General features: G+C 44.9%; 1 protein-coding gene across 1 annotated transcript; it reads right to left on the bottom strand.

The window, feature by feature from the left end:
• Positions 1-46,592: 46,592 nt before the first annotated feature.
• COPS7B (COP9 signalosome subunit 7B) lies at positions 46,593-64,110 on the bottom strand. Its single transcript, XM_069727016.1, has 7 exons — positions 64,002-64,110; positions 61,500-61,683; positions 60,888-60,963; positions 60,271-60,359; positions 59,747-59,949; positions 49,009-49,114; positions 46,593-48,203 (listed from the first exon to the last, which is right to left on the bottom strand). Exons 2-7 carry the CDS (start codon positions 61,659-61,661, stop codon positions 48,045-48,047), a joined length of 795 nt encoding a protein of 264 aa, XP_069583117.1. The 5' UTR covers positions 61,662-61,683; positions 64,002-64,110; the 3' UTR covers positions 46,593-48,044.
• Positions 64,111-72,089: the final 7,979 nt, after the last annotated feature.

Genomic DNA, 72,089 nt, shown 5'->3' with positions numbered 1-72,089 from the left:
CAGGGAGATCAATTCTCCCTGCTCTGGCTCAGAATGTAACTATATCGGTGCGATGTGCACGCTGATACAGTTACAGTAACGTAGCTCCGGGTGGGCCCCCTCAGAACACGAGGCCAGGGGCCACCGCCCCCTCTGCCCCCCCTGGTGTGAAGCCTTGAAAAATTGGATTATAGCACAACCTGTGACGGGCTATTGACCATAATGAAACAAACCGTGTTACTTTGTGCTTTATCTGACCTCACTTTTGGAAATGTCCACCATTCTGGGGCGTGCACAAAAGCAAGGTTGACTAAACTTCAATATAATGGCATATATAATACCCCATCCCGGGATATATAATCCCCTATCCCGGTATATATAATCCCCATCCCGCAATATATAATCCCCCATCCCAGTATATGTAATCTCCCACCCCGGTATATACAGTTAGGTCCATATATATTTGGACAGAGACAACATTTTTCTAATTTTGGTTATAGACATTACCACAATGAATTTTAAACAAAACAATTCAGATGCAGTTGAAGTTCAGACTTTCAGCTTTCATTTGAGGGTCTCCACATTAAAATTGGATGAAGGGTTTAAGAGTTTCAGCTCCTTCACATGTGCCCCCCTGTTTTTAAAGGGACCAAAATTAATTGGACAGATTCAATAATTTTAAATAAAATGTTCATTTTTAGTAATTGGTTGAAAACCCTTTGTTGGCAATGACTGCCTGAAGTCTTGAACTCATGGACATCACCAGACGCTGTGTTTCCTCCTTTTTGAGGCTCTGCCAGGCCTTCACTGCGGTGGTTTTCAGTTGCTGTTTGTTTGTGGGCCTTTCTGTCTGAAGTTTAGTCTTTAACAAGTGAAATGCTGCTCAATTGGGTTGAGATCAGGTGACTGACTTGGCCATTCAAGGATATTCCACTTCTTTGCTTTAATAAACTCCTGGGTTGCTTTGGCTTTATGTTTTGGGTCATTGTCCATCTGTAGTATGAAACGACAACCAATCAGTTTGGCTGCATTTCGCTGGATCTGAGCACACAGTATGGCTCTGAATACCTCAGAATTCATTCAGCTGCTTCTCTCCTGTGTCACATCATTAATAAACACTAGTGACCCAGTGCTACTGGCAGCCATGCATGCCCAAGCCATCACACAGCCTCTGCCGTGTTTTACAGATGATGTGGTATGCTTTGAACCATGAGCTGTACCATGCCTTCGCCATACTTTTCTCTTTCCATCATTCTGGCAGAGGTTGATCTTGGTTTCATCTGTCCAAAGAATGTTCTTCCAGAACTGTGCTGGCTTTTTTAGATGTTTTTTAGCAAAGTCCAGTCTAGCCTTTTTATTCTTGATGCTTATGAGTGGCTTGCACCGTGCAGTGATCCCTCTGTATTTACTTTCATGCAGTCTTCTCTTTATGGTAGATTTGGATATTGATATGCCTACCTCCTGGAGAGTGTTGTTCACTTGGTTGGCTGTTGTGAAGGGGTTTCTCTTCACCATGGAGATTATTCTGCGATCATCCACCACTGTTGTCTTCCGTGGGCGCGCAGGTCTTTTTGCATTGATGAGTTCACCAGTGCTTTCTTTCTTTCTCAGGATGTACCAAACTGTAGACTTTGCCACTCCTAATATTGTAGCAATTTCTCGGATGTTTTTTTTTTCTGTTTTTGCAGCTTAAGGATGGCTTGTTTCACCTGGATGGAGAGCTCCTTTGACCGCATGTTTACTTCACAGCAAAACCTTCCAAATGCAAGCACCACACCTCAAATCAACTCCAGGCCTTTTATCTGCTTAATTGAGAATGACATAACGAAGGGATTGCCCACACCTGTCCATGAAATAGCCTTGGAGTCAATTGTCCAATTACTTTTGGTCCCTTTAAAAACAGGGTGGCACATGTTAAGGAGCTGAAACTCCTAAACCCTTCATCCAATTTTAATGTGGATACCCTCAAATGAAAGCTGAAAGTCTGAACTTCAACTGCATCTGAATTGTTTTGTTTAAAATTCATTGTGGTAATGTCTATAACCAAAATTAGAAAAATGTTGTCTCTGTCCAAATATATATGGACCTAACTGTATAATCCCCTATCCTGGTATATATAATCCCCCATCCCGGTATATAATCCCCTATCCCGGTACATATAATCCCCCATCCCGGTATGTGTAATCCTCCATCCCGGTATATGTAATCCCCCATCCCGGTATATATAATCCCCATCCCGGTATATATGTATAATCCCCCATCCCAGTATATGTACGGTAATCTCCCACCCCGGTATATATAATCCCCTATCCCGGTATATATAATTCCCCTATCCCGGTATATATAATCCCCCATCCTGGTATATGTAATCTTCCATCCTGGTATATGTAATCCCCATCTCGGTATATATAATCCCCATCCCGGTATATATAAACCCCAATGCCGGTATATGTAATGCCCCATCCCAATATATATAATCCCCCATTCCGATATATATAATCCCCCATCCTGGTATATGTAATCCCCCATTCCCAGTATACAGTGGGTACGGAAAGTATTCATACTCCTTTAAATTTTTCACTCTTTGATTCATTGCAGCCATTTGGTAAATTCAAAAAATTTCATTTTTTTTCTCATTAATGTACACTCTGCACCCCATCTTGACTGAAAAATACAGAAATGTAGAATTTTTTGCAAATTTATTACAAAAGAAATACTGAAATATCACATGGTCATCAGTATTCAGACCCATTGCTCAGTATTAAGTAGAAGCACCCTTTTGAGCTAGTACAGCCATGAGTCTTCTTGGGAATGATGTAAGAAATTTTTCACACCTGGATTTGGGGATCCTCTGTCCTTCTTCCTTGCAGATCCTCTCCAGTTCCGTCAGGTTGGATGGTGAATGTTGGTGGACAGCCATTTTCAGGTCTCTACAGAGATGCTCAATTGTGTTTAGGTCAGGGCTCTGGCTGGGCCAGTCAAGAATGGTCACAGAGTTGTTCTGAAGCCACTCCTTTGCTATTTTAGGTGTGTGCTTAGGGTCATTGTCTTGTTGGAAGGTGAACCTACAGCCAAGTCTGAGGTCTAGAACACCCTGGGAGAGATTCCAGTGTATATAATCCTCCATCCCTGGTATATATAATCCCTCATCCCTGGTATATATGTGTAATCCCCCATTCCCGGTATATATAATCATCCATCCCGGTATATGCAGTTGTGCTCAAAAGTTTACATAGCCTGGCAGAATGTTTGCTTTCTTTGTCTTTTTCAGAGAACATGAATGATACCAAAACTTTTTCTCCAGCCATGGTTAGAGGTTGGGTGAAGCCATTTATTGTCAAATTACTGTGTTTTCTCTTTTTAAATCGTAATGGCAACCCAAAACATCCAAATGACCCTGATCAAAAATTCACATACCCTGGTGATTTTGGCCTGATAACATGCACAGAAGTTGACACAAATGGGTTTGACTGGCTACTAAAGGTATCATCCTCACCTGTGACCTGTTTGCTTGTGATCAGTGTGTGTGCATAAAAGCTGAGTGAGTTTCTGAGATCCAGACAGACTCTTGCATCTTTCATCCAGCCACTGATGTTTCTGGATTGTGAATCAAGGGGAAAGCAAAATAATTGTCAATGGATCTACGGGAACAGGTAGTTGAACTGTATAAAACAGGAAAGGGATACAAAAAGATGTCCAAGCAATTGGTAATGCCTGTCAGCAGTGTTCAAACTGTGATTAACAAATGGAAAATCAGGGCCTCTGTAAAAACAAAACCACAGTCAGGTAGGCCAACAAAAATTTTGTCCACAACTGCCAGGAAAATTGTTCGGGATGCAAAGAAAAACCCACAAAACATATCAGCTGAAATACTGGACTCTCTGAAAACTAGCGGTGTGGCTGTTTCAAGATGCACAATAAGGAGGCACTTGAAGAAAAATGGGATGCACGGTAAAGTCACCAGAAGAAAGCCATTACTTCGCAAATGCCACAAAGTATCTCACCTACAAGACACTAAACAGCACAGAGACAAGCCTCAAAACTTCTGGAACAAGGTAATTTGGAGTGATGAGACCAAAATTGAATGTTTTGGCCACAACTATAAGGCTATGTGCACACGTTCAGGAATTCATGCAGAAAATTCCTGAGAATTCCGGACATTTTCTGCATGAAATCCGCAAGAAAACCGCATGCGTTTTTGCTGCGATTTTGCCGCGGTTTTGACGCGTTTTTGCCGCGGTTTTTTCCGGACACTTCCCAATGCATTTTGGAGTGGGAAATCCGCAAAAAAACCGCAAAAAGATAGAGCATGTCCGGATTTTGTGCGGTATGCGTTTTTTTGCGGAAAAAAACGCATCATGTGCACAAAACATCCGGAATTCATTCTAAATGATGGGATGCTTATTGTATGCGTTTTTTTTGCGGTTTTATAGCGTTTTTATCGGGAAAAACCGCGGAAAAACCGCGAAAAAACCGCAACGTGTGAACACAGCCTAAATGTTACATTTGGAGAGAGGTCAACAAGGCCTATGATGAAAGGAACACCATTCCTACTGTAATGCACGGAGGTGGATCGCTGATGTTTTGGGGATGTGTGAGCTACAAAGGCACAGGAAAATTGGTCAAAGTTAAAGGAAAGATGAATGTAGCACATTATCAGCAAATACTGGAGGCAAATTTGCAATCATCAGCCCGGAAGCTCCACATGGGACATACTTGGACATTCCAACATGACGTTGATGCAAAACACAAGGCCAAGTTGACCTGTCATTGGCTACAGCAGAACAAAGTGAATGTTCTGGAGTGGCCATCTCAGTCTTCTGACCTCAATATCATTGAGCCAATCTGGGGAGAGCTCAAGCGCGCAGTTCATGCTAGACAGTCCAGGAATTTACAGGAACTGGAGGCTTTTTGCCAAGAAAAGTGGGCAGCATTACCATCTGAGAAAATAAAGAACCTCTTCCAAAACTACCACAAAAGACTTCAAGCTGTCATTGATGTTAGAGGGGGAAATATACGGTATTAAGAAATGGGGTATGTAAACTTTTGATCAGCGTCATTTGGATGTTTTGGGTTGTCATTATGATTTAAAAAGAGAAAACACATTTTGACAATAGATGACTTTATCCAACCACTAACCATGCGTGGAGAAAAAGTTTTGGTGTTATTTTTCATATTCTCTGAAAAAAGGCCATCCTGGTACATATAATCCCCTATCCCAGTATATATAAACCCCCATTCTAGTATATATAATCCTCCATGCCCAGTATATATAATCCCCCATCCTGGTATATATACAGTGGGTACGGAAAGCATTCAAACCCCTTTAAATTTTTCACCCTTTGTTTCATTGCAGCCATTTGGTAAATTCAAAAAAGTTAATTTTTTTTCTCATTAGTGTACACTCTGCACACCTTCGTGATGGAAAAAAAAACAGAAATGTAGTTATTTTGCAAATTTATTAAAAATTAAAACTGAAATATCACATGGTCATAAGTATTCAGACCCTTTGCTCAGTATTGAGTAGAAGCACCCTTTTGAGATAGTACAGCCATGAGTCTTCTTGGGAATGATACAACAAGTTTTTCACACCTGGATTTGGGGATCATCTGCCATCCTTCCTTGCAGATCCTCTCCAGTTCCGTCAGGCTGGATGGTGAACGATGGTAGACAGTCATTTTCAGGTCTCTCCAGAGATGCTCAATTGGGTTTAGAAAATCAAACAATACCCCTAGAAAATGGAAGGATAATTCGTAAAGATAAGTATATGCAAAACAGCCAACTGCAATCACTTTTTTTATATATCCAAACCAGTTAATAGTAGGCACCTGTTCTACGCTAAATAGATAGGAACATATAGAGACTGAAGCGTATTTAGAACAAAAATATAACAATCTTTATTGAAACAAAATATACAATTCCAAAGGCACGCCGCCGAAACGCGCGTAGGGGTAGCGGCACCATCTCCTGAGCCCTGGTAAGACCTTGTTATTTTATTCTTGTGACGGTAATTGCTAGTGCAGCGGGATTTTTTTGGCTGCTTATCTATGTCTCATGCAGGGTAACGCTGACACGCCAATATGGCTTTATTTATTTTGCTCTCAGCAATCTTAGTATTCAGTGTCATTACGTTCTCTTATGCAAAGGTTATATATATATAGCAATATACCATGCTATGTGTGGGTTACTGGGTCTTGCCTGACCATCTGCTCAGTTATGGTGCCACTTTTGTTTTCTTGGCTCATTAACCAAAACACCTCTTGTGGGTACTTTTTTAGATATTTGTATATTTTGTTTCAATAAAGATTGTTATTTTTTTGTTCTAAATACGCTTCAATTGGGTTTAGGTCAGGACTCTGGCTGGGCCAGTCAAGAATGGTCACAGAGTTGTTCTGAAACCACTCCTTTGTTATTTTAGCTGTGTGCCTAGGGTCATTGTCCTGTTGGAAGGTGAATCTTAGGCCAAGTCTGAGGTCCAGAGCACTATGGAAGAGGTTTTCATCCAGGATATATCTGTACTTGACCGCATTCATGTTTCCTTCAATGACAACCAGTCGTCCTGTCCCTGCAGCTGAAAAACACCCCCATAGCATGATGCTGCCACTACCATGTTTCACTGTTGGAATTGTATTAGGCAGGTGATGAACTTTGCCTGGTTTTCTACACATAAACTGCTTAGAATTATCACCAAAAAGGGCTATCTTCATCTCATCAGACCAGAGAATCTTATTTCTCATAGTCTGAGAGTCCATCATGTGTTTTTTAGCAAACTCTATGCAGACTTTCATATGTCTTGCACTGAGGAGAGGCTTCTGTCGGGCCACTCTGCCATAAATGCCTGACTGGTGGAGGGCTGCAGTGATAATTGGCTTTGTAGAACTTTCTCCCATCTCCCTGCTGCATCTCTGGAGCTCAGCCACAGTGATCTCAAGGTTCTTGTTTACCTCTCTCACCAAGGCTCTTCTCCCATGATTGCTGTGTGGCTGGACAGCCAGGTCTAGGAAGACTTCTGGTGGTCCCAAACTTCTTCCACTTAAGGATTGTAGAAGCCACTGTGCTTTTAGGAACCTTGAGTACTGCAGAAATTCTGTTGTAACCTTGGAAAGTTCTGTGCCTTGCCACAATTCTGTCTCTGAGCTCCTTGGCCAGTTCCTTTGACCTCATGATTTTCATTTGGTCTGACATGTACTGTGACCTGTGAGGTCTTATATAGACAGCTGTGTGCCTTTCCAGATCAAGTCCTATCAATTTAATTAAACACAGCTGGACTCCAATGAAGGAATAGAACCATCTCAAGGAGAATCACAAGGAAGAACAGCATGTGACTTAAATATGAGTGTCTGAGCAAAGCGTCTGAATACTTAGGACAATGTGATATTTCAGTTTTTCTTTTTAGTTAAATTTGCAAAAATTTCTACATTTCTGTTTTTTTTTCAGTCAAGATGTGGTGCAGAGTGCACATTAATGAGAAAAAAATGAACTTTTTTTAATGTACCAAATGGGTGCAATGAAAAAAAGAGTAAAAAATTTAAAGAGGTGTGAATACTTTCCGTACCCACTGTTTAGTGTGGAAAAAAGTATTTAGTCAGCGACCAATTGTGCAAGTTCTCCCACTGAGAGAGGCCTGTGATTGACATCATACATAGACCACAACTAAGAGTCAAAATGAGAAATCAAATCCAGAAAATCACCTTGTGTGATTTTGCAAGACTTTTTTTTGCAAAATATGGTGAACCCAATACATGTGTATGAGGAGGACAGGCAAGATGGCTGATTGCAGCTTCCTGCATTATACAAACATGGATTATATATATGTGTAGACTCTGCTGCTTATGCTTTTTGTGGGCCTTTTACTGTTCCAATCAAAATTGTTAAACCCCGTTAAAAATTAGGTTTCTTTGCACAATTTCCAAACTTTCTGCTGTGTCCAATAAACCAATCAAACAAGAGCAATGTAAATGAGGCAAATCCACTAATATAACATCACTCCTCCATAAGAGGCCACTGATAAAGGAAATTATGCAGAGACTTCTATAGATTGTTCTTTCTTTTAATTTATCCATACACATTATTATTATGGAAGGTGATGGAGTAGATGATGACGATGACTCCATTCCTCAGGCCTCAGCTTGCAGTTGTGCTATTTTTAGAAATCCAGGTCTGCATCACACATGATGGAAAGGTGAAGAGCAGGAAAGTATGAAGTGTGATCTGCCTGCTCAGAGTTTTCCTGGATCCCTCTAGGATGTTCATCCTGCAACATTAGATTTAGCTTTATGGCTTTCTGCCTGTCCATGGCAGTTAGTTGAAGGAGCATCCGCTTCCTTCCGTCTGTTCATGGCAGGTAGGTGAAGGAGCAGCCGCTTCCTTCTGTCTGTCCATGGCAGGTAATTGAAGGACCATCCGCTTCCTTTTGTCAGTCCATATCTGGTTGGTGAAGGAGCAGCCGCTTCCTTCCATCTGTTCATGGCAGGTAAGTGAAGGAGCTTCCTTTCCTTCCGTCAGTCCATATCTGGTTGGTGAAGGGGCAGCCGCTTCCTTCTGTGTGTCATTTCCACCACATTGTAGATGAGTCCACATGGTGACATATCAAGTATGATATGACTGCAAGAATTCCTTCAATTTCAGCCACTAGTTACTTGCTATATTCATCCGGAGGAAGGCGAAAAATAACCCCGAGGACTCGTTGTTGGATAATCCTCATTTCAGAGGAAAAAAAATTCCTTCCTGACCCCAAAAATGGCTATTGGAATGAATCCCTGGATGGTTGATGCGCGAATCTACATGGATGTTACGTGGTGGAAGCTCTGTACATTTGTCACAGTCCAGTAAATAAGAAAGTCCAGTGTAGTTGTATTGTCCGATTAAAGGATCATTCCTTGATGTTGCTGGAATGGGGCTGATTTCTGTCAGCCTAATACTCCTGGAAGAAGAGAAATATACACGTGTGAGAATCAGCTCCTCACATACAGTATAGACTATACAAGGGGTGTAAGGATAAGTTGTATAGTGTGTATGTGTCTTACTGGGCAGTGATAACGCTATAGATGTCCCAATTGTGATGTGCTGCTGCAGTGCAGTATAGAGCAATCTCCACCAGGGGGTGCTGGATAAGGAAAGGAGGCTGCACACACAGCACAGCAACACTGAGCAACAACACAGGTGTCACAGGTAATGAAAGGCTATAAAGGCACAGATGATTGGCCTCGGGGAGACCAAAACATCCAACACTGCGGAGACACCATCACGTGTTTCTCAACGCAGTGATTCCAGAACACTGCCCCCATCCCTTATGGGAAATATGCAGATGCAGGTAAAGAAGCTGCGGAGACACCATCACGTGTTTCTCGACGCAAGCAGTGAATAGCCAGGCCTTTCCCCGGGAAGGAAGAACCACGGGAAGGGCAGCATCCTATGAAGGAAAGCCACCTATGCCAAGCATGGTATCCATCCACAGACAGCTGTTTCGGGGTGTTTGCCCCTCATCAGTGTGGAGTAGGAATCTGGCTATTAGGAGCAGTGCCTAGTAAAAAGGCTATAAAGGCACAGATGATTGGCCTCGGGGAGACCAAAACATCCAACACTGCGGAGACACCATCACGTGTTTCTCAACGCAGTGATTCCAGAACACTGCCCCCATCCCTTATGGGAAATATGCAGATGCAGGTAAAGAAGCTGCGGAGACACCATCACGTGTTTCTCGACGCAAGCAGTGAATAGCCAGGCCTTTCCCCGGGAAGGAAGCTGTCTGTGGATGGATACCATGCTTGGCATAGGTGGCTTTCCTTCATAGGATGCTGCCCTTCCCGTGGTTCTTCCTTCCCGGGGAAAGGGAAGACCATCTCTGCTGCAAAGAGTCTGTGGAGAAGAAAGTAGATGATCAGTGGTTACATACACAATGATACACAGAAAATGAGATCACAAACGTGTCCCATACACGTCTTCATTTTCTCTTGTTGTCATTGTCCATTGCTCTAGGACTACGATGAAAGGGCAGCAGATTATTAGGATTCAGTTATAAGACTTTTACCTTACAGGCTTTATATCATAAAGCACCAATTCTTCCATGTGGTAAAGCAGGTCACCTCTAGCCATGTAGTCCATCGCTATGAAGTATTGAACAGGTGTCTCCATAAATCCTCGCAGAGATGTTAGGAAGCGGCATCCAGGGGCCATTTTCAGGACTTCTATCTCAGTAATAACTTTCTCCCTAATACGACTTGTCCATGATTTTGAAAGCCAGCAGTTCTTCACTGACTGGTTCTGATGCCAAGATAATCTAGAGGAAAATCATGACACATCAGACCAAACTCTGTCATCCAACAGGAATCAGTCTAATGCAGAGCTAGACAATGTGCGGCCCGTGGATCGAGACAGCAAAAAGGCTGTCCCAATGCCACCGCTATCTGCATCCTCAGTACAGTATGCAGGCAGAGATGAATAGATTGGTGAAGAAGGGGCTGTCAGCTACTTCTTCCACCAATCAGCATGAGAGACAGCTGACGCAATTATGTAATGTTCACCGGAGACAGGAGCTGAATTCAGGGGAAATGGGAGCGAGGTGAGAATGGGAGCAAGGTGAGTATGTGTTGGTTTCTTCTATTTTTCCCCCTCATTTTTATGAGATGTTTGTATGTATATAACTGGGAATGTGAGGGCTCATACTGTATACAAGAGGCAATGTGTGGGCTCATACTGTATATAGGGGGCAATGTGAGAGCTCATACTGTATACAGGAGGCAATGTGAGAGCTCATACTGTATATAGGGGCAATGTGTGGGCTTATACTGTATATAGAAGCCCACCTTCTATATACACCTGCAAGGAACACAACAGGCAGGTCCGCAATACTGTTGTGGAGAAGTTTAAAGCCGGATTTGGATACAAAATGATTTCCAAAACTTTAAACATCCCAAGGAGCACTGTGCAAGCGATCATATTGAAATGCAAGGAGTATCATACCACTGCAAATCTACCAAGACCCGGTCGTCCCTCTAAACTTTCATCTCAAACAAGGAGAAGACTGATCAGGGATGCAGCCAAGAAGCCCATGATCACTCTGGATGAACTGCAGAGATCTACAGCTGAGGTGGGACAGTCTGTCCATAGGACAACAATCTGTCATACACTGCACAAATCTGGCCTTTATGGAAGAGTGGCAAGAAGAAAGCCATTTCTCAAAGATATCCATAAAAGGTGTCGTTTAAATTTTGCAACAAGCCACCTGGGAGACACACCAAACATGTGGAATAAGGTGCTCTGGTCAGATGAACCCAAAATCGATCTTTTTGGCAACAATGCCAAACGATATGTTTGGCGTAAAGGCAACACAGCTCATCACCTTGAACACACCATCTCCACTGTCAAACATGGTGGTAGCAGCATCATGGTTTGGGCCTACTTTTCTTCAGCAGGGACAGGGAAGATGGTTAAAATTGATGGAAAGATGGATGGAGCCAAATACAGGACCATTCTTGAAGAAAACCTGTTGGAGTCTGCAAAAGACCTGAGACTGGGATGGGGATTTGTCTTCCAACAAGACAATGATCCCAAACATAAATCAAAATCTACAATGGAATTGTTCACAAATAAACGTATCCAGGTGTTCGAATGGCCAAGTCAAAGTCCAGACCTCAATCCAATCGAGAATCTGTGGAAAGAGCAGAAAAGTGCTGTTCACAAACGATCTCCATCAAACCTCACTGAACTCGAGCTGTTTGCCAAGAAAGAATGGGCAAGAATTTCAGTCTCTCGATGTACAAAACTGATAGAGACATACCCCAAGCGACTTGCAGGTGGAATCGCAGCAAAAGTATTAAGTTAAAGGGACTGAATAATATTGCACGCTCCACTTTTCAGTTTTTGAATTTCCACAAAAATTTTAAATAACCAATACATTTCGTTCAACTTCACAATTGTGTTCCACTTGTTGATTCTTTACCAAAAATTTACATTTGGAATATTTATGTTTGAAACATGATATGTGGGAAAAGGCTGAAAAGTTCCAAGTTCCAGGAAGCCGAATACTTTTGCAAGGTACTGTAGGGGTGCAGTGATTGTATTGACACCACAGGTGTGTCACAGACTTTTATGGTATTGGGCAGTGAAGATAAAATAATTTACATTTTTAACAACAAGATTGTGTGTTAGCCCCAAGTCAAATTTTATATTTTCATACTGGGAACTGGGTAAAAATGGCATGAAAATTTGTCCCACAATTTCAATTTAAATTACTGAATGTGGCAATACCCCATATGTGGCTGTACAGAATTACTTAGCCATACGGAGAGACTCAGGAGGGACGGAGCGCTATTTGCCTCCTGGAGCGCAGATTTTCCTAGACTAGTTCGCGGATTCCATATAAAGAGCCCCTAAGTAATAGAAAAGATCCCCCCTCAAGGGACCCCATTTTAGAAATTATAACACTTTGGGAATTTATCTACAGATGTAGTGACGATTTTGACTCCATGGGTGTTTTCCAGAAACAAGCAGCAGTGGATGTTGCTGAGTGAAAATTGAAAACTGCCGTTGTAGTGACCAGTACATTATGTCCAGCTCATGCTTCTAGAGACACACACCTGTAAACTAGGCGGGCTGTCATCACTACAGAAATGCCAAACATGTGGACGCTAAATGTGGTTTAGGCACACTGGGGCTCAGAAGAGAGGGGTGAGCATTTGGATTTGGGAGAGGAGAATTTGCTGAATTTCTTTTGGGGTTGAGGAGTCATTTTGTTTTTTTTTTCCAGAGTCTTTGTGCTACCAGTAACGTGGAAGCCCCCTATATTTCTGTTAATAGATGAAGTACCTGAGTGAGGGCTTGCTTTTTTTTTTGTGGACGGAGTTGAAGCTTTTATTGGGAACATTTTACATAACATTCGGGATCACCTTTATATAGCACTCTACGCTGAGCACTTACATTGGGGTTTCCATCTAAATATCCAAGTGAAGTTACAGACGAAACCCCCGATGGATCCATTCACTATAATGAGGCAGCAGAGTTACTCTAGACCAGTCTTCCCCAACTCCGGTCCTCAAGAGCCACCAACAGGTCATGTTTTCAGGATTTCCTTAGTATTGCACAGGTGACAATTGCATCACCTGGACAGGCAAGCATTCAGTCACCTGAGCAATACTAAGGAAATCCTGAAAACATGACATGTTGGTGGCTCTTGAGGACCGGAGTTGGGAAACACTGCTCTAGACTCTGTCTGGCCTCTGTTTAGCGGTGTTATTCTTTTCAGAAGTGCACAAAACTGTGGCCAAGAGGACTTTCATGCAATTTTAAAGAGACGGACACTGCCGGATGACAGGATAGACAGACGGAGTCCACAGTGGGTCCATCTGCCTCATTATAGGGAATCTTCCGCTGGAGGGGTTCTGTCTGAATCACATATTTCAGAGATTTGCACAGGGATCATGGTATAAGCACTCAGCGCAGAGCGCAGGATAAATGTGTGCCGAGCCATAATGCGATCTCTGGGAGGCAGAATGAAAACTTCAACAGCAGGCGAAGAATTGTGTTTTATTTTTTACGTTGTTCTCATGTGGTATAAGTGATTAGGCAAATTTATTCTTTGGTCGGTGCGATTACAGCGATACCAGATTTATATTGGGTTTTTATGTTTGGCTGCTGTCACACACTAAAAGACGCTCATTATTGCAAAAACTTTGATTGTTTTTTATTCCAATTTTTGGGAGACAAAATGAACAAAAACCAGCAATTCAGGAATTGCTTTTTGGGATTTTTTTTATATACAGCGTGTGCTAAAATTGGTAAGACAGCTTTATTCTTCGGGTCAGTATAATTACAGTGATACCCAATTTATATCTTTTTTTATGTTTTGGCGCTTTTACACAATAAAAACTATTTTATAGAAAAAATAATTATTTTTGCATCGCTTTATTCTGAGAGCTATAACTTTTTTATTTTTCTGCTGATGGAGCTGTATGGTGGGCTTGTTTTTTGTGGGACAAGATAAAGTTTTCAGCTGTACCATTTTATTTACAATGGTCTTTTTTATCACGTTTTATTGCACTTTTTGTTTGGCGGTATGACGATAAAGCATTTTTTTTGCCTCTTTTTTATGGTGTTCCCTGAAGGGGTTAAGTAGTGGGACAGTTTTATAGAGCGGGTCTTTACGGACGCAGCGATACCAAATATGTGTACTTTTAGGCTATGTGCACACGTTTAGGAATTTTTATAGCGAAAAAACGCGATAAAACTGTGAAAAAAACGCATACATTAAGCATCCTATTATTAGAATGCAATCCGCATTTTTTGTCCACAGCGGAAACGCAGCATGTTCATTAAAGTGCGGAATCGCGGCGATTCCGCACACATAGGAATGCATTGATTCCCTTACTTCCTGCCCGGGGCAATGCCCACCATGCGGTAAGTAAGCGCATTATGTGCGGTTGGTACCCAGGGTGGAGGAGAGGAAACTCTCATCCAGGCCCTGGGAACCATATAATTGTTTAAAAAAAAAATTAAAATAAAAAATAGTGATATTCTCACCTTCCGGCGTCCCGTGCAGCTTTCCTGCTCCTCGCGATGCTCCGGTCCCAATAATGCTTTGCGAAAATTACCTGTGATGACGTGCGGTCTCGCGAGGAGCGGGAAAGCTGCTCGGGACGCCGTTGCTGAACGCGACTTTCATCCAATGTTCCCTGCTCTGCCGGTGAACAGTGTGAGCAGGGGACAATGAATCAATGAAAAACCCGACGTGTGGGTACCCCTCTAGTTTATTAACCAACCAGACAAAACTCAGAGGTGCGGGCTGCTATTCTCAGGCTGGTAAGGGGCTATGGATATGGGCCCCCAGCCTAAAAACAGCTGCCCACAAAAGGCACATCTATTAGATGTGCCAATTATGGAGCTTTACAGGGTTCTTCCCACTTGTACTGTAGCGATGGCAAGTGCAGCAACGGTGGGTTAATGTCACCTTCCTATTGTAATAAGACACCTCTCCTTTACTAATCCTATAGTTAGTAAAGCGTTAAATAAAAACACACACATGCAGACTAAAGTATTTTAATGAAATCATACACCACACAGTTTTTCCATCTTTATTAGTCTGGTAATCCAAGTGACGTCCTCGATCTCCTGTAAAAATAATAAATAAATAACGAACCAACAATATACCATACCTGTCCGGCGTTCAGTCAGTCCCATGCCATAATCCATATCTGGGGTATATTCAGTTTACAACCGTGAGCGGTGCTAATGCGACCGGTCCAGCTGTAAACTACTAGGGAATGAATGATACGCAGTGGGCGTAGACTCAGTAAGTAGTGGTGACGTCACTGAGTCTGTCCTCGCTTGCCGGCATGAACTCCTGTGACCTCAGGACCATGCAAGTGATGAGGTCACGGCAGTTTAAGCTCTGTCACAGTGACCTCATCACTTGCATTCTCCCACGGTCCTGAGGTCACAGGAATTCATGACGGTGAGCGAGCACAGACTCAATGACGTCAGCGCTAGTTACCGAGCCTGTGCCCACTGCATATCATTCATTCTCCCCTGCTTGTGCTACTCTTTGGCAGAGCAGGGGAGAAGGGATAACAGCCGGCTTCAGCACCACACGCAGGGGAACAGCGCTTAGGCTAGGTTCCCATTGCGTTAATGGGACCGCGCTAACGGACAGCGTTGCACGGCGAAATTAACGCCGTGCAACGCGTCCGTTAGCGCGCCCATTAACAGCAATGGGAATGCGCATCAATAGCGCGTGCCATTTTCGGCACGCGCTAGCGATGTGCCGGTGTTTTGTGGTGCGCCGCGGACGCTGCTTGTAGCGTCCGAGGCGCGCCTGCGGTCCGTTCCCCGCTCTCGCAGATCGGAGATCTGCGAGAGCGGGGACGTTTAACGCTACCCCTTTACAACACATTGCGTTAGCGCAATTCGCTAGCGCTAGGCGCTAAACGGATTGCACTAAAGCAATCTGAACCTAGCCTTACTGTAGCGCTGCTTCCCCGGCGGCCGTCCGTGTGGTACTGATGCGGCACACGGTTGCCACACGTGTGCCGCACCTAGTACCCAGACGGACACACGGACAGTGATATCTCCAGTACCGTTTTTTCTGGTACCAGAAATATCAGGACGTGTGAAACTGACCTCAAGAATTTTATTATCCCTTCTGGTGCTTCACAGGAATTAAAGCAATGTGTGAGAAAAAAAATGAAAATTTTACTTTTTCCCACAAAAATGTTGTAGCAGAAATGGTCACATGCTATGACAACCATAGAGGTCTGCTGCAGACCTCTGGTTGTCATGCCAATTCAATGGGTGACCCGCGATCACGTGACGGGTCACCAATGGACGGCATTCCCGCTGTGCTTGCTGGAAATGCAATTTAAATGCCGCTGTCAGAGGCATATTTCAGGCTGTTCAAAACAGGGCAGGAGGCCGTATCAAAGGGAGGGAGTCCGACATCATAGTAAAATAGTTATTAAGGTTGAAGGAAGACTTTAAGTCCATCTAGTTCAACCCATAGCCTAACCTAACATGCCCTAACATTTTGATCCAGAGGAAGGCAAAAAAAAAACATGTGGCAAATAGTAAGCTCCACTTTGGGGAAAAAAATTCCTTCCCGACTCCACATACGGCAATCAGACTACTTCCCTGGATCAACTCCCTATCAAGGAATCTAGTATATATACCCTGCAACATTATACTTTTCAAGAAAGGTATCCAATCCCCTCTTAAAGGGAACCTGTCACCCCGTTTTTTGAGATTGAGATATAAATACTGTTAAATAGGGCCTGTGCTGTGCGTTACTATGGTGTATGTAGTGTACCCTGATTCCCCATGTATGCCGAGAAATACATTACCAAAGTCGGCGTTTTCGCCTGTCAATCAGGCTCGTCTGGTCAGGTGGGCGTGTTCACAGCGTTCTTTTCTTCCCCAGGTTTCCGTTGGTGGCGTAGTGGTGTGCGCATGTCCAAGGTCCGGATTCCCTGTGCCCACGTGAAGACACAGCGCGCGATCTGCGCTGTCATTCCTTTCATCGGTGCGGGCGGCCATCTTCCTGGGGCCGCGCGTGCGCAGATGTAGTGCTCTGCTGCACGGGGCTTCAGGAAAATGGCCGTGGGATGCCGCGCGTGCGCAGAAGAGATCGCGGCGGCCATTTTCCCAAAGCCGAGATGCAAACTCGGCTTTGGGAAAATGGCCGCCGCGATCTCTTCTGCGCACGCGCGGCATCCCGCGGCCATTTTCCTGAAGCCCCGTGCAGCAGAGCACTACATCTGCGCACGCGCGGCCCCAGGAAGATGGCCGCCCGCACCGATGAAAGGAATGACAGCGCAGATCGCGCGCTGTGTCTTCACGTGGGCACAGGGAATCCGGACCTTGGACATGCGCACACCACTACGCCACCAACGGAAACCTGGGGAAGAAAAGAACGCTGTGAACACGCCCACCTGACCAGACCAGCCTGATTGACAGGCGAAAACGCCGACTTTGGTAATGTATTTCTCGGCATACATGGGGAATCAGGGTACACTACATACACCATAGTAACGCACAGCGCAGGCCCTATTTAACAGTATTTATATCTCAATCTCAAAAAACGGGGTGACAGGTTCCCTTTAAATTTAAGTAATGAATCACTCATTACAACATCATACGGCAGAGAGTTCCATAGTCTCACTGCTCTTACAGTAAAGAACCTGTTATGACCTGGTGGTCAGGAAAATAATGGACCTGGTTGTTAAGAGCACACGGAATGACCTGATAGTTACTGATAATAAGGACGAGCTCTGGGACGTAGGAACTCTGCTGACCGCAATCCCTAATCCTATCAAACACACTAGAAATAGCCGTGGATTGCGCCTAACGCTCCCTATGCAACTCGGCACAGCCTAAGAAACTAGCTAGCCCTGAAAATAGGAAAATAAAGCCTACCTTGCCTCAGAGAAATTCCCCAAAGCAAAAAGGCAGCCCCCCACATATAATGACTGTGAGTAAAGATGAAAATACAAACACAGAGATGAAATAGATTTAGCAAAGTGAGGCCCGACTAACTGAACAGACCGACTTTGCGGTCAGCACAAAAACCTACAAAAAGACCACGCAGAGGGCGCAAAAAGACCCTCCGCACCGACTCACGGTGCGGAGGCGCTCCCTCTGCGTCCCAGAGCTTCCAGCAAGCAAGACAACAATAAAAATAGCAAGCTGGACAGAAAAATAGCAAACCAAAGAAATACAAGCTGGAACTTAGCTTCTGCTGGGAAGACCGGTCACTAGAACGATCCAGGAGTGAACTAGACCCATACTGGAACATTGACAGGTGGCCTGGAGCAAAGATCTAAGTGGAGTTAAATAGAGCAGCCAGCTAACGAATTAACCTCGTCACCTGAGGAAGGAAACTCAGAAACACCCACCAGAGGAAGTCCATGGACAGAACCAGCCGAAGTACCATTCATGACCACAGGAGGGAGCCCGACAACAGAATTCACAACAGTACCCCCCCCCCTTGAGGAGGGGTCACCGAACCCTCACCAGAGCCCCCAGGCCGACCAGGATGAGCCAAATGAAAGGCACGAACCAGATCGGCAGCATGAACATCAGAGGCAAAAACCCAGGAATTATCTTCCTGACCATAACCCTTCCACTTGACCAGGTACTGGAGTTTCCGTCTCGAAACACGAGAATTCAAAATCTTCTCCACCACATACTCCAACTCCCCCTCAACCAACACCGGGGCAGGAGGATCAACGGATGGAACCACAGGCGCCACGTATCTCCGCAATAACGACCTATGGAACACATTATGGATGGCAAAAGAAGCAGGAAGGGCCAAACGAAATGACACAGGATTGATAACCTCAGAAATCTTATACGGACCAATGAAACGAGGCTTAAACTTAGGAGAGGAAACCTTCATAGGAACATAACGAGACGACAACCAAACCAAATCCCCAACACGAAGTCGGGGACCCACACAGCGCCGGCGGTTAGCGAAACGTTGAGCCTTCTCCTGGGACAATGTCAAATTGTCCACCACATGAGTCCAAATCTGCTGCAACCTATCCACCACAGTATCTACACCAGGGCAGTCCGAAGACTCAACCTGCCCTGAAGAGAAACGAGGATGGAAACCAGAATTGCAGAAAAACGGCGAAACCAAAGTAGCCGAGCTGGCCCGATTATTAAGGGCGAACTCAGCCAACGGCAAAAAGGACACCCAATCATCCTGATCAGCAGAAACAAAGCATCTCAGATATGTTTCCAAAGTTTGATTAGTTCGTTCGGTCTGGCCATTTGTCTAAGGATGGAAAGCCGAGGAAAAAGACAAATCAATGCCCATCCTAGCACAAAAGGATCGCCAAAACCTCGAAACAAACTGGGAACCTCTGTCAGAAACGATGTTCTCCGGGATACCATGTGTTATGAACAGGTAACTCAGAACCACAATGGACCTTGAAGTTTAGAGCATACAAAGTGACCTGACATTTACCAAAAACATATGACGAGCTCTGAGACGTGGAAACTTTGCTGACCGCAATCCCTAATCCTATCACACCACACTAGAGGTAGCCGTGGATTGCGCCTAACGCTCCCTATGCAACTCGGCACAGCCTGAGAAACTAACTAGCCCTGAAGATAGAAAAATAAGCCTACCTTGCCTCAGAGAAATTCCCCAAAGGAAAAGGCAGCCCCCCACATATAATGACTGTGAGTAAAGATGAAATACAAACACAGAGATGAAATAGATTTAGCAAAGTGAGGCCCGACTTACTAAATAGACCGAGGATAGGAAAGATAGCTTTGCGGTCAACACAAAAACCTACAAACAACCACGCAGAGGGGCAAAAAGACCCTCCGCACCGACTAACGGTACGGAGGTGCTCCCTCTGCGTCTCAGAGCTTCCAGCAAGCAAGAAAAACCAATATAGCAAGCTGGACAGAAAATATAGCAAACAAAAATAACATAAGCAGAACTTAGCTATGCAGGATAGACAGGCCACAGGAACGATCCAGGAGGAAGCAAGACCAATACTAGAACATTGACTGGAGGCCAGGATCAAAGCACCAGGTGGAGTTAAATAGAGCAGCACCTAACGACTTAACCTCATCACCTGAGGAAGGAAACTCAGAAGCCGCAGTACCACTCTCATCCACCAAAGGAAGCTTATAGACAGAACCAGCCGCAGTACCACTCACGACCACAGGAGGGAGCTTGGCCACAGAATTCACAACAGTACCCCCCCCCTTGAGGAGGGGTCACCGAACCCTCACCAGAGCCCCCAGGCCGACCAGGATGAGCCACATGAAAGGCACGAACCAGATCGGCAGCATGGACATCAGAGGCAAAGACCCAGGAATTATCTTCCTGACCATAACCCTTCCACTTAACCAAATACTGGAGTTTCCGTCTCGAAACACGAGAATCCAAAATCTTCTCCACAATATACTCCAATTCCCCTTCAACCAAAACCGGAGCAGGAGGATCAATAGATGGAACCACAGGTGCCACGTATCTCTGCAACAATGACCTATGGAACACGTTATGGATGGAAAAAGAAGCTGGAAGAGCCAAACGAAAAGACACAGGATTAAGAACCTCAGAAATCCTATATGGACCAATGAAACGAGGCTTAAATTTAGGAGAGGAAACCTTCATAGGAATATAACGAGATGACAACCAAACCAAATCCCTAACACGAAGTCGGGGACCCACACAGCGCCTGCGGTTAGCGAAACGTTGAGCCTTCTCCTGGGACAAAGTCAGATTGTCCACTACATGAGTCCAAATCTGCTGCAACCTATCCACCACAGTATCCACACCAGGACAGTCCGAAGACTCAACCTGCCCTGAAGAGAAACGAGGGTGGAACCCAGAATTGCAGAAAAACGGCGAAACCAAAGTAGCCGAGCTGGCCCGATTATTAAGGGCGAACTCAGCCAAAGGCAAAAAGGACACCCAATCATCCTGATCAGCAGAAACAAAACATCTCAGATATGTTTCCAAGGTCTGATTGGTTCGTTCAGTCTGGCCATTTGTCTGAGGATGGAAAGCCGAGGAAAAAGACAAATCAATGCCCATCCTAGCACAAAAAGCTCGCCAAAACCTCGAAACAAACTGGGAACCTCTGTCAGAAATGATGTTCTCTGGAATGCCATGCAAACGAACCACATGCTGGAAAAACAATGGCACCAAATCAGAGGAGGAAGGCAATTTAGACAAGGGCACCAAATGGACCATCTTAGAGAAGCGATCACAAACCACCCAAATGACCGACATTCTTTGAGAGACGGGGAGATCCGAAATAAAATCCATAGAGATATGTGTCCAAGGCCTCTTCGGGACCGGCAAGGGCAAAAGCAACCCACTGGCACGAGAACAGCAGGGCTTAGCCCGAGCACAAATCCCACAGGACTGCACAAAAGAACGCACATCCCGCGACAGAGACGGCCACCAAAAGGATCTAGCCACCAAATCTCTGGTACCAAAGATTCCAGGATGACCAGCCAACACCGAACAATGAACCTCAGAGATGACTTTATTCGTCCACCTATCAGGGACAAACAGTTTCTCCGCTGGGCAACGGTCAGGTCTATCAGCCTGAAATTTTTGCAGCACCCGCCGCAAATCAGGGGAGATGGCAGACAAAATTACCCCCTCTTTGAGAATACCCGCCGGCTCAGACAAACCCGGAGAATCGGGCACAAAACTCCTAGACAGGGCATCCGTCTTCACATTTTTAGAGCCCGGAAGGTACGAAACCACAAAGTCAAAACGGGAGAAAAACAGCGACCAACGAGCCTGTCTAGGATTCAACCGTTTGGCAGACTCGAGATAAGTCAAGTTTTTGTGATCAGTCAAGACCACCACGCGATGCTTAGCTCCCTCAAGCCAATGACGCCACTCCTCGAATGCCCACTTCATGGCTAGCAACTCTCGATTGCCAACATCATAATTTCGCTCAGCAGGCGAAAATTTCCTGGAAAAGAAGGCGCATGGTTTCATCACCGAGCAATCAGAACTTCTCTGCGACAAAACAGCCCCTGCTCCAATTTCGGAAGCATCAACCTCGACCTGGAACGGAAGCGAAACATCTGGTTGGCACAACACAGGGGCAGAAGAAAAACGACGCTTCAACTCCTGAAAAGCCTCCACAGCAGCAGAAGACCAATTGACCACATCAGCACCCTTCTTGGTCAAATCAGTCAACGGTTTAGCAATGCTAGAAAAATTAGCGATGAAGCGACGATAAAAATTAGCAAAGCCCAGGAACTTTTGCAGGCTCTTCACAGATATCGGCTGAGTCCAATCGTAAATGGCCTGGACTTTAACAGGGTCCATCTCGATAGTAGAAGGGGAAAAAATGAACCCCAAAAATGAAACCTTCTGAACACCAAAGAGACACTTTGATCCCTTCACAAACAAAGAATTAGCACGCAGGACCTGGAACACCATTCTTGACCTGCTTCACATGAGACTCCCAATCATCCGAGAAGACCAAAATATCATCCAAGTATACAATCAGGAATTTATCCAGGTACTCTCGGAAGATGTCATGCATAAAGGACTGAAACACTGATGGAGCATTAGAAAGTCCGAATGGCATAACCAGGTACTCAAAATGGCCTTCGGGCGTATTAAATGCTGTTTTCCATTCATCGCCCCGTTTGATACGCACAAGATTATACGCACCACGAAGATCTATCTTGGTGAACCAACTAGCCCCTTTAATACGAGCAAACAAATCAGACAGCAACGGCAAAGGATACTGAAATTTGACTGTAATTTTATTAAGAAGGCGGTAATCAATACAAGGTCTCAAAGAACCATCCTTCTTGGCCACAAAAAAGAACCCTGCTCCTAACGGTGATGACGACGGGCGAATATGGCCTTTCTCCAAGGATTCCTTTATATAACTCCGCATAGCGGCGTGTTCTGGCACAGATAAATTGAACAATCGGCCCTTAGGAAACTTACTACTGGGAATCAAATTAATTGCACAATCGCAATCCCTATGAGGAGGTAGGGCACTGGCTTTGGGCTCATCAAATACATCCCGATAATCCGACAAAAACTCTGGAACTTCAGAAGGAGTGGAAGACGAAATAGACAAAAATGGAACATCACCATGTACCCCCTGGCAACCCCAGCTGGACACAGACATAGATTTCCAGTCCAATACTGGATTATGAACCTGTAGCCATGGCAACCCCAAAACGACCACATCATGCAGATTATGCAACACCAGAAAGCGGATATCCTCCTGATGTGCAGGAGCCATGCACATGGTCAATTGGGTCCAGTACTGAGGCTTATTCTTGGCCAAAGGCGTAGCATCAATTCCTCTCAATGGAATAGGATACTGCAAGGGCTCCAAGAAAAAAACCACAGCGCCTGGCAAACTCCAAGTCCATCAAATTCAGGGCAGTGCCTGAATCCACAAATGCCATAACAGAATAGGATGACAAAGAGCAAATCAGAGTAACGGACAATAGAAATTTAGACTGTACCGTACCAATGGTGGCAGACCTAGCGAACCGCTTAGTGCGCTTAGGACAATCGGAGATAGCATGAGTGGAATCACCACAGTAAAAACATAGCCCATTCCGACGTCTGTGTTCTTGCCGTTCAGCTCTGGTCAAAGTCCTATCACATTGCATAGACTCAGGCCCATGCTCAGATAGTACTGCCAAATGGTGCACAGCTTTACGCTCACGCAAGCGTCGATCGATCTGAATGGCCAAGGACATAGACTCATTCAGACAAGCAGGCATGGGAAACCCCACCATGACATCCTTAAGGGCTTCAGAGAGACCCTTTCTGAAGATTGCTGCCAGGGCACATTCATTCCACTAAGTGAGCACAGACCACTTTCTAAACTTCTGACAATATATCTCCGCTTCATCCTGACCCTGACACAGAGCCAGCAGGAATTTCTCTGCCTGATCCACTGAATTAGGTTCGTCATAAAGCAATCCAAGCGCCAGGAAAAACGCATCAACATCACGCAATGCCGGATCCCCTGGCGCAAGGGAAAATGCCCAGTCTTGAGGGTCACCACGTAACAAAGAAATAATGATCTTTACTTGTTGAACAGGGTCACCTGAGGAGCGAGGTTTCAAGGCAAGAAACAATTTACAATTAATTTTGAAATTCAAGAACTTTGATCTATCACCAAAAAACAAATCAGGAATTGGAATCCTAGGCTCTGACATCGGATTCTGAACCACAAAATCTTGAATGTTTTGTACCCTTGTAGTGAGATTATCCATCCAAGAGGACAGACCTTGAATGTCCATGTTTACACCAGTGTCCTGAACCACCCAGAGGTAAAGGGGAAAAGAGAGACAGAACACACTGCAAAGAAAAAAAAATGGTCTCAGAACTTCTCTTATCCCTCTATTGAGATGCATTAGTACTTTGGGCCACCTGTACTGTTATGACCTGGTGGTCAGGACAATAATGGACCTGGTGGTTAAGAGCACACGGAATGACCTGATAGTTACTGATAATAAGGACGAGCTCTGGGACGTGGGAACTCTGCTGACCGCAATCCCTAATCCTATCAAACACACTAGAAATAGCCGTGGATTGCGCCTAACGCTCCCTATGCAACTCGGCACAGCCTAAGACACTAGCTAGCCCTGAAGATAGGAAAATAAAGCCTACCTTGCCTCAGAGAAATTCCCCAAAGGAAAAGGCAGCCCCCCACATATAATGACTGTGAGTAAAGATGAAAATACAAACACAGAGATTAAATAGATTTAGCAAAGTGAGGCCCGACTAACTGAACAGACCGAGGATAGGAAAGGTTACTTTGCGGTCAGCACAAAAACCTACAAAAGACCACGCAGAGGGCGCAAAAAGACCCTCCGCACTGACTCACGGTGCGGAGGCGCTCCCTCTGCGTCCCAGAGCTTCCAGCAAGCAAGACAACAATAAAAATAGCAAGCTGGACAGAAAAATAGCAAACCAAAGAAATACAAGCTGGAACTTAGCTTCTGCTGGGAAGACCGGTCACTAAAACGATCCAGGAGTGAACTAGACCAATACTGGAACATTGACAGGTGGCCTGGAGCAAAGATCTAAGTGGAGTTAAATAGAGCAGCCAGCTAACGAATTAACCTCGTCACCTGAGGAAAGAAACTCAGAAACACCCACCAGAGGAAGTCCATGGACAGAACCAGCCGAAGTACCATTCATGACCACAGGAGGGAGCCCGACAACAGAATTCACAACAAGAACCCACGTCTGTTATTATGCCTAAACCTTCTTTCCTCCAGACGTAGAGGATGCCCCCCTGTCCCTGGTCTATGATTAAAAAGATCATCAGAAAGGTCTTTGTACTGTCCCCTCATATATTTATACATTAAAATAAGATCACCCCTTAGTCTTCGTTTTTCCAAACTAAATAGCCCCAAGTGTAATAACCTATCTTGGTATTGCAGACCCCCCAGTCCTCTAATAACCTTGGTCACTCTTCTCTGCACCCGCTCTAGTTCAGCTATGTCTTTTTTGTACACCGGAGACCAGAACTGTGCACAGTATTGCAGGTGTGGTCGAACCAGTGACTTGTATAGAGGTAAAATTATGTTCTCCTCATGTGCATCTATGCCTCTTTTAATGCGTCCCATTATTTTATTTGCCTTTGCAGCAGCTGCCTGACACTGGCCACTGAACATGAGTTTGTCATCCACCCATACACCCAGGTCTTTTTCATTGACGGTTTTGCCCATAATTTTAGAATTAAGCGCATTGTTATACATCTTATTACTTCCCAAGTCCATGACCTTACATTTATCCCCATTAAAGCTCATTTGCTATTTATCAGCCCAAGCTTCTAGTTTACATAAATCATACTGTAATATAAAATTGTCCTCCTCTGTATTGATTACCCTGCAGAGTTTAGTGTCATCTGCAAATATTGAAATTCTGCTCTGCATGCCCCCTACAAAGTCATTAATAAATATGTTAAAAAGAAGAGGTCCCAATACTGACCCCTGTGGTACCCCACTGCTAACCACGACCCAGTCTGAGTGTGCTCCATTAATAACCACCCTTTGTTTCCTATCCCTGAGCCAGCTCTTAACCCACTTAGGCCGGTTTCACACGTCAGTGGCTCCAGTACGTGAGGTGACAGTTTCCTCACGTACCGGAGCCACTGACACACGTAGACACATTGAAATCAATGCATCTGTGCAGATGTCATTGATTTTTTGCGGACCGTGTCTCCGTGTGCCAAACACGGAGACATGTCAGTGTTTGTGGGAGCGCACGGATTACACGGACCCATTAAAGTCAATGGGTCCGTGTAAAACACGTACCGCACACGGACGTGTCCTGGCCGCACCTTCTACTGTATGAGCGGTCACGTGGGGTCGCCGATTACAGTCATGAATATGCAGCTCCACCTCCCATAGGGGTGGAGCCGCATATTCATTACTGTAAATGAGTGGCCCCACGTGACCGCTCATACAGTAGAAGGTGCGGCCAGGACAGGAAGCAGCGCCACCCAGCAAGGGAGCCGGGTGAGTATTTTAAGAACAGCGGGCGGGCGCACAGGGGGTTGGAGGGGGGTGGGGACATGGATCTTTATTGTAAACACGAGAAACAAAAAAAAAAGGAATATTCATATCTTCTCTACAGCAAACGCTGCTGCAGAGAAGATATGAATGGAGGCTTCAGCACCAGATGCAGGGGACAGCGCTAAACTTTAGCGCTGTCTCCTGCACGGTGCGTGTGGTACCCAGTGGGCACACGGGCGGCACACGTGTGCCGCACGTGTGCCACACTGATGTGCCACAGAAACGCAGGGGCACACGGACACGGATAATTCCAGTACAGATTTTTCCAGTACCGGAATTATCTGGACGTGTGGGACTGCCCTAAGACATATTTTCCCCTATCCCCATTATTCTCATTTTATGTATCAACCTGTTGTGTGGCACCGTATCAAAAGCTTTTGAAAAGTCCATATACACTACGTCCAGGGCCGGACTGGCCATCGGGCATTTCTGGCAAATGCCAGAAGGGCCGGTGCCTGCAGTGGGCTGCCCAATCTGTCACCCCCTTCACGCTGTCAGCCTGCGTTCTGTTTTCTGCATCCAGCACACTAGGCAGCCTCAGCTTGCATTATGCACAGGATCGCACTGCACTCAAAACCACTGCGGCCGCCAGGCAACACAGGATGAAGTTGATGGCCGCGGTATGTTGGTCTGAACACCTGCTGTCATGAGGTAACATAGACAGTGATACGGGGGAGGGGGAGAGGCGTGCTCTGCTCTTCTGTGCTGCTGCCTGCTGGGACCCTGCCACTTACTGCATCCTGGGGTCAGGAGTCAGGACATTGGACGCCCACTTCCTTCTGTCCAGGGAGGCGGCAGGGAGTGGGACAGAAAGGATTTACGAGCTGCTGATAACTTTACCCTGAGTGCATGGAGCAGAAGCACAGAAAGCCCGGAGTTGTACCTGGAACTAGCTAATAGGCAAGCACTAATAGAATTAAGAGAAAAAAGCTGTGTCCACTCTTCTTCCATTGCACTAGCTAAAAAATCACCACTCCTGTGGTGAACTATACTCCCAGCATGCCATAGGAGCTGCTGTACATGCTGGGGGTTATAGTTCTCAAAAGCAGGGAAAAGGCTATGTGCACACGTAGTTCTGATGGCTGCAGATTTTTCCGCAGCGGAATTCAGAAATCCGCAGGTAAAAGGCACTGCGTTTTACCTGCGGATTTACCGCGGATTTATCGGTTTTTATGAGGATTTTGTGCAGATTCCCCTGCGGTTTTACACCTGCGGATTCCTATTATGGAGCGGGTGTAAACCGCTGCGGAATCCGCACAAAGAGTTGACATGCTGCGGAATGTAAACCGCAGGGTTTCCGCACGTTTTTTTTCACAGAATGTGCACTGCAGATTGCGTTTTCCATAGGTTTACATTGTACTGTAAATGCATGGAAAGCTACTGCGGACCCGCAGCGTCAAAACCGCTGCGGATCCGCAGCAAAATCTGCAACGTGTGCACATAGCCTAATAGTCAACCATGGGACATAGATGGCACCTGTCGGATCTTAAAGGAAATCTGATGGCTGATGGTATGTTTCCACTTGGCGTATTTGCTGTGGATTTGATGCAGTGTCCTATCCGCAGCAGCCAGATGATACAGCATAGTGGATGGGATTTTATGAAATCCCATCTCCACTAAGCATGCACTGACACCTCCGCGACGTCATTATTATTATTATTTATTGTTATAGCGCCATTTATTCCATGGCGCTTTACATGTGACCCCAGGTCCTTAACACACAGCATCCCTGGGAACGGAAGGCGCCCGCATGCACCGCTGAGAGGCGGGAGGACTCCGGAGGCCATCGGAAGGTAGTATATCAATATTTTTTATTTTAATTCTTTTTTTTTTACAGGGATATGGTGCCCAGTCCGTGGAGGAGAGTCTCCTCTCCTCCAACCTGGGTACCAACCACATATGATCCGCTTATTTCCCGCATGGTGGACATAGCCCCATGCGGGAAGTAAGTGGATCAGTGCATTCCTATGTGTGCGGAATCCCCGCGATTCCGCAAAATAATGAACATGCTGCGTTTTTCCGGAATGCTTTTCCACTCCGGAAAAAAACGCAGCATGTGCACAAAAATTGCGGAATGCATTCTAATTAATAGGATGCTGAATGTTAGCATTTTTTTCACGTTTTTATAGCGAAAAAACATGAAGAAGTTAAAAATCCTGAACGCGTGCACTTAGCCTTAGTGTCTAACCACCATACGACAAGTGGGCCTGTGTACCTTCAAATGCCAGGGCTGAATTTTTGTCCCAGTCCGGCCCTGACTACGTCCACTGGGTTCCATTGATCCAGTCCGGAACTTACCTCTTCATAGAAACTGATCAAATTAGTCTGACATGAACGGTCCCTAGTAAACCCGTGCTGCTACTGGGTCATGAGGTTATTCCTCTTCAGATACTCCAGTATAGCATCCCTTAGAATGCCCTCCAGGATTTTACCCACAGTAGAGGTTAAGCTTACTGGCCTATAATTAACATCGCTGTACTATTAGGCCCGATGTTAAGCTTCAGGTGATTCACAGAATAGTATCACTTTGGGCTAAGTCAATGGAAAATTTACATTTTTCCCATTAAAATGTTGCTTTGGCCCCAGGTTTTTAATTTTCAAAAAGGATAATAGGAGAGACTGAACATTACAATTTGTTACACAATTTCTCCTGAATACATCAATGCCCCATATGTGGTCAAACAGTACTTTTGAGACACAGTGCAAAACTCAGAAGTGAAGAAGGGCCATATTGGAGTTCAGAAGTTGCTGGAAAAGTTTGTGGATGCCATGTCAAATTGGCAGAGCCCCTGATGTGCCAGAACAATGGTATCCCTCATAAGTGACCCCATTTTACAAACTACACCTCCAATGAATTCATCTAGGTGTGCAGTGAGCATGTTGACACCATATGTGCCTCACAGAATTTTATACGATTGGGCAGTGAAGAAAGAATAATTAAATTTTTACCTCTGATATGTTGTTTTAGCCCCAAATTATTAATTTTAATAAGGGCTAACAGAAAAAAGTAGACCTGTTTGTTGTGCAACATGTAATATGGAACTACTTTTCAGGCACAGTGAAAATCTCAGAAGGGAAGGAGATCTATATTAAATTGCAAATTTTACTGTAATAATTTGCGGGTGACATGATCCAGTGGAAGAGCCCCTGAGGTGCCAAAACAGCAGAACCCCATACCATTTTACAAATTACACCTCTCAATGAATTAATCTAAGAGTGCAGTGATCATATTGACACCACAGGTGTGTCACAGAATTTTTTACCATTGGGTAGTGAAGAAAATTAATTATATTTTTAGCCCCGGATTTTACATTTTCACAAGGGGAAGTGGGTATAAATGGCACTAAAATGTGTCCCACAATTTCTACTGAATGTGGAAATACTCCATATGTGATTGTACAATACTACTTAGCCACACGGTGAGACTCAGGAGGGACAGAGCACTTTTTGACTCCTGGAACACAAATTTTCCTAGACTAGTTTGTGGACTCCATATACAGAGCCCTTAAGTGCTAGAAGATCAGAATCCCTCCCTCAGGTGACCCGATTTTGGAAATGATTTCTTTTTGGGAATTTATGTACAGGTGTAGTGACGATTTTTGACTCCATGGATGTTTTCCAGAAACAAGCAGCAATGGATGTTGCTGAGTGAAAATTGCAAATCTGCCATTGAAGTGCCCGTACATTATGCCCAGCTCGTGCTTTTGGAGACATGCATCCGTAAATTAAGTGGGCCCTACAGAATGCCAAACGTGGACACTAAATGTGGTGGTTTAGGCACACTGGCTGAGAAGGGAGATGGACATTTGGACTTGGGAACACAGAATTTGGTGAATTTCTTTTGGGAGGACCATTTCACTTTTCCAGAGAGGATTATATAATTTGTGCTTAATATTTTGTTACCCTTACATTTTTGTGCATTCTAGCTAAGCTTTTGTTAGGATTTGTGACCTGGGACATTGATCATATTCAACATCCATTGTATATAATAATAATCTTTATTTTTAAATAGCGATAACATATTCCGCAGCGCTTTACAGTTTGAACACATTATCATCACTGTCCCCGATTTGGGGGGGTATACCTGATTGGCAGAGTGTGTGGGTACATATATTATACACACATAAATATACAGCACTGGCAAAAATGTCTGATTTTTCTCTTTGTATGTATATTTTTTGAGTAAAATGTAAAATGTAAATTGCTCAGTGACCGGAGGAAATCCCTCGGTCACTGAAGCTCTGCACCCAAGCAGATCATTCACCAGTGGTTTTCAGCCGGGACGGTCGCATCTTAGTGCCATCCAGGTGAAAACGGTATATTCCCCAGATATGGATTACGGCGTGGGACAACGATGGATAGGTATGGTATATTGTTGCTTTTTTAGTTTACTTTTATTACAGGAGATCGAGGGCTTCGCTTCGATTAGGAGTTGCAGTATAGTTTAATTCAGAATAATAAAAGGTGTCTGTCATTTTTTTCAAATAAAAGACTTTATTCTGGCTGTGTCTTTATTTAACATTACAACTATAGGATTAGTAATGGATAAGTGTCTTATAGACGCTTCTCCATTACTAAGCCGTGGGCTTGATGTCACCGGTGACAACCCCACAACTATTACCCCACTTGCCACCGCTACAGGGCAAGTGGGAAGAGCCGGGCAAAGCACCAGAATTGGCGCATCTAATAGATGTGCCTTTTCTGGGCAGCTGCAGGCTGCTTTTTTTTAGGCTTGGGGGGGGGAGGGGTTAATGTCCATGGGCTCTTACAAGCCTGAGAATACCAGCCCCCAGCTGTGAGCTTTAGCAAGGCTAGTTGTAAAAAATGGGGGGGACCCCATGCTGTTTTGTTTAATTATTTAGTAAAAAAATATGGTGTGGGGACCCCTCTATTCTTGATATCCAACCTTACTGAAGCTGATAGCTGAGGGTTGCAGCCCCCAGCTGTGAGTTTTGTCTGGCTGGTTATCAAAAATAGAGGGGGAACAAGACCATTTTTTTTTCATTACTGCATTTACAGCGCAGGAGCGGCAGATGAATACTCCCATCCGCCGCTCTTGCTGTCACTGTTATTAGCAGCAGCAGGGGTAGGCTGATGGGAGTAATAGTCCCATCAGCCACCTGTTGTCTCTTTTATTACTTAAATGAAACTCATCATTCTTCCCTGCTCGCACGATCGCTGGCAGAGCAGGGAAGAATAAGGAGAGCTATGTTCAGCACCCGGTGCCGGGGAACAGCGCTTACTGTAATGCTTCTTCCCCCGCGCCGATATGTGCCACATGAATGACATCCATGTGTGTTATGTGTATGTATATGTGCACAACGTTTTATGGCCCATGCTGACATTAAAAACTGGACATGTCAGCGTGTTTTGCCCATGGACATGTGCACATACCCTTTCACTTGAATAGTAAAAAAGCGCACCGTTCCTCCCAAGTCTTTGTGCATGGCTAAGTAGCTCTGTACAGACACATATGGGGTATTGCCATGTTCAGTAGAAATTGTGGAACAAATGTTGTTGCGACTTTTACCCACTTGTGTTAACCCCTTCATGACCCAGCCTATTTTGACCTTAAAGACCTTGCCGTTTTTTGCAATTCTGACCAGTGTCCCTTTATGAGGTAATAACTCAGGAACGCTTCAACGGATCCTAGCGGTTCTGAGATTGTTTTTTCGTGACATATTGGGCTTCATGTTAGTGGTAAATTTAGGTCAATAAATTCTGCGTTTATTTGTGATAAAAGCGGAAATTTGGCGAAAATTTTGAAAATTCTGTTAAACCAGAGAGTTATGTGACACAAAATAGTTAATAAATAACATTTCCCACATGTATACTTTACATCAGCACAATTTTGGAAACAAAATTTTTTTTTTGCTAGGAAGTTATAAGGGTTAAAATGTGACCAGCGATTTCTCATTTTTACAACGAAATTTACAAAACCATTTTTTTTAGGGACCACCTCACATTTGAAGTCATTTTGAGGGGTCTATATGGCTGAAAATACCCAAAAGTGACACCATTCTAAAAAATGCACCCCTCAAGGTGCTCAAAACGTCATTCAAGAAGTTTATTAACCCTTCAGGTGCTTCACAGCAGCAGAAGCAACATGGAAGGAAAAAATTAACATTTAACTTTTTAGTCACAAAAATTATTTTTAGCAACAATTTTTTTATTTTCCCAATGGTAAAAGGAGAAACTGAACCACGAAAGTTGTTGTCCAATTTGTCCTGAGTACGCTGATACCTCATATGTGGGGGTAAACCACTGTTTGGGCGCACGGCAGGGCTTGGAAGGGAAGGAGCGCCATTTGACTTTTTGAATGAAAAATTGGCTCCACTCTTTAGCGGACACCATGTCACGTTTGGAGAGCCCCCGTGTGCCTAAAAATTGGAGCTCCCCCACAAGTGACCCCATTTTGGAAACTAGACGCCCCAAGGAACTTATCTAGATGCATAGTGAGCACTTTGAACCCCCAGGTGCTTCACAAATTGATCCGTTAAAATGAAAAAGTACTTTTTTTCACAAAAAAATTCTTTTAGCCTCAATTTTTTCATTTTCACATGGGCAACAGGATAAAATGGATCCTAAAATTTGTTGGGCAATTTCTCCTGAGTACACCGATACCTCACATGTGGGGGTAAACCACTGTTTGGGCACATGGTAAGGCTCGGAAGGGAAGGCGCGCCATTTGACTTTTTGAATGGAAAATTAGCTCCAATTGTTAGCGGACACCATGTCGCGTTTGGAGAGCCCCTGTGTGCCTAAACATTGGAGCTCCCCCACAAGTGACCCCATTTTGGAAACTAGACGCCCCAAGGAACTTATCTAGATGCATATTGAGCACTTTAAACCCCCAGGTGCTTCACAGAAGTTTATAACGCAGAGCCATGAAAATAAAAAAAAAAATTATTTTCTCAAAAATGATCTTTTAGCCTGCAATTTTTTATTTTCCCAAGAGTAACAGGAGAAATTTGACCCCAAAAGTTGTTGTCCAGTTTCTCCTGAGTACGGTGATACCCCATATGTGGGGGTAAACTACTGTTTGGGCAAATGCCGGGGCTCGGAAGTGAAGTAGTGACGTTTTGAAATGCAGACTTTGATGGAATGCTCTGCGGGCATCACGTTGCGTTTGCCGAGCCCCTGATGTGGCTAAGCAGTAGAAACCCCCCACAAGTGACCCCATTTTGGAAACTAGACCCCGAAAGGAACTTATCTAGATGTGTGGTGAGCACTTTGAACCCCCAAGTGCTTCATAGAAGTTTATAATGCAGAGCCGTGAAAATAATAAATACGTTTTCTTTCCTCAAAAATAATTATTTAGCCCAGAATTTTTTAATTTTCCCAAGGGTAACAGGAGAAATTTGACCCCAATATTTGTTGTCCAGTTTCTCCTGAGTACGGTGATACCCCATATGTGGGGGTAAACTACTGTTTGGGCACATGCCGGGGCTCGGAATTGAAGTAGTGACGTTTTGAAATGCAGACTTTGATGGAATGCTCTGCGGGCGTCACGTTGCGTTTGCAGAGCCCCTGATGTGGCTAAACAGTAGAAATCCCCCACAAGTGACCCCATTTTGGAAACTAGACCCCGAAAGGAACTTATCTAGATGTGTGGTGAGCACTTTGAACCCCCAAGTGCTTCATAGAAGTTTATAATGCAGAGCCATGAAAATAATAAATACGTTTTCTTTCCTCATTATTTAGCCCAGAATTTTTTAATTTTCCCAAGGGTAACAGGAGAAATTTGACCCCAATATTTGTTGTCCAGTTTCTCCTGAGTACGGTGATACCCCATATGTGGGGGTAAACTACTGTTTGGGCAAATGCCGGGGCTCGGAAGTGAAGTAGTGACGTTTTGAAATGCAGACTTTGATGGAATGCTCTGCGGGCATCACGTTGCGTTTGCAGAGCCCCTGATGTGGCTAAGCAGTAGAAACCCCCCACAAGTGACCCCATTTTGGAAACTAGACCCCGAAAGGAACTTATCTAGATGTGTGGTGAGCACTTTGAACCCCCAAGTGCTTCATAGAAGTTTATAATGCAGAGCCGTGAAAATAATAAATACGTTTTCTTTCCTCAAAAATAATTATTTAGCCCAGAATTTTTTAATTATCCCAAGGGTAACAGGAGAAATTTGACCCCAATATTTGTTGTCCAGTTTCTCCTGAGTACGGTGATACCCCATATGTGGGGGTAAACTACTGTTTGGGCACATGCCGGGGCTCGGAATTGAAGTAGTGACGTTTTGAAATGCAGACTTTGATGGAATGCTCTGCGGGCGTCACGTTGCGTTTGCAGAGCCCCTGATGTGGCTAAACAGTAGAAATCCCCCACAAGTGACCCCATTTTGGAAACTAGACCCCGAAAGGAACTTATCTAGATGTGTGGTGAGCACTTTGAACCCCCAAGTGCTTCATAGAAGTTTATAATGCAGAGCCGTGAAAATAATAAATACGTTTTCTTTCCTCAAAAATAATTATTTAGCCCAGAATTTTTTATTTTCCCAAGGGTTACAGGAGAAATTGGACCCCAAAAGTTGTTGTCCAGTTTGTCCTGAGTACGCTGATACCCCATGTGTGGGGGTAAACCACTGTTTGGGCACACGTCGGGGCTCAGAAGGAAAGTAGTGACTTTTGAAATGCAGACTTTGATGGAATGGTCTGCGGGCATCACGTTGCGTTTGCAGAGCCCCTAGTGTGCCTAAACAGTAGAAACCCCCCACAAGTGACCCCATTTTAGAAACTAGACCCCCCATGGAACTTATCTAGATATGTGGTGAGCACTTTGAACCCCCAAGTGCTTCACAGACGTTTACAACGCAGAGCCGTGAAAATAAAAAATCATTTTTCTTTCCTCAAAAATGATGTTTTAGCAAGCATTTTTTTATTTTCACAAGGGTAACAGGAGAAATTGGACCCCAGTAATTGTTGCGCAGTTTGTCCTGAGTATGCGGGTACCCCATATGTGGGGGTAAACCACTGTTTGGGCACACGTCGGGGCTCGGAAGTGAGGGAGCACCATTTGACTTTTTGAATACAAGATTGGCTGGAATCAATGGTGGCGCCATGTTGCGTTTGGAGACCCCTGATGTGCCTAAACAGTGGTAACCCCTCAATTCTACCTCCAACACTAACCCCAACACACCCCTAACTCTAATCCCAACTGTAGCCATAACCCTAATCACACCCCTAACCACAACCCTAATTCCAACCCTAACCCTAAGGCTATGTGCCCACGTTGGGGATTCGTGTGAGATTTTTCAGCTTAATTTTTGAAAAATCCGCGGGTAAAAGGCACTGCGTTTTACCTGCGGATTTTCCGCGGATTTCCAGTGTTTTTTGTGCGGATTTCACCTGCGGATTCCTATTGAGGAACAGGTGTAAAACGCTGCGGAATCCGCACAAAGAATTGACATGCTGCGGAAAATACAACGCAGCGTTTCCGCACGGTATTTTCCGCACCATGGGCACAGCGGATTTGGTTTCCATATGTTTACATGGTACTGTAAACCTGATGGAACTCTGCTGCGGATCCGCAGCCAAATCCGCACCGTGTGCACATAGCCTAATTCTAAAGGTATGTGCACACGCTGCGGAAAATACTGCGGATCCGAAGCAGTTTCCCATGAGTTTACAGTTCAATGTAAACATATGGGAAACAAAAATCGCTGTACACATGCTGCGGAAAAACTGCACGGAAACGCAGCGGTTCACATTCCGCAGCATGTCACTTCTTTGTGCGGATTCCTCAGCGGTTTAACAACTGCTCAAATAGAAAATCGCAGTTGTAAAACCGCAGTGAAATACGCAGAAAAAACGCGGTAAATCTGCCATAAATCTGCAGCGGTTTAGCACTGCGGATTTATCAAATCCGCAGCGGAAAAATCCGCAGAGGACCAGAATACGTGTGCACATACCGAAACCCTAACCCTAGCCCTAACCCTACCCCTAACCCTATTCTAACATTAGTGGAAAAAAAAATTCTTTATTTTTTTATTGTCCCTACCTATGGGGGTGACAAAGGGGGGGGTCATTTATTATTTTTTTTATTTTGATCACTGAGATATAATCTATCTCAGTGATCAAAATGCACTTTGGAACGAATCTGCCGGCCGGCATTTTGGAAGATGGCGGCGCCCGGGGAGAAGACGGACGGACCCCGGCAGGATCGGTAAGTATGATGGGGTAGGGGGGGGGAGCACGGAGGGGGGATCGGAGCATGGGGGGGTGAATCGGAGCGCGGGAGGGGTGGAACGGAGCACGGGGGGGTGGGGGGGGGGGGAACGGAGCACGGGGGGTGGAACGGAGCACGGAGGGGGTGGATCGGAGTGCAGGGGGGGTGATTGGAGCACGGGGAGGGTGATTGGAGCACGGGGGAGCGGACAAGAGCACGGGGGGAGCAGAGCACAGGATGGAGGGGAGCCGGAGCAGTGCACCGGACAGATCGGAGGGCTGGGGGGGCGATCGGTGGGGTGGGGGCACATTAGTATTTCCAGCCATGGCTGATGATATTGCAGCATCGGCCATGGCTGGATTGTAATATTTCACCAGTTATAATAGGTGAAATATTACAAATCGCTCTGATTGGCAGTTTCACTTTCAACAGCCAATCAGAGCGATCGTAGCCACGGGGGGGTGAAGCCACCGCCCCTGGGCTAAACTACCACTATCCCTGTCCCTGCAGATCAGGTGAAATGGGAGTTAACCCTTTCACCCGATCTGCAGGGACGCGATCTTTCCATGACGCCACATAGGCGTCATGGGTCGGATTGGCACCGACTTTCATGACGCCTACGTGGCGTGAAAGGTCGGGAAGGGGTTAAAATGTAAAATCTTTGGCAAAAACAAAATTTTGGTGGTAAAAATGTACTTATTTTGTCCTCACTGCCCAATGGTATAAAATTCTGTGACACACCCATGGTGTCAATATGGTCACTGAACCCTTAGATGAATTCATTGAGAGGTGTAGTTTATCCCCACATATGGGGTATCAGCGTACTCAGGACAAATTGCACAATAACTTTTGGAGTCCAATTTCTTCTGCTACCCTTAGGAAAATAAAAAGTTGGGGCGCGAAAAGAGCATTTTTGTGAAAAAAATATGATTTTTTATTTTTACGGCTCTACGTAATAAACTTCTGCGAAGCACTTATGGGTTCAAAGTGCTCACCACACATCTAGATAAGTTCCTTGGGGGGGGGGGGGGTCTAGTTTTCATAATGGTGTCACTTGTGGAGGGTTTCCACTGTTTAGACACATCAGGGGATTTCCAAACGCGACATGGCGTCCGATCTCAATTCCAGCCAATTTTGCACTTAAAAGTCAAACGGCGCTCCTTCCCTTCCGAGCTCTGCCATGCGCCCAAACAGTAGCTTACCTGCACATATTGGGTATCAGCGTGTATCAGCGTACTCAAGACAAATTGCACAACAACTTTTGGGGTCCAATTTCTCCTGGCACCCTTGGTCTCAATTAAATTTTGGTGAAAAAAAAGTTAAATGTTAATTTTTTTTTTTTTTTAAACGTTCCAAAAATTCCTGTGAAGAACATGAAGGATTAATAAACATATTCACTGTGGTTTTGAGCACCTTGAGGGATGCAGTTTTCAGAATGATGTCACTTTTGGGTATTTTCTATCATATAGACCCTTCAAAATGACTTCAAATGTGAGGTGGTCCCTAAAAAAAATGGTGTTGTAAAAATGAGAAATTGCTGGTCAACTTTTAACCCTTATAACTTCCTTACAAAAAAAATGTTGGTTGTGATTTAAGGGCATTAAAATTCAAAGTTGGAACATTGCTAAATTTTCGCCAAATTTGTTTTTTTTCGCAAATAATCTTAAGTCCTATCAAAGAAATTTTACCACTAACATGAAGTACAATATGTCACGAAAAAACAATGTCAGAATCACCGGGATCCATTGAAGCGTTCCGGAGTTATTACTTAATAAAGGGACAGTGGTCAGAAATGTAAAAATTGGCTTGGTCAATAACATGCAAACCACCCTCGGGGGGTTAAAGGGGTTAACATATACACTGTCGATTTTCAATCTGTATTTCAAAATGGAAAATCCACAACATATTGCAGTAGTAGGAGAGTGGATCCACACTGCAGAAAAAAAATCTGCAGAAAATCAAGTTATGCTGTGGATTTTCACCTAGCAAACAAATGCATAACAATGGGGATCTTGGCACTAATTTTAATGCCGTTTTGCTGTGGATCCGTGGAAAAATCCTCAGCCGATTTTGACCCCTTCATGACCTGGCCATTTTTTGCAAATCTGACCAGTGTCTCTTTATGAGGTAATAACTCAGGAACGCTTCAACGGATCGTAATGATTCTGAGACTATTTTTTCGGGACATATTGAGCTTCATGTTAGTGGTAAATTTAGGTCGATAATTTTTGCGTTTATTTGTGAAAAAATTGGAAATGTGGCGAAAATTTAGAAAATTTTCAAATTTTATTCTGTTAAATCAGAGTTATGTGACACAAAATAGTTAATAAATAACATTTCCCACATGTCTACTTTACATCATAACAATTTTGGAAACAAATTTTTTTTTTGTTAGGAAGTTATAAGGGTTAAATGTTGACTAGCGATTTCTCATTTTTACAACAAAATTTAAAAAAAAAACAACCTTTTTTTTTAGGGACCACCTCACATTTGAAGTCAGTTTGAGGGGTCTATATAGCTGAAAATACCCCAAAGTGACCGCATTCTAAAAACTGCACCCCTTAAGGTGCCCAAAACCACATTGAAGAAGTTTATTAACCCTTCAGGTGTTTCACAGCAGCAGAAGCAACATGGAAGGAAAAAAATGAACATTTAATTTTTAGTCACAAAAATGATCTTTTAGCAACAGGATTGTGCTCAGTAAACTACAGACAGCGTCAGGTTGGCACTGCTACACAGATTAGTATTATACCTGTTTTGATTGAGGCTGTGTGCACACGTTGCGGTTTTTTCGCGATAAAAATGCATACATATGCATCCTATCATTTAGAATGCATTCTGCAATTTTTGTGCTCATGGTGCATTTTTTTACCTTGATGCGTTTTTTTCGTGGAAAGACGCTACGTGGTAAAAAATGCAGCATGTTCATTAATTTTGCGTTTTTTTCGCTATATAACGCATTGGCAAAGCTCCGGAAAAAAACGCGAAAAAAAACGAGGTAAAACGCGAAAAAAAAGCATGCGGATTTCTTGCAGAAAATGTCCGGTTTTCTTCAGGAAATTTTTGCAAGAAATCCTGACATGTGCACATACCCTAAATCTGTCTTGTGGTTTTTGTTTAATCTTTATTCATAGTTTTCAGTTAATGAGATTCTCGTGCTCCGGGGTGGTCATTGTGCTTTATCTGGTGCTCTGCTTACATATGCATGTGCTCAAGACAGGTCACTGATCCTTCAGTGACCTGCCCCCTATTTTACATACTGCAAAGAATATTGCTGACTTAGCAAAAAAAAAAAAAAAAATTTAAACTTTAGACAAATGGCGCCGCCGCTTGCGCAGTAGCATCTATTGCTTGCCGATAGATGAAACTGTGCATGGGACGCCAGCGCCATTTTGATGGAGGAAAAAAAGTTGGCTGATGAAAAATGGCGTCCACGGCGGTGCTTGCACAGTAACATCTATTGGGAAGAGATAGAAGCTACTGCGTATGCGTCTGTTGTGAATTCTGTGGTCAAGCTCCCTCCTGTGGTCATGAGTGGTACTGCGGCTGGTTCTGTCTATGAGCTTCCTCTGGTGGATGTGAGTGGGGCTGCGGCTTCTGAGTTTCCTTCCTTAGGTGACGAGGTTAAGTCGTTAGGTGCTGCTCTATTTAACTCCACCTAGTTCTTTGTTCCTGGCCTCCAGTCAATGTTCCAGTATTGGTCTTGCTCTCTCCTGGATCGTTCTTGTGGCCTGTCTTCACTGCATAAGCTAAGTTCTGCTTGTGTTTCTTTTGTTTGCTATTTTTTCTGTCCAGCTTGCTATATTGGTTTTTCTTGCTTGCTGGAAGCTCTGGGAGGCAGAGGGAGCACCTCCGTACCGTTAGTCGGTGCGGAGGGTCTTTTTGCGCCCTCTGCGTGGTTGTTTGTAGGTTTTTGTGCTGACCGCAAAGCTATCTTTCCTATCCTCGGTCTATTCAGTAAGTCGGGCCTCACTTTGCTAAAATCTATTTCATCTCTGTGTTTGTATTTTCATCTTTACTCACAGTCATTATATGTGGGGGGCTGCCTTTTCCTTTGGGGAATTTCTCTGAGGCAAGGTAGGCTTTTCATTCTATCTTCAGGGCTAGCTAGTTTCTCAGGCTGTGCCCGAGGCGCCTAGGTCTGGTCAGGAGCGCTCCACGGCTACCTCTAGTGTGGTGTGATAGAATTAGGGATTGCGGTCAGCAGAGTTCCCACGTCTCAGAGCTCGTCCTATGTATTAGTAACTATCAGGTCACTTTGTGTGCTCTTAACCACCAGGTCTATTGTGGTTCTGAATCACCAGTTCATAACAGCGTCACTGCCTGTTTGCTGAAGTTAACATTTTTGTGTCTAAGCCAACAATATTCTATGCAGTACGTAAAATAGGGATTTTTGTGTACTCACCGTAAAATCCTTTTCTCCGAGCCATTCATTGGGGGACACAGACCGTGGGTGTATGCTGCTGCCAATAGGAGGTTGACACTAAGTAATACAAAAAAGTTAGCTCCTCCTCTGCAGTATACACCTTCCTGCTGGCTCTCAGCTAACCAGTTCGGTGCCAAAGCAGTGGGAGATCAATAACAACAAAGTATAGCATGTCAAATTATATACGAGAGTATAGCATGTCAAACTATAAAACAAGCACAAGCTAATAACAGGGTGGGAGCTGTGTCCCCCAATGAATGGCTCGGAGAAAAGGATTTTACGGTGAGTCCACAAAAATCTCTATTTCTCCTTCGCCTCATTGGGGGACACAGACCATGGGACGTCCCAAAGCGGTACCTGGGTGGATACAACATCAGATCAGGCCCTGTGTAACTGCTACTTACAAGAGCGCTACCGCGGCCTGCAGAGTAAGCCTGCCCAGACTCACATCTGCGGAAGTCTTATAGTGCTTCAAGACTGCATGCGGACTGGACGAACCCGCAAGCTTGCAGGCATGCTTTATCGACGCCTGGTACCTAGAGCCCAAGAAAACCTCGATCGACAGAGTGGAGTGAAGTTAGGCTGATATCTAACCCGGAAGTACTCCTGGATGGTGTAACGAATCCACTAGGTTAACATGGCCGATGAAATGGATAAACCCTTCCTGTAACCATCAGGAAGCCTTCCTCTGACCGTCAGGAAGCCCAAATAAGGTGTCCAACCTTCGGAAGGGCGCCGTGCATGATACGTACCTACTCAGAGTACTCACTTGGTCCAGAATATGGAGAACCCATCCCGTTTTGTGGTGCCGAAAGAGAAGAGGGAAGAACGATGCCCTCGTAACATTGGGAATACAATACCACCATGGTAACAAGGGACAGGGATGGCCTGAGGACAACCTTGCCTTGATGGTAAAAAGGAAAAAAGTCTGAAAGAACAGAGCGTCTAGCTCCAAAGACTTGTCAGGATGACGAGATCGCAGAGAAAAACCTTCCCCGATACTTAAGTCTGTCCAGATCAAAAAAGGAGTCTACTGTAAGACTCCCAGGATCATTTTTTTTTTTCTCTTTCGGGCATGCGCAGTTTGCGCTGCCCTTCGAACTTACAGTGCAGGCACCGGGGACGTTCATGAAGGAAATGGAGGCGGCGCATGAAGGCCCTGAGTGATGGCAGGGAGGCGTTTGTGTCAGGGGGGGAAAGACATGCCCCCCTGATAAATTAGAGATATGAGGGACAAATTATAAAAACGATTATTTCAGCGTTGGCAGGGACACCAACTAAAAGAGCCACCTTGACAAACTGCAGCATTAGTGCAGCACAAGGTGGCTCCTACAGTTAAAAACGCCTGGGGGGGATGACAGGTTCCCTTTAAGGTCCCAAAGTTTTAATGGTATGTGAAAGGGAAGGACCACATATGAAAACTCCCTGCGAGAAAGTCCCTACTTGCAGTATTGTTGCAATAAGACGGAAAAGTACTAGCTCCACAAACAAAAAAACAAACATGGTCCATGCGGATCTCCCAGGACCACGGGGGCCCTTCCTGCTTCCAAACGACTCTCGGAAGTAGAGGAAGGGGGGTTATGGAAACTGGTACCACGGAAGAACCAGAGTATTCACTGCAATGGCTGGACGCCATCCGATCTACATCTGGAGTGCGCCAGTGAAGGCAGATCTGATGAAAGACTTCCGGGTGAAGTTCCCACATACTTGAGGGTGGACCCTGATGGCTGAAGAAGTCTACCGCCCAGATATTTACTCCTGGGATGTGTACTGCCGAGATAACCGAATGATAGATCTTGGCCCATCAGAGAATGAGAGGTACCTCGTCCATGATGCCTGACCGTGGGTACCTGCTAGATGATTGACGCATGGCACAGCGGTGGCATTATCCAATTGAATTCGGATGGGGTGACACGCCAGAAGGCAGAGGACCTGCTGTAGGACTAGCTGTATCGTTCGGATCTCCAGAACAAAGATCGGAAGAAGAAGGCTGGCATCGGTAGTCACTAATAATCATTGAACTGGAAGGAACTCCCCTGGATCAGGAAGAAGCTCAGAGACTACCCTCTGAAAGCCTGATTGACCTACAGAAAATGAGCAGAGCGAAGGAAACAGCTTCCATTGCTGTCACCGTTTTTCCTCATGACCCTTGCAGCAAATCGAATGGAATGAGTGATCAAGTAAGTGAGTTCTGAGTTGAAGGGCCATGGCCTTATCTCAAGGGAGAAATACCAACCCTCTGGAAGTGTTCAGGATCATCCTCAAAAAGGATATCTGCTGGGCTGGAAAAGAGGAAAAACCTGTCTAGATGAAGCTGCCAGCCCAGGAGAGAGAGGGTATAGCAAATGATATAGACGACTGAGCGTAGTCCTGGAAGAGCGGCTAGTAAGTCGAGAAAGTCGACCGTATAGGGCAGGATGGCCACGCCTCTAGGGTGCAAGAGGAACATGACGGCCGCCATGACCCTTGCGAACACTCAGGGTGCAATAGCAAGACCGAAGGACAAGGTCGTGACTTGAAAATGCTGTTTGCGAATGGAAAAGCCAAGGAATTTTTGAAGAGGGGAAAATAGGAATGTGAAGGTAAGCATACCGAATGCCGGTGGATGCCAGAAACTCCACCCTTTTTCCGTTGAAGTAATGGCTGAGCGGAGGAACTCCATCCGAAGGGGGAGGACCTTGTCCAGCTTGGTAAAAGTTTGAGGTCCAGGATCGGTCTTACTTTTCGGTCCCCCCTTTTGGAACCAAGATCCCTTAGATCTAGACCATTCTGGACAATTCTTCCACTGCTGGTTGGGTGTATAGGAAACATGCAATCCTAGGGAGTGATGTCAGTGGCTTTTTGAACGCAGAGTACGCTTCCATACTCTGAGCTATAATGCCCTTCTGGGTGTAATGGCATTTGCTGCTGACAGCGCTGCTCAAATAGCTGCATCCAAGAGGTGTGAACCAGCTAGTCTCCCGCTCAAGAAATTTGATTGACCAGCTGTACGGTCTTCGGGAAAAGGTTACTGATGTGAATCAAAGTAGTTAAGGTCTCCGACCAGGAGACCATTGCTCTAGCAACCCATGTGCTGGCTAAGGAAGGGTAAGCACTCAACCCGAGGCTGCCAGACGGAACCAACCAGATTTGCTATCTGACAGTCCGTTGTAATTTTAATTGATGACCCATCGGGCAGGAATACTGGTAGACAAACCACAGGAGATTCTACCCAGAAAATCTGCAAAGTGGCAGGTCAGGAAAAGCAGTTTCTTGCTACCTCCTCTCTCTTTTGGCAATGCGGAGTTAAAATGATGAACACTCGATCCACCACCCTCTTAACAGGGAAGTGGAGAGGGATCGTCCGCGTTCTTGCATCATCCGCTAAATAGTGGAGATGCAGAGATGGGTGCGTGGATGCCAAAAAAAAAGGTGCCACTGTATATCCACAGAGTTCAGGTCACCGGGTGGACAGGGTTGGTTCCGGTGTTAGGCCTGGCTGCAGAAGAGTATACATGGAGGCGACACTCCATGTGCTCGTCTATTGATGGTGTGGGGAGATCGGTGCCCTTTAAAAGGACCCGTCGCCCCTAAGAAACAGACCAGGCATGGCATCCCACGTCGTAGGGTGGTATACGTGGAGGGGGCACCCCACGTGTTTGCATATTGCTTATTCGGACGCTTCTTGTCCGGGTGAATGACAAATGCTCTGCGAGGGAGTTTAGTCTCCTTATGAGGGACACTGCGTGATCTAGAGTGGAACCGTAGCCCTCATCAATCTACAGACATTGGTTGATATAAATAGGTGAATCCATCCTCTTCTGAAGCTCTGGCGAGTCCAGATCCAAGGCAATATCCAATCCATATTCAGAGTCTTGTTCTCAGCAAATCATTGGTGAGGGAGATCAGGAAATGAAGCTTCCATTTTCTAGACGCCTGTATGTTTCTAGAATACTTGCGACCCCTGCTAGCCGACAGCTCCCATGTAGGAGAGGAACCATATATATCAGTCCTGCGAGCACTCCGAGCCACAGAAAGTTCACGGAGGGCTTCAATCTCTTGATCAGAGAAGCCATGGGATGCGGCAGTAATAAAGCCCACTCAGGGGAACTAGGTACTCTGGTATAAGCAAGGATCGGCGGCGGAGGGTTCCTGAGTTCATTTAGGGTGACCGACTTCGGACAGGTCATGTGCCTTTAAGACAAGGTAATACTGGCCATGTGCCTTAAAGACCAGGGAATGCTAGTCAAATGTCTATAAGACCAGGAAATGCTGGTGATGTGCCTTTTAGACCAGGGAACACTGGTCATGTGCCTCTAAGTCCGGTGACTAATATGAGTCATTCATGTAAGTACAGGAGGGAAGAGGGCAGTACTTCGTTACCCAGCTGCAGAGTCGTTAAGCCCCTTTAATGCAAAAAACCTTCGCCTCTGCTGGCCGGGTGGACCAAAATGGCCACCTGGAGTTGCAGAGGTGATAAAGTCTTGCAGAGAGCGAAAGGAGCCATTTCGGGGGCAGAGCCACAGATGCGGTGTGGGCGGAGCCTCGTGACTTCCATGAATAGGCCCAAGCCGGGGCCTAAATTTCTGCAGCCAGCAGGAGCAATACCAGGGTAGAATAGAGGGGGCATTGGGCCGGGAAAAGCGAACGCTCCCGTGCCAGACAGAAAACGCCAGAAAGGATGGGCGGAGCCGCTTTAGGGCGCCATAGTGCGGGCGCGACTTACGGGATGCGGCCTACACATCGGCCGAAGCCTGGGACTAAATTTTTGCTGCCGGCCTAAGCGTTACCATATGGAGGTGAGCCACAGGGAAGCCATGTTAATATCCCACCGCAGGGGCCCATCACCGACTGGATCCACTCACCATTGGTGCACGTCCCGGCATGGAGCCGACTGCGGATGACTGGGTTTCAGCGCCGAGGAAAGTGCGCACTGTGCTGTTCTGCTGCAGGTTAGGTATTGCAGTGTGGACGGTGCAGGGATAAAGCGATAATCCTCAATCCACCATCCCCTTGTTAGGGAGGTGGAGAGGAACCGTCCACCTCCTTGTGCCATCCGCATTAACAGAGGTGGTACAGTGGGGGATGCTCGGACGCCAAAAAGAAGGAGCCTCTGTACCCCACAGGCCGCCCAGGATCACGAGAACCTCATTAACTGAAAACTACAGATATTAAACAACAACCACAAGATGGATTTCATCAACCCAGGTATCATTTTAATCAGTATAACGGTGCCAACCTGACGCTGTCTGTAGTTTACTTAGCAAAATCCTGGTGACAGGTTCCCTTTAAGTATGTTTCCCAGACTTTACAATTTGCTTTTCATCCGCACAAAACATATTTCCATCACTTCCATGACACCATCATAAAAATGCAGAAATTACAGTTAAATGTTACCTGCAACCACCCAGATTTTATGGACTAATGAGATATCTATCTCATATTGTAGATAACCATCCATAAAAACTATTAAAAAGACATTACGCAGATTTGTAATTTTTTAATAATTATATGGAGATTTAGAAGCACAGCAAGGAAACAGTGTATCAACAATAAACTGGTTCCACGACCCCAGAACTGAAAGGCATGTACGGGAGATGCGGTTCATCAAAGTGAAACCCATGGATCCTCAAATAACACTTTAAAGAAAAGGGAGTTGTGTTTATTACGATGCAGGGAGACACTAGCTATGCTGCCACTAGGAGTACTCGGTGAGTTTCTGATGTTGTAGATTTTCTGCACCATTTCTGCACCTATTGGGTAAATTGGCCTACTTACATTCTTTCACTGCGTTTTGGGAGTACATTTATTTTCTTGTTTTTGACACTGCAGTTTTTGTCTCTTTTCAATATCATGTTATAAATTAAGCAGATTCATTTTTGATACCACCTGGTATTTGGCTTTGATAAAACTTAATATTGATACAGTTGTGTGTGGATGCGTTTTTAGTGCATTTCCATAGCATGCGCGTTTTCAACCTGTGGATTTTCTGCATCAATGGCAAGTCTAGGGGAAAAATCCACACATAAAACAGTGTACACGCAACAAGCATGGCAGGCCAGGTTATGCAACCTAAATAAAGCACAGTGGACGTGAGATTTCTATGAATCCGTTGCAATCTACTGGACGCTGCGGTTTTGCGCACTGAAAATAAACAGCATCAAAAACTCACCAAATGCTCATTGTGGGAACCTTATGTGTCTATTTTTATCATTTATTGCATTCTCTGGCAGTTTGTGATCTGTCTCAAGAAAGCACCACATACATATGTGCTACAGTTTTCCATCTTAATCTCTTCCACAAGCCATACAGATATAGGAATATAGGAAATTGCACCTCACATAATAAGTGGACTTTCTCTGCAAGATGGCTATTAAAAATTATTTTTATGCATTTCAAAAACTGCCCTCAAATACATGGCATGACAAGATCAGGCAAAATGTCTCATTACAAGAAAGAAAATACAATCTCCTGAAAAAATAACGCTATAACAGGGTGCATTTAAGAAAATAGGAAAACTTACTGTACAGATCTGTCCCTACTGCACATTTTAAATCTCCAGAGAAGAGATGACCGGACCAAAGTCACCTGGGATTTTATAACCACACAGCAATAAGCAGCCATTTCTAGAATCCTCTCTCTGATAGAGAAGGCTGCTGTGTACTGCAGTGACTTCCACAGCAGACCTCTCTAGCAGGGAGATGGAGCCACAAACTTATAGGCAAAATGTCCTGATCTGCAAGGACAACAATCTGCAAACCAAGCTGGATCTCAGCACTGCTAGCGCTAATGGGTTCACTGTCCCTCTTAGCAGGCAGTGTCTCCAAGGGTTTTGGATGGAAAGAGGCCGATACAATGATGGCGTGTAGTTAAGTCTGTAAACAATCCAGGAGCAGTTGTATGCCACCTGGCGCCTCTTCCATGCTTTCTAGCTTCCTTAGTGGCGACTGGAGACCAGACCTTTAACTTTTGACATCTTCTTAGTGGGCTGTCGTTGCTCAGTAAGAGGGGGTCCTTCCCGCTCTGCAAGGTGCTGGTCAGTGTCCTGAGCAGTTGAGGAAGCTGTGGCTTTCAGAGTTTTTTTAATATTTGTCACCTGCAAAACCAAAAGGAAGAATACCGTTTTTAAACTTAAAGATATCAGTTTCTGTTTCAATGAGAAGACATGAAGTTGTAATTAATCTGATGTCTAGAGACATTGTTTCCAGCTCTGATAATGTGGAATTTCTCATTTACAAGACAATACATATTTCAGTACAATACACATTTTCCTCTCAATATTACAAAAGAAAGACATCTGAAAGGTGACACTCGATCAGTGTGGATTATCACTGGTGGACAGCTTCCGCCCTCTGCTGGCTGTATACAGTAATACAGACGAGAATATTGTGACAGTGGGCATCGTACTCTCCTGCCTCCTTCCTATGTAAGTGGTAAGTTCAGGTCACACCTGCGTCATGGTCCTGCTCAATACAACTGTGGGGTCTGACATTTTGATAGAAAGTGCTAATTATTCTTCGTCCCACATTTTTTCTTTGTAAAAAAAAAAAATGAAATGTGGAATGTTCTCTAAATAGCTGCCATTGCCTGCGGAACATTTTGGCGCTATATAAATCAAAGTATTATTATTATTATGGCCAAGTGCTCGCTCGAGCAAGTGCAGAATCCTCGAACATCGCCTCTAATGCAGATAAGAGCATCATTTCTATGTATCCTCTAAGGAAAGAAAGCCGGAATGTAAGTGAACACCTGATTTTTCACTGATGTGTATACTAATAGTATAATAGTTTACATTACAAGAAGATCATTAACATATATTGCCACTGCTGGGCTTGCCTCAAAAAAAAAATATACTAAACTGCAGAGCAGCCATGTTTTCTCCCCCATCAAGTGTCACTTACTTCTGTTTCTATTTGCTGCTGTGTACGGATGTGGTTCTCCTTGTATTGGTTTGCCCTTAGCACTTGCTGTTCAATCCCCATTAAGACGGCTTCACAACCATCACACCTGGAACAAGATATATTCAGATGTCAGTGACATGCATGGAAAGTGGTGCAAAAAACACGGGGTTACAGATGAAAGAATGGATGGACTTGGGGAATGTCCACATCACGTATTTTACATATTTTGCGTGTATACTGGAAAAGTACTCAAGACACCCCATAAGGAAGCCCATGGGACTTTACTATCAGATGGAGGCCAAACACTGTCCTGTCTGGAAGCCAGCAGGGGGGTCAGGGAATGACAGGGAGGATTAGACCCCCGTATACAGTCCGGCCCCTGTGCACAGAAATCTTAATAGCAGAAAATATCAAATGGTCATTAAAGAAAAACGACAAAGTGGATTTCTTCATCAAAAGGTATCAATGTAATCAGTATTACCGCACCACTACAGCCATATATTTACTTTACATTACAAAAATAATGCTGATGAAAGCGGTGGAAAAAAAAAAAAAGAGAAAACTGTAAAACAAAAAATAAAAATTCCTATATCTGTAACGGTTTACATTTTCAGGACACGAGGCTTGGAAAGGGCTTGTTTTTCGTGCTCTGAACCAATGTTCTGATGGTATAATTTTGGGATAGATATGATGTTTTGATCGCCTTTTTTTTTTTCCTCGTTCTACCATTTAACTAATCGGATTAATTTATCTTATATTTTGACAGATCGGACTTTAAACACAGCAATAACAAATTTGTGTATTTTTTTTTTTGTTAATGTATTTCTTAATATTTTAACCCCTTCCCGACCTTTGACGCATACGCTGCGTCATGAAAGTCGGTGCCATTCCGACCCATGACGCAGCATATGCGTCATGGAATGATCGCATCCCTGCAGATCGGGTGAAAGGGTTAACTCCCATTTCACCAGATCTGCAGGGACAGGGGGAGTGGTAGTTTAGCCCAGGGGGGGTGGCTTCACCCCCTCGTGGCTACGATCGCTCTGATTGGCTGTTGAAAGTGAAACTGCCAATCAGAGCGATTTGTAATATTTCACCTAAAAAAATGGTGAAATATTACAATCCAGCCATGGCCGATGCTGCAATATCATCGGCCATGGCTGGACACACTAATGTGCACCCACTCCACTCCTCCGATCGCCCCCCCAGCCCCCCGATCTGCGGTCTGCTCCCCTCGGTCCTGTGCTCCGCTCCCCCGTCCTCCTGCCCGCTCCCCCCATGCTCCAATCACACCCCCCGTGCTCCAATCAAACCCCCCCGCACTCCGATCCCCCCCCCCCGCACAGCGATAACCCCCCCCCGTGCTCCGATCCACCCGCCCGCACAGCGATCCCCCACTCCGTGCTCCAATCCACCCCCCCGTGTTCCGGTCCACCCCACCCCCGTGCTCCGACGCCCCAACCCCCCCCCCCCCCCGTGCCCTGATCTCCCCCCCCCTTATACTTACCTGGCCTCCCGGGTACCGTCCGTCTTCTTTCCTGGGCGCCGCCATCTTCCAAAATGGCGGGCGCATGTGCAGTGCGCCCGCCGAATCTGCCGGCCGGCAGATTCGTTCCAGAGTGAATTTTGATCACTGAGATAGGTTATATCTCAGTGATCAAAATAAAAAAAAAAGTAAATGACCCCCCCCCCCCCTTTGTCACCCCCATAGGTAGGGACAATAAAAAAAATATATTTTTTTTTTCCACTAAGGTTGGGGTAAGAACTAGGGTTAGGGTTAGAGTTAGGGTTAGGGGTAGGGTTAGGGGTAGGGTTAGGGGTAGGGTTAGGGTTTCGGTATGTGCACACGTATTCTGGTCCTCTGCGGATTTTTCCGCTGCGGATTTGATAAATCCGCAGTGCTAAACCGCTGCGGATTTACCATGTTTTTTCTGCGCATTCCAATGCAGTTTTACAACAGCGATTTTCTATTTGAGCAGTTGTAAAACCGCTGCGGAATCCGCAGAAAGAAGTGACATGCTGCGGAATGTAAACCGCTGCGTTTCCGTGCAGTTTTTCCGCAGCATGTGTACAGCGATTTTTGTTTCCCGTAGGTTTGCATTGAACTGTAAACTCATGGGAAACTGCTGCGGATCCGCAGCGTTTTCCGCAGCGTGTGCACATACCTTTAGAATTAGGCTATGTGCACATGGTGCGGATTGGCCGCTGCGGATTCGCAGCAGTGTTCCATCAGGTTTCCAGTACCATGTAAACATATGGAAAGCCAAATCCGCTGTGCCCATGGTGCGGAAAATACCACGCGGGAACGCTGCGTTGTATTTTCCGCAGCATGTCAATTCTTTGTGCGGATTCCGCAGCGTTTTACACCTGTTCCTCAATAGGAATCCGCAGGTGAAATCCGGACAAAAAAACACTGGCAATCCGCGGTAAATCCGCAGGTAAAACGCAGTGCCTTTTACCCGCGGATTTTTCAAAAATGGTGCTGAAAAATCTCATACGAATCCGCAACGTTGGCACATAGCCTTAGGGCTAGGGTTGGGTTGGAATTAGGGTTGTGGTTAGGGTTAGGGGTGTGTTGGGGTTACGGGTGTGTTGGGGTTAGGGTTGTGGTTAGGGTTACGGCTAGAGTTGGGATAAGGGTTAGGGGTGTGTTGGAGTTAGAATTGAGGGGTTTCCACTATTTAGACACATCAGGGGGTCTCCAAACGCAACATGGCGCCACCATTAATTCCAGCCAATCTTGTAGTCAAAAAGTCAAATGGTGCTCCCTCACTTCCGAGCCCCGACGTGCACCCAAACAGTGGTTTACCCCCACATATGGGGTAGCAGCATACTCAGGACAAACTGCGCAGCAATTACTGGGGTCCAATTTCTCCTGTTACCCTTGTGAAAATAAAGAAATGCTTGCTAAAACATCATTTTTGAGGAAAGAAAAATGATTTTTTATTTTCACGGCTCTGCGTTCTAAACGTCTGTGAAGCACTTGGGGGTTCAAAGTGCTCACCACATATCTAGATAAGTTCCTTGGGGGGTCTAGTTTCTAAAATGGGGTCACTTGTGGGGGGTTTCTACTGTTTAGGCACACCAGGGGCTCTGCAAACGCAATGTGACGCCCGCAGACCAATCCATCAAAATCTGCATTTCAAAAGTCACTACTTCCCTTCTGAGCCCCGACGTGTGCCCAAACAGTGGTTTACCCCCACATATGGGGTATCAGTGTACTCAGGAGAAACTGGACAACAACTTTTGGGGTCAAATTTCTCCTGTTACCCTTTGTAAAATAAAAAATTGCAGACTAAAAGATCATTTTTGAGAAAATATTTTTTATTTTTTTTATTTTCATGGCTCTGCGTTATAAACTTCTGTGAAGCACTTGGGGGTTCAAAGTCCTCACCACACATCTAGATAAGTTCCTTGGGGGGTCTAGTTTCCAAAATGGGGTCACTTGTGGGGGAGCTCCAATGCATAGGCACACAGGGGCTCTCCAAACGCGACATGGTGTCCGCTAACAATTGGAGCTAATTTTCCATTCAAAAAGTCAAATGGCGCGCCTTCCCTTCCGAGCCCTGCCGTGTGCCCAAACAGTGGTTTACCCCCACATATGAGGTATCGGCGTACTCGGGAGAAATTGCCCAACAAATTTTATGATCCATTTTATCCTACTGCCCATGTGAAAATGAAAAAATTGAGGCGAAAAGAATTTTTTTGTGAAAAAAAAGTACTTTTTCATTTTTACAGATCAATTTGTGAAGCACCTGAGGGTTTAAAGTGCTCACTAGGCATCTAAATAAGTTCCTTGGGGGGTCTAGTTTCCAAAATGGGGTCACTTGTGGGGGAGCGCCAGTGTTTAGGCACACAGGAGCTCTCCAAACGCGACATGGTGTCCGCTAACGATGGAAATAATTTTTCATTCAAAAAGTCAAATGGCGCTCCTTCCCTTCCGAGCCTTACCATGTGCCCAAACAGTGGTTTACCCCCACATATGAGGTATCGGCGTACTCAGGAGAAATTGCCCAACACATTTTAGGATCCATTTTATCCTGTTGCCCATGTGAAAATGAAAAAATTGAGGCTAAAAGAATTTTTTTGTGAAAAAAAAGTACTTTTTCATTTTTACGGATCAATTTGTGAAGCACCTGGGGGTTCAAAGTGCTCACTATGCATCTAGATAAGTTCCTTGGGGCGTCTAGTTTCCAAAATGGGGTCACTTGTGGGGGAGCTCCAATTTTTAGGCACACGGGGGCTCTCCAAACGTGACATGGTGTCCGCTAAATAGTGGAGCCAATTTTTGATTCAAAAAGTCAAATGGCGCTCCTTCCCTTCCAAGCCCTGCCGTGCGCCCAAACAGTGGTTTACCCCCACATATGAGGTATCAGCGTACTCAGGACAAATTGCACAACAACTTTCGTGGTTCAATTTCTCCTTTTACCATTGGGAAAATAAAAAAATTGTTGCTAAAAATAATTTTTGTGACTAAAAAGTTAAATGTTCATTTTTTCCTTCCATGTTGCTTCTGCTGCTGTGAAGCACCTGAAGGGTTAATAAACTTCTTGAATGTGGTTTTGAGTACCTTGAGGGGTGCAGTTTTTAGAATGGTGTCACTTTTGGGTATTTTCAGCCATATAGACCCCTCAAACTGACTTCAAATGTGAGGTGGTCCCTAAAAAAAATGGTTTTGTAAATTTCGTTGTAAAAATGACAAATCGCTGGTCAAATTTTAACCCTTATAACTTCCTAACAAAAAAAAAATTTTGTTTCCAAAATTGTGCTGATGTAAAGTAAACATGTGGGAAATGTTATTTATTAACTATTTTGTGTCACATATCTCTCTGGTTTAACAGAATAAAAATTCAAAATGTGAAAATTGCGAAATTTTCAAAGTTTTCGCCAAATTTCCGTTTTTATCACAAATAAACACATAATTTATTGACCTAAATTTACCACTAACATGAAGCCCAATATGTCACGAAAAAACAATCTCAGAACCGCTAGGATCCGTTGAAGCGTTCCTGAGTTATTACCTCAAAGGGACACTGGTCAGAATTGCAAAAAACGGCAAGGTCTTTAAGGTCAAAATAGGCTGGGTCATGAAGGGGTTAATGAGGGGGAAAAGAGGGTGGTTTTAACTTAGATTTATTTTTAGTTGTTTAAAACATTTTAGTATTCTTTAATGTCTTTGCTAGTCCCCTTAGGGCCCTTGAACCTGTGATCATCCAATCACTTGTGCTATAGACAGCAATACCACAGTACTCCTGTATATAGCAAAAATCACGGTCTCCTATGAACGACGGCCACGGGCTGGCTATCACAGGAGTGCCATCATGTCAGGCACAGGGTTCTTTAGCACACATCATCACAAGCACACCAATGGACACATAGAATGATGCGCTGTAAATGCCGATGTCTGAGATTCTGAGATTGACAGCGGCATTTAACATGTTAACAGCAACGGGCAGAGCTCCACTCCACCCGCAGCAGTGAGGCAGATGATGGGTGTATATCCCAGCCATCTACTGGGAAAGATGCAGGCTCTCCACTAAGTCAGGGACCCGGCACATGACTTATCAGTACGTCATGTCGGTAAGGGGTTAATTTGGTATCACCAAAATTGTATTGACGCACAGAATTGTGCTGTGTGATATACTCCGTGGCCTATGTGATATACTCCGTGGCCTATGTGATATACTCCGTGGCCTATGTGATATACTCCGTGGCCTATGTGATATACTGCGTGGTTGCGTGATATACTGCATGGCTGCATGATATACTGCGTGGCCTGTGTTATATAGTACATGGGCTGTGTGATATTATTTATTATTATTATTTATTTATATAGCACCATTGATTCCATGGTGCTGTACATGAGAAGGGGTTACATACAAGTTACAGATATCACCTACAGGAAACAAACTAATAATGACGGACTGTTACAGAGGGAAGAGGACCCTGCGCTTGCGGGCTTACATTCTACAGGATTATGGGGAAGGAGACAGTAGGTTAAGGCCATGTTCACACTATGCGGTTTTTACTGCGGAACCGCGGCGATTTTGCCGCTGCGGGTCCGCAGCTGTTTTCCATGCAGGGTACAGTACAATGTTACCCTATGGAAAACAGAAACCGCAGTGCACATGATGTGGAAAAACCCGAAAAAAAAACGCGCAGAATTGCTGCGGAAAAAAAGAAGGACCATGTCACTTCTTTGTGCAGAATCGCAGCGATTCTGCACCCATAGAAATGCATTGATCCGCTTACTTCCCGCATGGGGCTGTGCCCACCATGCGGGAAGTAATGCGGATAATGTGCGGGTTATACCCGGGGTGGAGGAGAGGAGACTCTCCTCCAGGCCCCGGGAACCATATTTGTATTAAAAAAAAAAGAATAAAAATAAAAAATCATGTATACTCACCCTCGGAAGTCTCAGCGCTGCACGCGGCCGTCCGGTCTCAGGTTTGCTATGCGACCAGGACCTTCGGTGACGTCGCGGTCACATGACCGTGACGTCACCGAAGGTCCTGGTCGCACAGCATCTTTGGAACCGGACCGCCGCCTGCAGCGCCCAGGAGATCGGGACGTCGGAGGGTGAGTATATCATCATGATTTTATTATTTTTAACATTACTATTGATGCTGCATATTGCTGCATATGCAGCATCAATAGTAGGGGTAAAATCCCGCAGCGGAACCCGTAGGACAAACCGCGATAAATCTGCAGGGATAACCGCAGCGGGTTTGCCCTGCAGATTTATCAAATCCGCTGCGGGAGAACCCGCAGAAGAAAAAGGAACGTGTGAATGTGGCCTGAGGGTTGCAGGAGCTCCGGTGTTGGTGAGGCGGTAGCTTCGATAGTGATGAGGCGGCAGCGGTGTCAGTGCAGGCTGTATACTGATATACTGCGTGGCCTGTGTTATATACTATGTGACCTGTGTTATATACTGTGTGGCTGCTATATACCGCGTGGCCTGTGTTATATACTGTTTGGGCTGTGTTATATACTGCGTAGCCACTGTTATATACTGCGTGGCCTGTATTAACGCATCGGGTATTCTACAATATGTATGTATGTATGTATGTATGTATGTATGTATGTATATATATAGCAGCCACATAGTATATAGCACAGGCCACGTAATATTTGCTATATACCATGTGGCCTGTGCTATATACTATGTGGCTGCTATATACATACATACATATTCTAGAATACCCGATGCGTTAGAATCGGGCCACCATCTAGTTTATTATAAACTAGATGGTAAACTATGCGTTTACATAGATTTGTCTCTGAACGTGTGCACTTTTTTCCCTGGATGGAATTGACCAATCATAAGCAGGCAGCGTCATGCAGGGCAGAAAAGAACATGCCCTCATCTTCTCAGTGATCCCTACAGCTTCTGTGTAGAGATACAGCGGAGTTATGTACCATGACAAACACATGGCAGACAGTGTGGGGGGAGGGGAGGTGAGAGCTGACTGAACTGTCAGGAAATCTGAAAGAGTTAGTAAACATGCATAACTCGCTTCAGCAAAAACAAGCCCCAGAAATGTGTAAATTTGTCACCATTTTCTGAGACCCATAAGGTTTTCAATCTTCAGTTGATGGAGCTGTGTGAAGGCTTGTTTTCTGCGCCCTGACCCAACGTATTTTTACTGATACTATTTTGTGGTATAGACAATGTTTTGATCACCAATTGTTGCATTTTTTGTGATGTTGCAGGGACCGGAAAAAAAACGCAATTCTGGAGTTTAAATTATTTTTGTCATTACAGTATTTAATTAATTTAATGTTTTGATACATTTGACTTTCAAGGAAGTGGAGATACATGTGTGTATTTTTCTATTTTTTTTTTTAATTTCTTTACTTTTAATGGACTAAAAGGGAGCTTATTCAAAATTTTATATTTTTATAGTAATTTGAATAACTTATCTAATCCTATTAGTTATGCCATAAAGTATAGGTAATAAGATACCAAAAAGAAACACTTTATATAGAGGCCAGTGTAACAAAGTTGTTGCCTTAAGAGATCCAGTGTCCAGGGACCCACCACACCCGACGCGCATTTCAACAACTTTATTGACATGACTAGTCCTTTCATGCAAGTATACCTATACATTTCATACATGGCACAATGATTAGCAATGCTGTATCTATACCATAATAAGTTTTAAAGATATATATATGAGAGAGTGGCATACTTGATTAGCTTTGCCAGACATCTCACTTATTGCCTTAATTATTATTTTTAAAACAGCATAAATAATAATTTTCTATACAGGTTTCGCTTCACTGTTCCATGACAGCGAGGTATATTAATGTGGATACACATACATGTGTATCTACACTGTAATGTATTTTTTGTTCATTTCTAATGACACTGCAGGAATGTATTGCTGTTAATATGCAATACTGTGTTTTGCCACATCTGTGGTTTTCCCTTTTTAGGTTTATATATTCATTTATAGCTTGTTTTTATCTATTCTTGTCAAAATAAAGCATTTTGTATTTTTTCTGGCCTCTAGTTAAAGTGTTTCTTTTTGGAATCTATTTTTACTGTATTTCGAAGACCCCTTAGGTAGCTTGAACTTGCGATCATATGATCGCTTCTACTATACACAGAAATACCACAGTTCTACTGTATATTGGAAAATTCATAGATTCCTATGAACACCAGCCACTGGCTGTCATAGGAGCACCGACATGACGGCACGGGCTATTCAGAAGATCCATCGCCATCATGGCAGCCCAATGTTGCCCCACGATCACGTCGAAGAAGCAGATGGCTGACCAGAACAATTTCCCCCCATACCAGGCCGCATACTGTAAATACCACTGTCACAGGTTGACAACTGCATTTAACAGGTTAACAGCTGCAGGCAAAGCGCTACTCCCCCTGCAGCCGTTATAGGCAGGTTCAGTTCATGAGACCGCATCAAAGTCATGGAGCCAGTTTTGGACATACCAGTATGTTCACCATCAATAAAAGGTTAATGAGTAGTGATGAGTTTGTGTACTCGTTGCTCGGGTTTTCCCGAGCACACTCGGGTGACCTCCGAGTACTTATGACTGCTTAGAGATTTAGTTTTCCTTACCACAGCTGGATGAGTTACAGCTACTAGCCTGCTTGATTACATGTGGGGATTCCCTAGCAACCCCCACATGTACTCAGCCTGGCTAGCAGCTGTAAATCATTCAGCTGCGGCGATGAAAATGAAATCTCCGAGCACTAAAAAGTACTCGGAGGTCACCCGAGCGTGCTTGGAAAAAAACCGAGCGACGAGTATATTCGCTCATCACTATTAATGAGCACTTCACTAGAAAAAAAAATGTAGTAGAGAAAAAAAAAAAACAACAACAAAAAAAAAAAGACACTATGAACATGTGTGGAAGTAGCTTTACCACATCTGTGCCAAGTCCAGAGATAGACTGGTGGTAGAATGTAATCTACCAATTGGTCTCCACTGCAGTAGGCCTCATTCAGACATCAGTAGTGTTGAGCATTCCGATACCGCAAGTATCGGGTATCGGCCGATACTTGCGGTATCGGAATTCCGATACCGAGATCCGATACTTTTGTGGTATCGGGTATCGGATCCATAGGGATGTGTAAAATAAAGAATTAAAATAAAAAATATTGATATGCTCACCTCTCCGGCGGCCCCTGGACATCACGCTGGTAACCGGCCGGCTTCTTTGTTTAAAATGAGCGCCTTTAGGACCTGCGAATGACGTCGCGGCTTCTGACTGGTCGCGTGCCGCCCACGTGACCGGCACGCGACCAATCAGAAGCCACGACGTCATTCTCATTCACAAAACTCCTAATTCTAGGAATTAAGGACCTGCGAATGACGTCGCAGTATGTAAACACTACATACTTGCCTTCCGCTGTCTGTCCGCTGTGCTTTCCGGCCGCTGTGCTCACAGTCAGTGCAGGAAAGCACAGCGCCGGGGACAGACAGCGGAAGGCAAGTATGTAGTGTTTGGTTTTTTTTACATTTACGCTGGTAACCAGGGTAAACATCGGGTTACTAAGCGCGGCCCTGCGCTTAGTAACCCGATGTTTACCCTGGTTACCAGGGGACTTCGAGATCGTTGGTCGCTGGAGAGCTGTCTGTGTGACAGCTCTCCAGCGACCAAACAGCGACGCTGCAGCGATCGACATCATTGTCGGTATCGCTGCAGCGTCGCTGAGTGTGAAGGTACCTTTAGACTTTGGATTTAGCTGAAACAAATACTGCATTTAATAGATACTCAAGGGGGAAACTTAGTACATCATCCAACCACATTGTTCTTCTAGATGCCAAGCAAAAAAAAAAAAAAAAAAAGGAAGGCTCAGTAAGGGTATGTGTCCACGTTCAGGAATGCATCAGGATTTGGTCAGGATTTTTCATCAGTATTTGTAAGCCAAAACCAGGAGTGGGTGATAAATGCAAAAGTGGAGCATATGTTTCTATTATACTTTTCCTCTAATTGTTCCACTCCTGGTTTTGGCTTACAAATACTGATGAAAAATCCTGACCAAATCCTGATGCAATCCTGAACGTGGACACATACCCTAACTCAACAAGCCTTTGTGTGGTGGTGAAAATCGCCTGGTAAGAAAAAAATTATATTAGGTCTGTAGAGCGGAGTGTAATCTGCCAGTAAAACTGGACAATCATCTTTCTGTAATAATTTGTTACAGCAGATTAGTCGGCAGAATAAAAACAACGCGTTAATTTCTCTGCATACAGTAGTTCCTCACCACTCTTGAAGGGTTTTCACAATGCTACTTATGTCCTTCTTGGGAATGTCCCGTCCAATGCAGAAATCAACTTCTAGTACATGATTGCGTTGATCCAGTTTACCCTGAATGATGTCTGTGTAAACTGCTTCTATGATTAGATCCTCCAACTCTCGGAGGTTCCTCATATCTAAATCTTTCAGCAGCACAGAGTATGGAATGCACTGACAAGTAAAAAAAAAAAAGGATTAGTACAAATAAATTAAAATGTAACTATGCAAACCAATCTGCTAACCTGCAATGTAATAATGACAGAGAACAGTATTGTCACAGCAAGACAAGGACCAACCCTGACTGACCTGTCATATACTCAAAATCATATAAACATACCGAGTTTGGTAATTAATATATATGCATATTACATACAAATATTGTTAAAACAAAAATGTATTCAAGAGAATAGAGCATTAGGCTGGCAGAGGAAGGACAGCACAAAGGGCTCACTTTGTAGTGTACGACCATGTGGATCTTGCCACCCATATTACCTTCATCCTGGACGCAAGGCTCACAATTGTCAGGTGTTTCAGCTTGTTTTTCTGTACAGCCGAAAGTTCTGGCAAACTATCCTTTAATGCTGGGGATAAAACATTTAGACAAGGTTACAATGTCATGTTTTAGGAAGACACAGGATTCCAGGTGCAGCTACAGGGAATTTTTCATGACCAACCCATCGCACCCTTACCACCCAATCCACTTATACAGTCATGGCGAGGCTTGAAAGATGAACCAATCCATACCTCTAATCAGAAAATAACTGAAAACTCCACATCTGAATCTATGTACGAATAAGGATGCAGTGCTCTGGGTGCGATTAGAGCACTTCTCAAGTTTCTGCCTCTTCAGCTCTATTCTCTGCCCAGTGCCATCTTGCTCTTCTAGACTACACAGCCGGTGAGCTGTCAGTCAAGCAAAAAGGGAGGCTAAACAAAGAAACCTGCTGGAAAGGCAGACATTCGGGAAGTGCTCCAATCAAGAAAAGAGCAATTCTGCATCATTTGCATATGGATTAAAGTGGATTTTATAGCTATAGATCTTTTTATAATATAGGTATCAATTAAATCGACAGAAATACACCATTACGAAAAAGCAAAATGAATCTTACCAACATAATCTGGATATGTCCCATAGGCAAACAAATTAAGGAGCTGTAAGTAGCCAGAATGTGGACTGTCTGCAAGCTAAAAGAAAAAACAAAAACATCAAGTGTGGGTAACATGACTGGCATTCCATAATGGCACCTGGGAACCCCAATGATTCTGAAAATGGGGAGCACTGGATCCCATTTACCATTTTTACATGCCCATCACCCTTCCAACTACCCAGCTGCAGAGTGGCATATATCCTAGTTTAAGTGACTAGTTTTACATTCCGAGGGAATCACTACTGTAAAAGTGTTTTTCTCAGAACCAATGGGTAAAAAGGGGCAACCAATGGGTAAAAAGGGGCACAGCAGAGTTTACAAAGTGCTCCTCTATGGCAATGAAACATGTGCACAATTCCTCATGAATATGCCCATATCCAAAGACAAAAAAAAAAAAAATCACCATAGCAGGCCCACTCACTGAAGGGAAGTATGCCATATAAAAATGCAAGATGACATCAGCAGTTATTGATTAACAGCACTAGAGAGGATACGGACAGTAAGTGTGAACACAGCCAAAGAGGTCACTACAGAGTATTCATGTGCTTCCATTTTATAAAGGGGGCGTCTTACCTCTTGTACTGTGGGTAAATCTAAAAGTTCTCCGAACACATAGACTCCTGGGGCGTCTAATACTTGGTTGATAAGAGCTGGAAGAGCTGAGCCTTTAGTGCCTTTGGCTAGTAAGATGAATTGCTCCAGGAGACTACTGGTTGGCTTCTGTTCTCCTGCCATACTACAGCTAGAGGTCTAAGAACTGTAAGAAAGAAGATGCATTATAAGACTGTGTGGACCTAACCTCCAGAAATACGTGACGCGTCACGCGAACTACACTGAGAATGCACAGATCTCTTGGAGAACGTGTCACTGGAAAGGTCTTCCAGTAGAGGTGTATTCACAATTGTGGACAGGTGACACATGTGGTCTCTTGGAAAAAAAAAAAAAAAAACAACTTGGGCTTTACTCACCATCCCCAGGTAAAGAGATGAGTCTCATGGTGTCAGTTATTGACTTCAGCCTTGACGTCATATCAACAGCACTGCAACCAATCAGTGAGCACAGTGGTTCTTGCAGACTCCTCAGGTAGAGACACTGAATCACTGATTACATATAGCGCTGTTAACAGAAAACCCATTTAAGGTACCAATACACCGTAGAGAACTGCTAACCTCTCCCCCACATGCAAAAGCTGGAATGGGCCAGGCGTGCATGCGTTTTCAATTTGGAGAATGGAGTAAAATGCCGCCACACCAAACTCTCCTGAAAACAAAAGGTTCTGACATTGAAACATGCCCAGCCCTTTCTTACCCTAACAGATGATGTCAAGGGAAAGAAGGCTTATGCGTGTTGAATTTCAACACCAGATTGGGAAGTCCTCATATACAGCTCTGGCAAAAATTAAGAGACCACCACATCAAAACCCTGCCATGGGCAGCCCAATCTCCAGACCTGAACCCCATTGAAAACCTCTGGAATGTAATCAGGAGGATGATGGAAAGTCACAAGCCATCAAACAAAGAAGAACTGCTTACATTTTTGAGCCAGAAGCAGTGTGAAAGTCTGGTGGAAAGCATGTCAAGACGCAGGAAATCTGTGATTAAAAGTCATGGTTATTCCACAAAATATTGATTTCCGAACTCTTCCAGAGTTAAAACATTAGTATTGCTGTTTCTAAATGATTATGAACTTGTTTTTTTTGCATTATTTGAGGTCTGAAACCACTGGGTTTTTTTTTTTCATTTTGACCATTTCTCCTTTTCAGAAAAAAAAAAAAATTATTGCTTGGAAATTCGGAGACATGTTGTCAGAAGTTTATAGACTAAAAGAACAATTTACATTTTACTCAAAAATATACCTGTAAAGAGTAAAAATCAGACAAACTGAACATTTTGCAGTGGTCTCTTAATTTTTGCCAGAGCTGTACAGTAGATGGATTGGTCACCCATTTTCACTGAAATTGCCAAGTTCAATCGACATTTCCTTAAACTGTACGGGAACCATTATCAGTTCTTACAGACTATGGGGAATACGTGAAGGCCTCATGCCCTTGTCAGAACTGTGTATAGGAGGCAGAATATGGAATTGGAGACACTGCATGCCAAAGACCGGTGATACACTGTGCATGTACTTCGGAAATATTCTCTCGCAGAAGCAATGGAGAGCAGCACACTCCCATCCAGTCAGAAGCACCACAACAATAATATATATCTCTCTCTATCGTCTAAGGATTACTTCCGTCTGTTTGTCTGTCTGTTTGTAACGGACATCCCGCATCGCTGATTGGTAGCGGCTGGCCGGCCGCGACCAAACTGCGACGGACACAGTCCAGCCGCGAATTCGCCCTTCCCTTCTCCCCTCCAGTCAGTGCCCCCATATCGGTTTAGCAGTCCGTTAAACGGACTACGTTACACCGCGGCATAACGCGGTGTAACGCAGTCTGTTAACGCAGCTATTAACCCTGTGCATATGGGGCATGTCCATGTACTCCAAGCACGTCGCCCCCAATGCACTTTCTGTTATAAAATCACCCTGACAGGTTCCCTTTAAAGTACTGATCCATATAACGGCACCATAGCCTTCAGGAACAATGGATGTCAGCCCACTGTGGGGAACATGGTGTATGGATCGTGTACAGTCACCAATCTACCGCCAGAACAGAATCAATGGTTTGTCACCAAGTCTCTGGGCTGCTAAATGTGACTAGTTGGCATCACGACTGTGTGAGGCACGAGTGCCGTGCAGGGGCCTGGGAAAGCCGGGTGCCAATATGGAGGTGCCTCCTTGTGTGGGGTGTATTCCTCCCACCACACGGTCAGACCATGCTGCTCCTCCACACACAGGCAGTGCCGTATATGCCAGCTGACGAAGACACAGCGTGCCGCAAGCCCCCGGTGACTGCAGAGGCCCGTGGTCCGCTCTCAGGCCCGGCACTTCTCACACAGTCACCCCTGGCGGAGCAGCACTGGGCCCGGCCTCTCACCCCGGCGGCGGAGTGACACTGTCCCGGGCCTCGTCCTCTCTGCACCCCGCGCTACTGCTCCCTATCCCGGTAACCGGGCCTCCGGCACTTCCTACCTTATGACTGCGCTGCTCCGGTCAGGACACACTCTATCCGGCTCTACCGTGTGGTTGTCAGGCAGCCATGACAGCGCCGGGTCCGCTGGAATTGGCTTCCCCCGGAAACAGAGCGCGGACACCGTGGTGCCGCAGGGAATCCGTGACTGTGCACCATTATCTGCGTCCCCAGCCCGAGTGTGTCGTGTCAGCGCTGTGCAGCCTCTGTGGGAATGTCTCATAGCCTCTGCTGTAGCATAGTCACCCGTGACCCTGCGCTAATTCTCTGCGGACATTGCATTGCGTTTTTTAATCACTTTTCTTTTTTGTCTTGTGGTGTTTTTTGCTCCAAATTCTCCCAACTGAAGCATTTGGTTCATGAGTTTTGTGTGAAGTAAGAAAAAATAGCTTTTTTTCTTTTTCCCTTTTTTTTTTTTTTTTGCAATTTTTTAGTACAAAAATGTTACACAAAATGGCTTAAAAAACGTTCCCCGAACTGTGACCTACGTGAAATTACTCTCCCACAAAGGCGACCGTGAAAGAAAAACGACAATCGCATGAAATAGACTGTAGGAGAGATATATAGAGAGCTAACAAAAAATTGGTGCAAAATTCTAAAAACTCCGACAATAAACAGGCGCAAATACAGTAATGACTCGGAGGAGCGGACACAAATGACGAGTTTTCGAATAGAAACCTCTTTGGGGGGAACAATTAATTTCCTGAAACAGCTTTGAAGAATGTTTCAAGTGTTTTTGACCTTTTTTTTGGCCCCAAACTAGGACAGTGCGGATTCCAACAGGACACGTTAAAGAAGTTACATGCACTTTCCTTTTTCCCACCAATTTCAAAACCTGAAGCCGAAAAAAAATGCTCAAAAGATTGAACATACGGTGGGGGAAATAAGTATGTGACCCCTTGCTGATTTTGTAAGTTTGCCCACTGACAAAGACATGAACAGTCTATAATTTTAAGGGTAGGTAAATTTTAACATTGAGAGATAGAATATCAAAAATAAAATCCGGAAAATCACAGTGTATAAATTATATAAATTTATTTGCATTTTGCAGTGAGAAATAAGTATTTGATCCCTCTGACAAACAAGACTTAATGCTTGGTGGCAAAACCCTTGTTGGCAAGCACAGCAGTCAAACAAATTTTCTCTCACTTGTCATCCGTGTGCAGCCCATATGCAGTCTGGTTTCACGCTTGCGTATGGCTGCGTACATCCTCTGTTAAGCTCCGCCTCCTGCATGCATCCTGTGTACCTATCTTTAACATTGGGTACGCAGGGACATGCGTTGGATGCGTCCGCATGCAGCGTTTTGACATGCCCACTGACCGCAAACAGTTGCGTTACGGTGTGATCGGCTGGCACGTCAAAAATTCCTGTCCCTGCGTACCCAATGTTAAAGATAGGAATCCAAAAAACGGAGGCAACACACCATTAGTAGTGGAAAAAGCAGGAGCTACTTTTATTAGCCTATCTCAGCAACGTTTCGGTTCTGGTAGATGTGAACCTTTTTCAAGCCTATATTTTTCTATACACAATGTTATGCGGAAGTAGGCGGAGCTTAACGAAGGATGTACGCAGACCAGCCAAACGTAAGTGTGAAACCAGTCTTATTAACCCCTTCATGACATATGACGTTTAAATACGTCTTGGAGGAGAAAAAGGTAGTTTTTCAGCACATGGATAAGGTTGTCCTAGTATGCCAAAAACGTGTCGGGCCATCAGCTACCCTGGACGGTTATGCTGAAATACTACCTCTTTCTCCAAGTCCTTCAAGCTGCAATCAACAACAGGCACAGCACCTGCCAGAGGCTATTTTCACTGCAATGGTTCCTCACATATATGCAGCGTGACCAGCTCCCGACAGCTACTGTGCCCTTAACTTTCATGTCTTTGTATTAAAACCTCATCTGTCGTGTCTCCCCCTTTAATGCGGGCTCCGGCGCTGAGCCTGCATCTTTTCCGGCATATGACAGCTGATTTCATCATCTGACATGTGGCCCTAACAGCCGCAGGTGGAATTGCAATCTACCTGCCAATATTAACATGTTAAATGCCGCTGTCAAGCTCTGATAGCAGCATTTAAAGGGATTCTATCACCTGAATTTGGAGGGAACAATCTTCAGCCAAAGGGGCGGGGTTTTAGGGTGTTTGATTCACCCTTTCCTTACCCGCTGGCTGCATGCTGGCTGCAATATTGGATTGAAGTTCATTCTCTGTCCTCCGTAGTACATGCCTGCACAAGGCAATCTATTTAAAATATTTAATAAATATAAAAGTTCAAATCACCCTCCTTTTGCCGCATTCTAAATAAAACACTAAAAAATACACATTTGTTATCTCTGGGTTCAGAAATGCTCAATCTATCAAAATATAAAAATAATTTGATCAGTAATAGTGATGAGCGAGTGTACTCATTGCTCGGGTTTTCCTGAGCACGCTCGGGTGGTTTCCGAGTATTTGTGACTGCTCAGAGATTTAGTTTTTGTTGACGCAGCTGCATGATTTACAGCTGCTAGCCAGCCTGAGTACATGTGGGGGTTGCCTGGTTGCTTGGGAATCCCCACATGCAATCAAGCTGTCTATCAGCTGTAAATCATGCAGCTGAGGCAACAAAAACTAAATCTCCGAGCACTTACAAATATTCGGAGACCACCCCAGCAACAAGTATACTCGCTCATCACTAATCGGTAGTAAAAAACTAAAAACACCAGAATTACTTTTTTTGGACGATGCAACATTGCAATAAAATGCATCGTATCTTCCCCAAAATGGTATCAATAAAAACATCAGCTCGGCGTGCAAAAAATAAGCTTTCATCCAACCCCAGATCATGGAAAATAGAGAGCTACGGGTCTTGGAAAATGGTGCCTTTTTTTTTTTTTTTAAATTTAGGTTTTTTTTTCCATCACTTAAAAAAGAACCTATACATTTTGGTAATGACCTGGAGAATCATAATGGCAGGTCAGTTTTAGTATTTAGTGAACACCGTAAAAAAAAAAACAAAAAAAAAACAAAACAATGCAATGTGCAATTTTCCAGTACATTATTTGGTAAAATCAATGGTGTAGTTCAAAAGTACAAGTCGTCCTGCAAATAACAAGCCCCCACATGGCCATATTGACGGAAAAATAAAAAATTATGGCTCTGGGAAGAAGGGGAGCGAAAAACAAAAACGGACGGAAAATTGCCAGGGGTGAAGTGGTTAATCTTTTACATGGCTATTTACAGTTTCCTATGCTACAGAATTATAATGTATCTGCAGAATACAGATGCTATATTGATGTCCGTGTGGCTTGAGATTTTTTCTCACAGTGTCCGATTTTGTAATGAAATTGCAGCATGGTGCACTTTTGTTCTCATGCCCAAAACAGCTGAGAAAAAATGTGTAGATCTGCGCTGCCTCGTTAAATAACATTTTTATTGGATTGCATTCGTCTGATTTATACACAAGTGTGAGCGAGCCCTAAGGGTCTCTAGTGTTTGAATTATTTTTCAGGCATTTTTGGTACAGATACGCTCCAAAAAACTCCTCAAAAAATTGAGTGAGCATATACCCCTGGAGAAGTATATATGTTTTGAGCAGTTGACTCACTCAGCTGCTTCACAAGGTAGACACTGTAATCATACCTCCCAACAGTCCCGGATCCAGCGGGACTGTCCCGATTTTGACAGTCAGCCCCGCGATCCTGGGCGGGACATTAGTTGTCCCGCACTGGTTGGGAGGTGTGTAATATCATCCAGTCAGCTCCCTGAGTCCCTACACCCGCAGAGCAGCACACCACATATTGGCTGCTCTGTGCGCACAGGTCCTGTGATGAGGTCACAGGCGGGAAGGAGTCAGGAGTCACATAATCGGAAGGACCTCCATGTACAGGACTCTGCTGGTTGTCATGGCGCTGGAGGAGGGTAAGCGTATGTGTGAGGTCAGGAGGTGTTTACAGTGTGGATGCAGCAGAGCCGTGTGGGTACGAGGTGTATGGATCGGAGCAGCGTGTGAAAGGTGTATGGAGCAGAGTCGTGTGTGTGTATAAGACGTGTACGGAGCCATGTGTATGAGGTGTACGGATCGGAGCAGAGTGTGAAAGGTGTATGGAGCGGAGTCGTGTGTGCAAGAGGTGTACGTAGCTGTGTGTACGAGGTGTACGGAGCACAGCCGCGTGTGTACGAAGTGTACGGAGCACAGCCGCGTGTGAAAGGTGTATGGAGCAGAGTCGTGTGTGTAAGATGTGTATGGAGCCTTGTGTATGAGGTGATCGGAGCAGAGTGTGAAAGGTGTATGGAGCGGAGTCGTGTGTGTGTATGAGGTGTACGGAGCAGAGCCACATGTGTACGTGGTGTGCGGAGCAGAGCCATGTGTGTACAAGGTATACGAAGCGGAGCAGCGTGTGCAATGTGTATGGAGCGGAGCCGTGTGTGTACGGTGTACAGAGTGGAGCCGTGTATGAGGTGTACAGAGCGGAGCCGTGTGTGTATGAAGTGTACGGAACGGAGCAGCGTGTGCAATGTGTATGGAGCGGAGCCGTGTGTGTACGAGGTGTACGGAGTGGTGCCGTGTGTGTACGAGATGTATGGAGAGGAGCCGTGTGTGTATGAGGTGTACTGAGCAGAGCCGTGTGTGTGCAAGGTATACAGAGCGGAGCAGCGTGTGCAATGTGTATGGAGCGGAGCCGTGTGTGTATGAGGTGTACGGAGTGGAGCCGTGTGTGTATGAGGTGTACGGAGCGGAGCCGTGTGTGTATGAGGTGTACGGAGCGGAGCCGCATGTGCAAGGTGTATGGAGCGGAGTCGTGTGTGTATGAGGTGTATGGAGCGGAGTAGCATGTGTACGAGGTGTACGGAGCGGACGCTGGCTGTGTCGGATCGGAGCAGATATTGCTCCTCGCTCTGACACTGACTGGCACAGGAGACATGGAGAGGTCTTTATCAGTGGCGTATCACAGCTGCAGTGACGTGAGCAGTCAGCGGCGCAGCTGGATGACACCATTAAGTGCCGTGGTAGTGGAAACTGTCGGCTGCTGCGAGGGTGTGCGGTGAAAGGTGTGTGTGCGTGTAGTGATGGAGAAGGCAATGATGGGGGGTGGGGTAACCATGTGTTGCCATTATACTGTACCCAGCATTGTGTGGGGCCATTATACTGTATGGAGCATCGTGTGGGGCCATTATACTGTACCCAGCATTATGTGTGGCCATTATACTGTACCCAGCATTGTGTGGAGCCATTATACTGTATGGAGCATCGTGCGGGGCCATTACACTGTACCCAGCATTATGTGTGGCCATTATACTGTACCCAGCATTGTGTGGGGCCATTATACTGTATGGAGCATCGGGTGTGGCACCATTATACTGTACCCAGCATTATGTGTGGCCATTATACTGTACCCAGCATCGCGTGGGGCCATTATACTGTATGGACCATCACGTGGGGCAAGTATACTGTACGCAGCATCATGTGGGGCCATTATACAGTATGGAACAATGTGGCCATTATACAGTATGGAGCATTATGTGTGGCCATTATACAGTATGAGGCACTGTGTGGTTATTATACAGTATGGAGCATCATGTGGAGCCATTATACAGTATGGAGCATGATATGTGGCCATTATACAGTATGGAGCACTGTGTGGCCAATATGCAGTATGGAGCATCATGTGTGGCCATTATACAGTATGCAGCATCATGTGTGGCCATTATACAGTATGCAGCATCATGTGGGCGCATTATACTGTATGGAGCATCACGCGGGGCCAGTACACTGTACGCAGCATCATTTGGGGCCATTATACAGTATGCAGCATCATGTGTGGTCATTTTACAGTATGGAGCATCATGTGGGGCCATTATACAGTATGGAGCATCATGTGTGGCCATTATACAGTATGGAGCACTGTGTGGCCATACTTTTTTTGTTTATAATTATTGTTTATGAAACATTGTGATCAGAAGTGCTAAATGGGTGTGGTTGGGGTGTGACTAGTTGTGAAATGGGTGTGGTCAGAGGTGTGGCCTAAAATTTGCCACTGCGCGCGACGCTAATTTTGTCCCTCTTTCCCTTCCACGAAAGTTGGGAGGTATGCTGGAACGCTTCTTGTGGTAAATCACCTGCTGGTTTATTGTGCAACAGCAAAACCATAACAGGGTTGAGCAAAGTAATCAGAGACTTTCTGGCATCACAGCAAAACAAAAAGATAACATATAGCAAAGTCCATATGTCTGAGGGATTCGCCTGCTCAGACCACCATGTGTCTTCAGCTCCACCTGAAGCCATCATTTGGAGTCTTCCCTCTCCAAACCACAACACACCGGCTGCCTCTCAAATACAGCTATTTAAAGGGAACCTGTCACCTGAATTTGGCGGGACCGGTTTTTGGTCGTACGGGCGGAGTTTTCAGGTGTTTGATTCACCCTTTCCTTACCCGCTGGCTGCATGCTGGCCGCAATATTGGATTGAAGTTCATTCTATGTCCTCCGTAGTACACGCCTGCGCAAGGCAATCTTATCAGTCTGATGAGGACTTGCTTGTAGGGTCGTCTTCTCCAACATAAGAGCCGGGAAACAGCGGCACTTGTCGTCCCTCTGTTATCCGTGAGCTGTGTAGTCTCTGGGAACCAGCTACCCGGGGTTTGAGGGGTTACTGTGTGAGTAGAGGGGATGCTAGGCAAACGGGGTCCCCTGTGCTCTGAGTCTTCTGCCTCAACAGTGCAGCCTATCTCGGGAAAACGATGCTCAGTCTATTATTGGGTCTCCCAACAAGAATCAGGGGCTCTGCACTAATGCCGTGGGTGCTAGGGGCCACTGTCTCTGCACGGGTCACTGTCTTTGCACGGGTCAATGTCTTTGCACGAGCATCAGGGTGCACCTCTCCAGTCACAGCAGAGTCTGCTTTCACGTACTCATAAGATGCAGTCTTTCTGGACAATCTTCCTGTCTCAGTCCTCCGACCGTGAGCTCTCTCTCTCCTCCCCGGCGCGCAGCTGCGTGCTGTTCTGTCCGCTGTATCCGCTGCTCTCTCTGCTGCACACGCTGCTCTCTCTGCTGTGCACACTGCTCTAGCCCTGGAAAGCGCGCCTCTTTTCTCTCTCAGCCCGGCTTCCTTCCTGTCCCGGCCTCTAAGTCTGCCCCCAGGAAAACCTGCTGCCCAGCTAAGTGGTTCCAGGCACGGAGCAGAGAAGGTAACCCACTTACATACAGTTAGGGCCAGAAATATTTGGACAGTGACACAATTTTCGCGAGTTGGGCTCTGCATGCCACCACATTGGATTTGAAATGAAACCTCTACAACAGAATTCAAGTGCAGATTGTAACGTTTAATTTGAAGGGTTGAACAAAAATATCTGATAGAAAATGTAGGAATTGTACACATTTCTTTACAAACACTCCACATTTTAGGAGGTCAAAAGTAATTGGACAAGTAAACATAACCCAAACAAAATATTTTTATTTTCAATATTTTGTTGCAAATCCTTTGGAGGCAATCACTGCCTTAAGTCTGGAACCCATGGACATCACCAAACGCTGGGTTTCCTCCTTCTTAATGCTTTGCCAGGCCTTTACAGCCGCAGCCTTCAGGTCTTGCTTGTTTGTGGGTCTTTCCGTCTTAAGTCTGGATTTGAGCAAGTGAAATGCATGCTCAATTGGGTTTAGATCTGGAGATTGACTTGGCCATTGCAGAATGTTCCACTTTTTGGCACTCATGAACTCCTGGGTAGCTTTGGCTGTATGCTTGGGGTCATTGTCCATCTGTACTATGAAGCGCCGTCCAATCAACTTTGCAGCATTTGGCTGAATCTGGGCTGAAAGTATATCCCGGTACACTTCAGAATTCATCCGGCTACTCTTGTCTGCTCTTATGTCATCAATAAACACAAGTGACCCAGTGCCATTGAAAGCCATGCATGCCCATGCCATCACGTTGCCTCCACCATGTTTTACAGAGGATGTGGTGTGCCTTGGATCATGTGCCGTTCCCTTTCTTCTCCAAACTTTTTTCTTCCCATCATTCTGGTACAGGTTGATCTTTGTCTCATCTGTCCATAGAATACTTTTCCAGAACTGAGCTGGCTTCTTGAGGTGTTTTTCTGCAAATTTAA

The sequence above is a fragment of the Ranitomeya imitator genome, chromosome 5 (genome assembly GCF_032444005.1).
Source record: "Ranitomeya imitator isolate aRanImi1 chromosome 5, aRanImi1.pri, whole genome shotgun sequence".
Taxonomy (NCBI): Eukaryota; Metazoa; Chordata; class Amphibia; order Anura; family Dendrobatidae; genus Ranitomeya; species Ranitomeya imitator.
This window is presented reverse-complemented; position numbering and strand designations above follow the sequence as displayed.

Excerpts from the sequence above, each read along its gene's own strand:
- COPS7B (XM_069727016.1), bottom strand. The coding sequence starts at position 61,661 with ATGGCAGGAGAACAGAAGCCAACCAGTAGTCTCCTGGAGCAATTCATC. Across the intron at positions 60,360-60,887 it reads GACATATCCAGATTATGTTG|CATTAAAGGATAGTTTGCCA; the intron begins GTAAGATTCATT and ends TTTTATCCCCAG. Across the intron at positions 59,950-60,270 it reads GCCTTGCGTCCAGGATGAAG|TGCATTCCATACTCTGTGCT; the intron begins GTAATATGGGTG and ends TTTACTTGTCAG.